The 72,089-nt window shown below is 34.6% G+C and overlaps 1 protein-coding gene across 1 annotated transcript; it reads left to right on the top strand.

The window, feature by feature from the left end:
- Positions 1-30,792: 30,792 nt before the first annotated feature.
- DSG4 (desmoglein 4) lies at positions 30,793-61,802 on the top strand. Its single transcript, XM_039838573.1, is given in 15 exon segments — positions 30,793-30,849; positions 37,654-37,785; positions 39,387-39,542; positions 39,869-40,013; positions 42,534-42,700; positions 42,836-42,970; positions 43,809-43,994; positions 48,731-49,002; positions 50,272-50,411; positions 52,829-53,056; positions 55,128-55,433; positions 58,090-58,232; positions 58,386-58,449; positions 59,680-59,888; positions 61,035-61,802. Coding segments are annotated over 15 exon segments (3,108 nt in total).
- Positions 61,803-72,089: the final 10,287 nt, after the last annotated feature.

Raw genomic sequence — 72,089 nt, 5'->3', positions numbered from 1 at the left:
GATCATTGCCCCCAATTACTCATTTTCTCTGGATCGTTACAAGACCAAAGAATTCAATGTCCAATACTTGTCAAAGGGGACTGGGGAATGAATCATTTTACCTAGAGCTATTTTGTTCTATGTTATAACAGATGATGTCAATATTTTCAAAGCCACAATATACATCTTACTTTAACTCTGTAGACTATGTAAAATTGTCATATTCTGTAGTACGCCAAAATGCAGAGGTGTAAATAAAGTCATTCACCGGGAGTCTTTCATTTTTTTTCTCCCATTTGGGGGATTCTATCATGATAGGTAAATAAAGTCAAAAGGCATTTATTGAAATATACTTGAGTATGCTTGGGTCTAGGAATTTGAATACTAAAAATAATTATTAATTAACTATTAGTTAATTAAAGGGGGTGGTATCTGACCACAAGCAGCTTACTTGTCACTTTGATGTGATATATCATCAAAAGTGTTTTCTTAAGACTCCTTATATCTTCCAAATATGTTTTTTAGGTTGTCCAACAAATGCCAGAGTGACCATATTTAATAACTTTTGTTATTAAGTTTCATTAGTTACATTAAACCATGAGAGATACAAGAAAAAATATTAGTCATCAGTCTTTCTTGGAAGATACTTCGAAATCAAATTGGTTTTGGGTTTTTTTTGAGGGGGGTAGGGTTGTTTGTTTGTTTTGGATTACATTGATATTCTTACTTCTTATTCCTAAATTTTAAAATTACCTTTTTAAGACATCAACCATTCTAACCATCATTTAAATGCAGGTTATTTTTCCATGAACAGCCTTTAGGGAGAATTTAATCTTTCTTTTAGAATCTTTAATTTATAGATCATAGGTTGTTCCATAAACCTAAGAAAATAAATGGAAATTACTTTACAAATGTATAGTTATCATTCTAATCCACATTGCAAGCTAAATTTCAGATCAACTTGCTCTTAACAAAAGAGAAGGAAGAAATAATGATTGAAATGTTATGTATACATAGTTTGAAAACAGTTTTTAATGTTTACAAAGCATCTGACTTTCTAAAGAGGTAGTCCTTGGAGATAAAAATTAATGCATTATAAATACTTTATTTAATATCAACCAAAATACCATCTAGAGCTAACTTTGACATTGAATTCCAGATATATCTGCTGTATTTTATTAAGTTCCATGTTGCCTCCTGTAACTATATCTGCACTCAAAAATTTACAGAAAAATGTATCTATTTGGGGTTACATATAAGCCCTTCATCTGAACGTCTCTTCTATATATTCATGTATAAAGTTTTTAGCCTCATAATCTTCATTCACTGTAATGTTCCGAAAGAATTTTAATTCTATAGCTTCAAAAATTACATATTCGCTCTGACCGAATGTTTTAAATTATATACACAATTCATTTTTGAACTTACACCAACATTTGAATGCCAACCAGGCTATAACACATATGATATCTTTGAATTTAATAAGAGTTTGAAAGTGTTATAGTCATTGGCTAAAATGGCAATGGCTGTTTGGGAAAGATATTTGAAACCCAAAACAAACTTTTAAAAGTACTGCCACATTTTCCCATGTCTATTTAATAAATTCCAATCTTTTGAGAATTTCTAGTATTTTAAAGACCTACTTCACATTGCACTGGAATATACCAGTCCATGTAGATTACTAGTACCCATGAAATAGAATCTCTTCCAGTTCTAGATTATTCAGTTTATGTTGGGACAAACGCATGAATGGATCAACCTGTTATTCATCACATAATTTTAAAGCAATAAATAATCTATTGTTTAATTGCCTATAGTCCCTTCATTTAGTTATATTGGAATTACTAAACACTTTATCATCAAGCTGCACTTAGTCTAACTTATTTTTCTTTTGCTATTTTACAACTATTTTTAAACTATAATATTCATCTTTGATGATGTTTAAAATGGGTGCTTTCCTTCAAGCTCCAATATAAAAGTTCTTGGATAATCTGGGTGCTAGTTCCTTGCTTAGTGGTTGTTTTATGTTGTTTTGTAATTTCCAAAGAGTAATGTTTACAGCAATAAAATGATACACTTTTTTCATTATCTTTTCTGAACCGTAAGGGGTGGCTGAGTTTTAGACTACAAGGAATAATTAGAGGTTATCAAACCTAATTATTTTCAGCCCATATAAGAGAATGAATAATATTTTTTAAATTTTAATACTGTTAAATTTATTTTCACTTTCCATTTCTTAGCTTTTTTTTTTCTTTTAATGTTTACTGAGGAGCCTACCCGCCAGAGCACTACTTAGTAATGTCAGAGCACAGTCTTGAGCATCCCCACACAATAAGTAAATGATAAATAATTTGCATTTTAAACTTTTATTCGATACTTTTAGCATCGAATAAAAGTTTAAAATGCAAATTATTTACCACCAGCATTTTATTTCTTTTAAATGACTTTTATTCTTATTTGTTTTTAAAATCAGACCTTTTCATTTTTATTGGGGCGTTATCCAATGTCATTTTTTATACTCCAATACTACTTTTCAGACCATTATCATCTTCATCTTGCACAAAACTTTACCCTTTTCAGATATATGTCATCTGCTTATATCCCCCTCCCGCTATTCTCTTTGTTCCATTTACTGACCTTTTAATAATGTCCCCGCTTTTACTAAAGACCTTTATATTCTGGCGCAGTCTTCTGTGACTTCTCCAACTCCTAATGGTATTCACAGTAACTTAAATGACCACAGAGATGAGGCACTTGACACCCCAGATTCCTAGTTCTCAAACCCCCATTCCACCTCAGCCATCCTCTTCCTTGTCATAACCCAGCATGGAAGTACCTTGGATGGCTCAATTTTACTTCCTCCTTATTCTTCGGGTTCACTTGCTTAAGTATTACAATTGTTGCAATTCCTCCCTTTCCTGAAATCCGTTTTTTAGACTCCTACCACTTTTTCACTGTCAGCCTCACTTCTTAATTTGTGCTAAAAGACTTTGCTCCTTCCCTAATAATCTTTTTCCTTTCTATCTATCTATCTATCTATCTATCTATCTATCCATCTATCATCGATCTATCTATCATTTATCATCATCTATCATTTATCTGTTCTCTATCTATGTCCTGGAACTTTTCCATCAGCACCTCTTCCTGTACCTACAGCTTCATTTTTTGTTTGTTTGTTTCACCAAATTTCTTTTTTGGGGGCCTATTTTTTTACTTTTTAAAATTTTTCAATTATAGTATTATACATACAATATTATATTAATCTCAGGTATACAACATAATGATTAAACATGTATGTAATTTACAAAGTGATCGCCCAATAAATCTTGTACCCATCTGACACCATACATAGTTATTACAATATCACCGACTATATTCCCTATGCCTTACTTTACATCCCCAGGGCAATCTGTACATCTTAATCCCTTCCCCTTTTTCATCCATTCCCCCTACCCACCTCCCATCTGGCAACCATCAAAATGTTCTCTGTATTTATGAGTTGGTTTCTGTTTTGTTTGTTCATTTATTTTGCTTTTTAGATTCCACATATAACTGAAATCATAATCACTGAACTTCTTAAAACTCATGTACACATGCTTTCATTTCTTTCTCATGTCCCATCAGACTTCAACTTTCACCCATAATTCCATCAAAATGGCCCTTGTCAAGTTTGTCTAAGGCCTATATTGCCCAATACAAAATCCACTTTCTGTCCTCATCTTTTATAATTTCTGGGAAGAATCTGAAAAAAAAAATATTCTTCTTTCTTGAAACACTCTTCTTTCTTGGCTTTGATAACACCATCCTTTCAGGATATCACTTACATTTCATTGGTCACTGTCTTATTTTTTGTTTGTTTGTTTCCCACCTACTGAACTTTTAAATGACACTGTTCCCCTAAAGTTTGGTCCCAAGACCCCTCCTCTTAACACTCTTTACTCCATGAGACATCATCCACGCCCCTTTTTAAATGTTCAAAATTAAAGTTATATTTTACCCAAATATTCCTCATCCCAGTAAATATGACCCCAATGATCTATTGCATAAGCCAGAAATTAGGTATTCCTCCTGGATTTCATCCTTCTCCTCACCCCTTACATTTGATCTATTAGTAAGTTATACTGATTCTATAATGAAAATATATTTCAAGCCACTTAATAGTTTCCATCCCCCTTTGACACCACCCTACCAGACCTACCTCTTAAATAGTCTCTCTACTTCCATACTGACATTCTTCAAACAATTTTATACAGACGAGCTTATGTAGCCTTCTAAAATATAAATCATATTAAATTAATTCTCTATTTTAACCATTTCAATAAATTTGTATTACATGTTCTAGAATAGCCTACAGGGACCTATTTGATCTGACATGAAGATGGTGGTAGTTTGGAGTAGGATAGTTGTCACGGAGGTGAGAAAAAATAGATTGAGGAAATGCTTTGACCTTTGCAATTGGTATTCACTCTGCATGGGACATTTTCCTTCTCATTTTCATACAGTTGCCTCCTTTCATCTTTTAGGTAGCAATTTAAGTATCATTTCCTCAGAAATTTTTTCCTTGACCAACTTGTTCATTCATTCATCATTTATTTATTTATTTCACATACTAATAATAGTTATGCCAAGCAGTGATGATAGGACAATGAACAAAACAGATAAAGTCCATGTCCTTATGGAGTTTATGTTCAGGATAGAGAGGGGCTGAAGGAAGTCTGACAATAAACAAGCAAACAAGTAAATATATAGTATGTTAGACGGCAGTAAATGGTCAAGAGAAAAATAAAGCAAGGCAACTTAGAATAGGAATGCGGGATAGAGGGGATGCTCTTTTATATAAGGTAGCTGAGGCAGAGTTCTGTTATAAAGTGATATTTGAGCAGACTCCTGAAAAACATTAAGAGAACAAGCCATGTAGATATCTGAGTACAGGGCAGTTCAGGCAGAGAGGACTGCAAAATTGCAAAAATTCTGGGCAGGCACATTGTTGGGGTATTCAAGAAAGGAGACCCATGAGGCTGGAAAGAGTACAAGAAAAAAGCAGTAAGAAGTGAAATCTGAGAGGTAACAAGAGATGAAACGGAGTTTGACCTTGCAAGCCACTGTAAGAATCCTGAGTAAATGGAGAACCATAAGAAAGCTTAGGCTGAGAAGTGTTCTGCTCAGATTTGTATTTTTAAAAAACCACTCTACCTACAGTGTTGAACTTACAGAATCACAGAATCAAGGAGATTAGTCAGAAAGCTACTGTAATAATCCAAATGAGTGAGTTGTTGTTGATAACCTATAGTTTTCTCTGTTAATGAAGGACTACTACTACCTGGTTTGACCATAACAGCTTGATAGCAAAACAGATGACAGAAATAAAGCAAAAAACTTTAGGCAATTTAATAAATCTGCATTGAAAAAGAAATTAGAGAAAAGGCTCTGTGCAATAGATTAAATTCAAATCTCACTATAAAATGTCTTTTAAAAACTCAAGTGTAAAAGTACAAATGGAAGATATTAAATTCGTTAAAAAGTTTGAAAATCATACCAGTTTCTGGGCATGTGCTTGGTGATTCAGTTCACATAAGACAAACTCTAGTTGACCCTGGGAGACTTATTTTTCCCTAATTTTACAAACAAAGCTTAATCATGATAAACTTGATATATCCCAGTCTGCACCATGCCTGTGTCTCAGTCATCTCCCCTCTACAAAACCTGGGAGAACCCTGACTCAAGAATTTTTCCACAACTGCTCAAAATGTCAAGCTCCAATTCTTACCAAGGTACATATCTGGTTGGACCCAGTAGGTAATTTGTCACATTTTTCAAATGAAAATACTTTGCTGCATTCAAATTACTAGATATCAGTTTCAAAGTAAATGCCAGTTTCTGCTTGATAAATTGCCGACCTAGGCTTCTCGGTTTGTTTTGATCATATCTTAGATTGACTTCACCCAAAGGTAGATCCTGAGATAGGATGTGAGGGCAATCTAGAGGAGGAAGTAGAAGTGAGGGAACTACCAGTAGGGAATGAGGAGATGAAACAGGAAAGGGACAGCAGCCAATAAAATGTGCTCTCAGCCAGTTACCACCATGGGCAATTGAAGCTCAGCCTCCTGGGAAAAACCCTGGGAGCCAATGCAGTTTAACTCCTGTACTGCAGAGTTAAACCATCCCAGAATTGTGTATTTAGACAACAGCTACCAGCAGTTAATAGTCAAGGGTTGCCGCTGGGACAGAATTCCCTGTGTCTGTTATACATGTAGGCAAAGCGGCTATGGCACCAGTGAAGTAAAGAAACCCAAGATTTGACAGAATTTGGGTGTGTGGGTGCAGAAATGATAAGGGCAAAATATGGAGAGGGCATCAATAGGATCTGATACAACCATTGATATTCTCTGCAGCACTCTGGTGAAATATGTTATAAGAAACCTAAGAATTTTCTGATTTGATAGGCCTGCCTTGAACATTCCACTGTAAATACGAATGGATCATAAGCTAAAATATTGATAGATTGGATAATAAAACCAAATGGTGTAAAAGAGAAATGTCTTCAGGTCCCCCTTGTAATTAATATGTACCTTTATGATACTTTGTCATTTATGTTAATTAGATGCTTGTCCCCATAGAGGGTTTAGACATATAAAAATTCTCCTATAATACATAACTTAGCTATACTTTTACATATTTAGAAGTGACCTTAATAGGTAATTAATTTTGATGTCTAATTACTTCAAGAAAAAAGGGCTGAGTCAATTAAAATCATCATTTTTTGTGGATATAACACCAACATTTTAATAACTTATTTCTAAGAACATCATGCCAATTCACTCAGACTCTAAGATATGTCCTTGCACCTAGCTTATCTATAAAGGTACACCAAAAATTCTCTTGTCATTAGTTGGATATAAAAGTAATTAAATAACAAATTTTGAATTAATATCTGATGCACAGAGGTCAGCACAGTGACAAGCAGAAACTCAGTAATTATTTCTTGAATACATGAATAAAGGCCATCTGTTCACTATTCAGTTTTTCTAAAACTCATCCTTGGATTGACAGTCTATATGAGAACTAAGCCCCCAGATTACATCATATTGTTCGTTAAATTTTTTTGAAATGTTCTTTAGCACATGATGCCTCTTTAAACTGAGGGATAATTTAATTTAATTTTCTTTAGATTGTGAAATATACCTTGACCAGCTGTCTTAAATATGATCTGAGAACAGATGTAATATTTGAAGATTTAGATTTTACTAGTATGTAGTTTGAATTAAAAGATAAACTAAAGAAAAATATTTTATTTTCAAATATAACTAAACAGTTTCTAAATATTTGAAAATAGTTCAAAAAATTGAGACAAGAATGCGACTTTCTTCAAATGACAAAGACCATACTAGTAATAGACGAGTGCTCCCAGAACTCTATGAGATTGACAAATCAAAATATCACCTGATAGATGAAATCAAATATATGTAGTAGTTCAGGCCTTTCCTGAATGCTGTTGTCTGGGAGAACAAATAAAGGTATTCTCTTTCATGCGGCAAGAATATTTTACTAGATATCCTTGTGGCTAAGATAAAGCCATGTCAAAATATTTATCTACTTTTGCTCTCTATTTATGATCAACAAATAATTTTTGGATTGATACCTTGATTTCTAGGGCAAAGAAAGATCATCCTTTGGAGAGAATATATGAACTTTATTAGTACCTCATGGAAAACTTCCCCCACTGGAAATTAATATTCTACTTTATAAATCACCTTTTATAAACACGATTATTGAGTATCTCTCACCAGGAAAACTAATCTGCTTTCAATATAAAGACAAAAATAAATGTGAGCTTAGAAAATTTGGTTGTAAACCTTGCAATGGGGAACTCAAGCAAAGTTAGGTGATTAATAGGTCCCATTTAGGTGACTGTCTGGCTGGACTTCTCTTAACAACACTCTTATCATTAACAAACTAAAAACCTTCCTTCTAAAACATTATTATTTATGACATAAGAATAATAAGCCAGTTTTTAAAGTTAAATAATATATTTTTAAAATCATTAAAAACAAAATAAAGATTACAATCAATGAAATAATATAAAATTTCAAACACAGGAACAAAATTGTTAGACATTAACGTGTTACAAACAAGAGTAGCAAACAATAAAGAAAAAATTATAATGACTGCAACTAAAAACTGAATATTAATATATAGAAATAATAACATATCTATACCTAATGTCACAGGTTTTTAATAAGTAGCAAATCTATTAAAAATATATGCACCCTAGAAATTATTAAGACCACTCAAAGAGTGTGAACTATGTGCTAATTCTTCTATATAAATGTATCATCTCTCAAAATCTGCCTGAGAGGGAAATAGATGAGGAAATTGCAATTTATAGAGATAAATTAACTCACTCACAGAAACAGACCAAGTCAGTAAAATTTCTGAAATTTGAACCAGATCTAAAACTTTGTCCATTTCAGTATGGTACATTTACCTTAACTATAAATACAACTAAAGCATGATGAACTAGAAGCCATAATCAGGAATAAGCTACGTAAAAATAAATAAAATATAAATATATTTTAACTTCGATACAATAAAAACTAACAAATGTGATAAATATGAAGATAATGAGGATTTTTAATTAATGATAGCAAAACCAAGACATTCTTACTTTACTCGACTCTATGAAAGCCTATCACAATAAATAAAATAATAGTTGAAAAATAACAATCTATTCTCAGAAAGAACTAACAATAGGTTACCAATCCCTCTAACTTTGAACACACACACACACACACACACACACACACACACATGCACACACACACAGCACACACACACACACACACACACACACACACAGAATGTCCACTAAGTCCACCGAAATGTGGACCAAAGCTAGGATGTTCTAGAGCTAGTAAATATTCTCCAGATCTCCTGTGGAGTGATTACTCTAAAAGAATATGCCACATTCTTTTAAGATCTAGTGATATAGGAAATCTATAGAATTATTAGAGAACATTTTTATAGGTATTCAGTTCCACATCACTGATCAGTAGAGAAGTCAAAGCTGAAAGGCAGACTCCTTAAAGATGCCACCTTTATTTTCTGTAATGAAACTTCCTCCTCCACAGAAATCTTTGGATGTGAGGCAGGATGTAGGGGTACAAAGAAAAAGCATACAACAGTGCCATAACCTAGGACTGATGTAACTAGACTTTCATGAGTAAAAACCAGCAGAAACAATAGAAAGAAGAAAAATACCTAAAAAGTGTTCAGATATTGAAATCATCAGGCATATACTATCAAACAAATAAAAATATAATAAAGTTGATATATTCAGTGAGACTGATTAAAACGAATAAAGAATACACAAATAAAAAATATCAAGAACTCTTTAAAATAGAATATAACTACAGATTACACAGATATTAAGAAAATAAGAGGATATTATAAACAACTTATTGCCAATCAATTAGGAGATTTAGATGAAGTGGAAAACTTCATAGTAAAAAGTGCAATTTACCTAAAATGTCTCAAGAACCAAATACTCAAGGAAGAAATCATTTCAATCTTATACAACTCTTCTAGATATTACAATCCCCAACTCATTTCATAAGGCTAACATAACTTTGACAAGTTCAACAAGATGAGTATAAGAAAGGAAAATTACATGCCAATTTCATTCATGAACATGAATGGAAAATTCCTAAATAAAATATATACACAAACTGAATCCAGTAATATATCAAAACGATGATGAACAAATCTGGATTTAAAACCAAAAACACAAGATCGAGTTAATATTAGAAAATTCAGTCTCTGTAACAAACCACAAAAACAGATTAAATGAGAAGAACCAAATAATCTTCTCAATACACAGGATATTTTTAGTAAAACATATATTCCTAATAAATATTCTTAATAAATTATAAAAAGAGATTTTCTTAACTTTATAGAAACTGTTTATAAAATCCAAAATGGAAATATCATACTTAATGATACAATATTAAAAGCTTTCTCTATGAAATAGAGAAAATAATGATGCTCACTATCAAATTTCATTTAACATTTTACTAATGGTACAAAAGTGGAGGGGAAAGGCTATACGGATTAAAAAGAAAGAAAGAAAACTACCATCATTATATTAAATAATTGTATGGTTAAAAATCCAAAAGCATCTTTAGAAATATGACTCAAATTAAAAATATGGGTTAGCAAAATTGCTAGATATAAAAATCAAAAGCCAAAATCAATTGTATTTCTATATGTAAGAAAATGAATGTTAGAAACTATAATTAAATAAATATATCATTTATACTAGTACTAAGGAATAAGTCTCAAAAAGATCTCTGGAAGACCTTAACAGTAAAAAAAAAAAATAAAACTTTATTAAATAAAACCTAAAAAATATATTAAAATATATTTTAAAAGTTCCTTGTTTGTGTGTTCCAATATATGACTCAGAATTGAAATTTTGACAATTCTTTCTAGTTTAAAATATTGTGTACTGCTAATCAAAATCCCAGGCTGTTTGTGAAACGGGTGATTTAAAATCTACAGGAAATGCTGTTGGCCAAGTATAGCCAAAACACTCTTGAACAAAATGGAAGAACTTGCTCTCTCAGATATCAAGATTTCTTACAAAGCTATGCAATTAAAACAGTTTAGCACTATATGAATAGACAAATAGGCAAAAAGAGAGAGAGATTAAAAAACAGATACCCACTTTTATGTGTACTTTATTTTTGTTTTTAATATTTTATGTATTTATGTATTTATAATGTATACATCAAATTATTTGTTTGATGTATACATTCAGATTTATTATAATTGGTACTGCAGAAAGCATATTTTTTTCGACGAATGTGCTGGTACAGTAAGGTAAACATAAGAAAAATAAAGATGAAATAGATCCCATAGCATTGACAAAATCATCTCCACATGATTTATAAATGTAACTGTGAAGGTCAATGTTTTATACATATGAAAAGCTTTCTTAAATAAGACAGAAGAGCTCTAACCATAAAAGAAGAAAATTATAAACTTGACTTTTCAAAAACAAGAATTTCTATTCATTATAAGATACTTTAAAAAACTAAAAAAGCAAACCACAGAATGAGTGAAAATATTCACAAGGCATATATAAATTGAACAACACATAGATATGTATAATGTGAAGAGCTACAAATTAATTTTTAAGAGAACAATCCAGTTAAAATGGGGAAAAAACTTCAATATGCATTTAACAAAAGGAAAAGTCCAAATGGTCAATAAATATATGCAAAGATATTCAACTCAAGTAATCAGGAAAACGAATATGAGATACAAGTAGCTATCCTGTAAATTGGCTAAAATTTAAAATGTGACAATACTTTTGGTATCAGTGTTGGTAAGTAAAGCAAACTCTCATAAACTATTGATGGAAACTCAGATTGTTATAGCCACTTGAGAAAACAAGTTTAGAAAAGTTAATTTATGACCCAAAGGTTCTGCTCCCTATATACCCAGGGATTGTACACATATGCTGACATAAAGGAGATGTGACATAAAAGGAGATATGCAAAGATACTGGGATTGCTGAAAGAGGGCTGCCAGCCAAAGAATGAAGGTGTCTAGAAGCTGGAAAAGGCAAGGAAATAGATCCTTCTTTAGAAGGAATGTAGCCTTCCCTCATTCTGGACTTCTGATCTTCAGAAGTATAAGATAGTGAATTTGTGTTGTTTTCAGTCACTAAGTTTGTAATAATTTGTTACCACAGCAATAAGGAAGTAATAGATAGCAGGCTTGTTTATAATACCTTGTTCTATGTAAAAACATAATCATTTTCAATTGCAAAAAAATAATAAATCCAAAACAAACTCAAAATGAAAAAAAATTAAGTAAAAAATAGTTGCAACACATATGATAGAAGTTAATTTTTCTTACATACAAAGAGTAATAAATCAATAATAAAGACATCAGTAACACAATGGAAAAAAAGGAAAAAGGAAGTAAATGTTTCACATAAAAAGAAACACAAATGGCCAATAACCCCCTCTCCTCCCCCAATTAGGAGATGCTAATTTTATTGTACTAGAAAAATGTCCACGTTTGCCTGTTGTCATTTCTCCCCCCGGGCCACCCACTGGCCCAGGTTAATTACCCTGGCTCAGTAGTTTTTAAACTCCAGCCTGCATTCCTAGAATTACCTGGAAAGCATGTCAAAAATGAACAATTCTAGATTCTATTTCCACAGATTCTGATTCAGCAAATCTGGGATCAAGAAATCTGCACTTTCTACACACAGGACCATATGATTGTTGGTGCAAGCCGTACAAGAAATTTATTTCAAAAAGCATTGCCTAGCTTTTGAGTTTCTTGTTCCTGGAATTCATCCCAAACAACTTGAGCCCAGATCTAATTCGAAGTCTGCTAGATGCATAACTAAGAGAATCAAAGGTAAATTATACACATATTAAAACTTTGCCAAAGAGGGGCACTACCAGTGCCATAGAAGTAGCCACAGCGACATCTAAGTAATTGTCATACTGGGGAACTACTGCCACTGTGGTCATGATCAGGAATCAGGGAGAGGACCAAGATGACATTTTTCAGGATAAGTATGCAGGAAGTATGTAATAAGTGTGCAAGTAATACACTTTAATTAATAGAGAGCTAGAAGCTATGCTATTCTTTCTGCACTTATTTGAATGACATTCCACATCAAGGACATGAAGTCACAGAGAGAATCAACAAGGCACTTCTATCAGGGTATATGATTTTAGAGTATAAACTAACATCATCCTTATGGTATTAACATAACTCTTTAGGAAACTGACATTTAATCTCTGTGATTTCTAACACCCACTAAATAACCTGGTTTGCTGGCACTCTTGTTGCCATACATAAATTGGCTTTAATGAGGAGACTTGTTTATCTTCAGTGCCATTATCTCAAGGTGAACAGTCAGGCATGTATTCATAGCAACTGCTCTAGGTCAAAACCAAGACAAGCTTTGTTTACCTTTTGTCCATCCCCTCAGGCTCATGCCAATGAAAATCCTTTTGCTTGAGTCAACTCTAGAACCTACTTGCCTACTGCATTTGACAAACATAGTTTATAGCCATAAATATTTTTTAAATTTTCTTTTTTCTAATACATGTTTTCAAGAAATAGAGCTGAATCTTGAGTACTTAAATAATATCCACCATTCCCCTAAATCATGATAATTCAATGGAAAACTTGCCCTAACATCATTTTCATAACATTTGGCCTGAATAAATTACATTTCTTTTTTTCAAAAAGAATTGCACTGCAACTTATTGAATTAGCTGTCTTCTATGGCACTCTTTTTAAAAATATAAGTGTTAGGGCACTTACTATACTTTTTAGATGGATATGAGGTAGAGAATAAAAATGTCCCACTACTTTGAAAGCAGGATGAGACAATATTACAGAAGCACAAGAACAATAATTAAATATCAAGAGCAAATTCAATGTACACTTTCATGCAAGCAAATGAAATGCTACTGGTTTGATATCAAACATAAAAAGACAAACATTAATAGTAGGACAAAATTCTGCTTGCAGAGCTAACTATTAAACTCAATAATTTGGTAAACTATAAAATATGTAAAAATTTTATTAAAAAGATAACATTCAGCCATCGACTCTTTTCTATGATGGCTGGTATCCCACCAGAGAAACAGAAGTAGCTGTTGTTATTTATCTATCTACACTCAAAACCATGGTCAAGCTTTGCCTTGGAAAGTGTTTCAAACCGAAATACTTCGGAGATTCTACTTTGAGATCATTCTCCCAACTCTCTCAAGGAATAAATACAAATGAGATTCCAGGACATCAAGTGGCCACTTCTCAGCTATTGTACAATCTTTTAAATCTGCTTATGATAGTAATCTCCAGATTCAAATTCTGGAGACCATTGAAATCAGGAGTTACATATAGGGGAATCTGGAGGAATCACCCTAAACAATGTAGTCCCTATTTCTATTACTTGTTGTTTCTTTTCTATGAAACTCATCCTATGAATAGCAACTCAGGTAGATAGAAAATTTTATATTTCAGAAGAAATCAACCAATCATAGCATAAACACAAAGGGTGGAAACTCGTAAAGTATCTCTATCAGACACAGCAAGGGAAGAATGTAATTTGCTTCCTGTGAAAATCAATAATATAGAAATTTAGACATGTTTCATTAATTCTCTTAGGCAAATTAAATTATTCTAATTCAACCTTAACTGACATAAAACAAATTTTCTTTAGCCAGCTAAATAATGGTCAACTTTCCATACAATGCATCTTAGTGTAATACACTATTATAGGTTGCCTCAGAGGCTACTTGGAAGTAGTTATGGAAAACTACTTCCATAAAACCATCATGACAGCCACAGACTTCTCCTGGATCCCTTAGTTCCTTCTTAAGCTCTGAATGAGCCATTGTTTATGACCATAAATCATCTAAAGAATCCCTGTTCAATTCTCTCATTCTCTACTGTTCTGCATTGACTCCCACAAAGGTCTCCCACATTTATTTCTGCTTGATGGCCCAGAGCATGATACTGGCAGCTCTAAAGTTTCTATATATTCTCTACCATCCTCTCATATTCCTCTTTTGATGCAGACACCAAAAAGAATTTTTTGTACATGGGTCATGATAAACTGGGTGGCACACGTAGAAAGAGGATATCAACCATATATTTTTTTAAGCCTGATATTTCATTTATTTGAGACACTTTATATTCTCTCTTGTGTTTCTATAATTCAAATCTTAAGCAATATTGCACATTAAATTTTCACAAGACACAATCCATCTTTGTAGCTGTGTATGCTATATTTCTAGAGATAGAAATATACACAGTTAGCCAAGAAATATTCCTACTCACTGGTACAGAGCAAATTCTCATAATCCTTCTTTATTCTAAAATAAGTCAAATGCATTTTACAAAATAAAAACAAAGGCCACGATGCAGTTATAGCCAATATGAAGGTCTTTGGTGGGCTAGACTAGAGAGAGCCACTTCACAGAACCCTATCTCTTGGAAATAATCTCAAGCAGCAGCATCGTTTGTTCTTCCCACATGTAGAGAAACAAAAACAGGAAAATGTCGCTGCACCCCAAAAGCCCGAGGCTCACTAGCAGTATTGATAAAGGATATATCTTGCGTAAAAATAATTTAAAGCTGTTCTGACCTAGATATAAAAGAAAAATTTTCTATGGTAGATACAATTGTCACATTTCAAACTTCTGGGCAAAAATTCATGAAAACAAAAAATGAAGAATGAAAGCTCAGTTGAATGTAAAAGTTACAAAAATATTTTAATCCTTATTTACTCAAGCAAACTTTCATAATTCTTAATTTAAAGGCCTATCTAGCACTAATAGTGGATTAATAAACCACCCAGTGAATTGTGTCTGTTAGCATTCTAGAGTCACCTAGAAAATACACCTAGAGATATATTTTAAAACATGGTCAGCTTAGATATTTTTGAATTAGGCAGATAACCCCAAATATAAGGTTTGGATTGGTAAATATATCCAAATACCACCTTTTGGTAACAATTCCTTTTTCCCTACTGTTTGTATATAATTTCCTGCTCTCTCATAAATATCTCAACGTATAATTCATTTCTCTTTATTTTAAAATAAATACCAACCCTCTGTCTATATTTTTTTCTATGTTCCCAAAAATGTTAACCTAAGATTCTCAAGAGACCAAGTGCTATTTAGAATACATTCCACTACTAGAAATAGAGCCCTCTTTGCTTCTGAATTGCAGTGATGGGGCAGTGAAGACAAGATGCAGTCTCCCTTTAAAATTCTCCAACCAACCCATATTAGTGATTGGAGACTATCTAACTACATTTTTTTTTCTTCTGTTTGTTGAGGTTGCTGCTAGCCTGCAATTTTTTCATGAGGATACTATACCTTACTCTAAACCCCTAAACGCAGAAGTGAGAAATGAAAAAGGGAAATAATTTTCAGAAATATCCATATGTCGCTGTTTTTTTCCCCCCACCTTAAATCCTCCAGTCTCTAATTTCAGTTTTTTCTTAATAAATATTTATGAGGGTTTAAAAGGTCTTCCCATGTTATGGTCATTTTTATCAGTGGAAATGTCAAGAGGAGTGAGCAATATGTGTGCGGTTAGCTTAAAACAATTTAGGTGATGTTATATCATACAGGTTCAACTATATATTCAGGAGAGAAGGTGCTAAAATGTAGAAACAAACACACTAGTGAAATTACAGGGTTTTTTTTGTCTCTACCTTATTCTTTCAGAATATTTTAAAAATGGAAGAATGAAGTTCAACTATAAGACTTCTTAAGGAGGGAAAAAGAAATTGCCTGAATTAAGAGATGAGAGTTTCATTATTCTATCTTTCTTCTAACACCATACTTCAAGCCTTTTCATAATGCCCTCTCCTCAAAGAGTTATTCCTTAAAGTTGGTTCAGTGGTGAATGTGTGTGTATGTGTGTGTGTGTATGTGTGTGTGTGTGTTGTCCATATATGTAATTTTACTTTTACAATGTTGGCAGTAAGAAGAAGCCTACTAATTTTATTCAGCATGATGATAGGCCCTAACATTTTAATTATTTTTCATGTTGTGAGTAATTTATTATTCATTGGGTATCTCCCCTGTAAATCTTGTCTTCACTCTGTAAGATTTTTCTTTGGTGTCCAACAAAGGGTTTCATTGCAATAAGAATCAAGGTGTGTCTATGTTCTTACCCAGAGCCCAAACAATGCCAGCCTTCCAGACCAGCCCAGGAGTTTGGGGTGGGGAAACAGAGTCATTATAGAACATCTTCATTCCTCTGCCCAGAGAGCACCAGAGTGATCTCCCATGCCTTCCTAAAAGGTCATCTCGAAGCACACCTTGCTGCAGAGCTGAATTCAGAACCCAGAGGACTAAGCTTAATATTGAATCTCGCTGGGGTTTGTGAGCAAGAGAAACTTGAAGGAATGGATTGGCTTCTTTTCAGGAACATTTGCCTTTTGATCATATTAATGGTAAGTAGAATTTAAAGGCCTGGGAAGGAAATGCATCCTTGAAGCTTTGTCTCTTCTGTCAGTTGTGAGACTTTCTACATGGGATTTAATCCATTTTTAAATACTTTCCTGCAAAGACAGTTTCCTGAGTTCAGCCTCTGCTGGTTTCAAAGGACTTTCCATGCTTGAAAGACTAAATGCTATAGAGAAGCATGGTGAGAATCTGGCTGAATTAGATTTAAATAGCATCAGAAACATAATCTAATTCAGATTAAATGCTAAAACAATTTTAAAATTTATAATCAGAAATAAAATCATTTTTCTATTTTCTTAGATTGTAGTCAAAATTCCTGGTGCAAATGGGTTCTAAATTTGTAGGGAAGTAAAGTTGATCAAGCCAATTTCTTTTAAACAGTTATTTGCCTGTGAGTTTATTTCAAGGCGAAGGAAGGTTAACTGTCAAATTACATTGCAACTAATTATGAAACATTTGTCATATGAAAATTTTGTCCAGTCAAAAATGGCAAAAGAAAAATGAAGAAAACTAAGCCATCAAGACAAATTCCTTCTAGAATTAGTAAAGCGTTCCTACAGTCCAGGAAAGAAATATTTAGATAATCTATTTCTTTGAAGTAAACATGGCATTTTGTATATTACTTTCTTCCAACCTCTGGGTGCCCAAGGCATGAAGGATTAATTAAACTAGATTAGACTAGATTAGATTTAAGTCTATTCATGGTGAAATGACAGAACAATTCGGTCAAAACATTTAAGAAAAAAAATAAGTGGAAAGATAAGAGCAGTGGATTATTAGGAAATTGTGCATATTTTTTTCAAAGCAAATAAAGGCAAATAACCTCTAGCTGGCTGCACTTTAGTTCCTGGGAATGTCTGCAGTGGTGCTACGACATAAGCTTGGAAAATGATTTCCACCTTGTTATAAGGGTGGCCTTACGCAGGATCTGAGTGTCAGTTCTCAAATGCAGAGGGCAGCTGAAGCTAGGGAGATATGGGAACACATTGTGTCCAGTTGGTCCAGCAGATGCCATTCTTCTGAAGTGCATGTCAGTGAACTTCAAAAGCAGTGCAGGAGTCTAACACTGCCAAAGGGCACACAGCCCAAGCTCGGAAGGAACAGCGGTAGAACATTCCATTCTCTGAGCTTGGGAGACAGATTACTAAATAAAACCATTATTAAGAAATATTTGAAAACTGAAAACTCCAAACAGAAGTACAATGCCTTGTTATAATTACAATCATTTATTTACATTACTAAAGGAAGAAGGAAGAATTTGACCTAATCTCTAACAGAAATCAAGAACTGTCAATATAGACCTCTTGTTACATGTCTATGGGGTATCACCATGCTTCGATTAAAATCTCTTATTTTCTGTAAGGAAAACTGAATGCCTCAATATTTTTGAAGCAATTTCTGAGCACTAAATTTTGCTTCCTATTCCTCTTTGCACAGGCACATTTTATGACAATATTATTTAATTAAAGAGTAAATTTTTCTTCTTTTGATCCTGAAAGAGTATTATATTTCAGACTCTCAAGATATTTTTTGATAGTATTGATTTATTATCTTTCATAATTTTAATGCTTTGATACTTAATTTCTACTCACTGATATTAAAATATTCGAGTTTGACATCTCATGGTAATTGTGAAAGACAAGTTCTTTTCATTTCTAATAGATCTCTAAAGATATCAATTAATTTTTGCAATTGGGAAGTAGAGCATGTTTCAAGATTGGAACAAATATAAGAAATGTTGAAGGGGAATCAATATACTATAATAGATGTTGGCGAAAATAGGCATGCCTTCTTGTCTTTCATTTCATGAATTTGAACTCTGCCCTTTTTTCATTAACTAAATCAAAGGCTCTCTGAGGCATCATTGCAGCTTACCCTAATGAGGGTGTGGCAGCCTCTCAGAGACTTAGAGGTATATTATGTCTTCTATATCTCAACCACAAAGAGTACTTTAAATAAGGTTCTGACTGACTTAACCTATAAAAGCTACCCAAACTCTAAGCTACAATAAGCGTTTCATTCTCTCCTGTGAATCCTTCAGCATCTTCTCCCTGAGAATGTTCTTCACGTTCCTGTGCTGTGAAACACATTGGGATGTTGAGGTATAGTCCACGCTAAACCGAGACTTAAAATCCCCAGGTTTAAGTCACGACTTACTTTCAAGGGGCTGTGTAGCTTTAGCCAACACAACCAATCCCTCAGGGCCTCGTTGTGCTCCATGGAAGAACATGTGGTCACACATGATGTCACTAAGTTTCTTCCAATGCTGAAATTCTGAGATTCTATAATTGTCTCTACTGAATAGTTATGTAGTAGAAGCTCATGTCTGGCTCCCAAATATTATTTTCATAACTTTGGTTTGGAGAATCTAAAGATTTAGGTGATGCTATGGAATGTATAAGTTTTACTAGGAAAGATCACTTAAGGCAGAAGTTATTAGCTGTGAGAGGACTATATTTCACTGAGTTGATAAGATCATAAAAAACAGCCATGTAGTATTTATCAGATAAAATTTTTTTGTGCACGTGATTATTCATGCTACATATGAAATGTAAACATACCAATTAAATATTCTGATTCTTGGAAAGAAGGTAGGTGGCTAAACATATAGATATTATCTCACTATAAGTTGAAAACAGGAATCAAAATTTAAAAACCTATTTAGAAACAACCTAGCCACTTATCAGTTTAGTTCTCACATAAAACAATGTGATTCTGACATGTGAAACAGAAATTTGTATTTATTTATTTTATTGTCAAGCAAATTTCTAGAAGTACAGACTGATGGGCGGGGATCTTATCATTTGTACTAAACAAAATACCCTAGATAGCATTAAATGATTGGTTTCAATACTGCTTGTTACAGAAATTATCGATGTCCACATTGCACCAAAGGTTACATGGAAACAAATCTCACCTGTTATTGTTTTTGTTGGTATAACTGGCTAAGGAATTACAAAATATATTTTAAACCAAGTGGACAAAATTATACTGTTGCCTTCAAATTCATGTGGAGTCCAAGAAGGACTAAAAAAAAAGAGTTTTATATCCCAACAGGTATCCAGTATTATTATCATAACATGACCTATAACTTTAATACAGTCTTCTCAATAATATCTGCCTGTGGAATTGTAGAATGAAAATCCTCCTCAAAACTATTTCATGGCTCTTGAAACTCTCGATGCTTTCCTTTAAAAAAAAAATATATATATATATATATTTTAGAGAACTTCTTTATTGTTAGTAGATAATCTTATGACTCCTTTCCAGCTCTTAAATATCCAGGGAGGAGTTCCTTATAAAGCAATGGATATGTTGTTTGAGCTGCAGTGATGTTTCCTCCCCTTTCCCAGGTGGGATTACAGTTGGAATTCTGATGACAGGGTGTGTGAAAGGAATGACTGGTGAAACTTTCAGATATTACCTGCATGAGAAATGTTTGCCCTTCCTTTCTACACAGAAAATTACACAGCTTACAAACTAAAATGCTACTACCTGATATACCTTCAATTATAAACAAAAGTGGTATAATTAGGCTTGAACTTGGCATCCCTACTATAGCTCTATGAGGATGGCAATTGCTTTACTCAATTATTTTTATAAGTATTATTCAGGAGAGAACTACTTATTAATAAGGTACTAGGTGTGCAAATGAATGTGAAAACTGACTTCAAAAAGGTGAGTAGAGATGAAAAATAGCCTTGTTCAATAGCTACTACTTTAAATATACTCTATATGTAAGAGAATAATATATATTTAATATTGCAATAAGCACATGTAATGACTTATATTCCACATATCTCCTATAAAATCATCATATTCTCTCTAGGAGAGCATATTGAAATAGAAAACTAGGCCCAGAAAAATTTGAGCAATTTGCCAAAAATTGGATAACTATAAAATATCGGCTATCCTATTGTTCCCCCTAGAATTTATACATCATAACATGTCAGAACTTATCTTGTACACAGCAAAGTGCCTGTCACATATCTTATCAATGAAATTTTTTGAATGAATGGATGGATTTAGTTTCTAACTTATCTTTCTTACCAACTCACTTCACCATATTTCCCACCTATATGCTAATAGGCTACTTTAATGTGGTTAATGAACTTCACAGTGAGCTTGAAGGTTTAAAATTGAGACAAGAAAGGAATTGGTTCTCCTTCTTCTTTCCTGCAGAATGTAGAAATATATCTGGGATTTGGTTTGTTATTGCATTCCCATTTCACCATACCACACTAGCAAAACATTTTATAGTTAACAAAGTTATTTCACACACATAAAACTCCTAAAAGGTAAATAGAAGTATCCCTATTTTACAAATAAAGAAACTTTCAAAGCCTAAATGATTCAGACAGCCCAAAAGTGATACGATCAGAATTTGAACCCAATACTACATGTTTAAAACTCTATCCATTGTTCCAGAATTGACTCCTTTCCCATTTGGGCCAGTGTTGCATCCTGTACATGCTTCTTTTACAATGTCTATATTTCAACGTCTTTTCTTTTTATCTGCTTTCCTTCTTCTTTTGACATGTGATCCCTTTCTAAGCCATTACTCCATCTTAAGATGCATGCATTTTAGCTTCTTGGGCACTTTTATATTGCCAGAAAAGTCCTATTCAGGTTACTTTAGTTAATGTAATCTATTGTAAGGGTATCCAAAGAAAAAAAGAAAATAAGAAATGCTCTCATCAAGTAGGCAACAGACACTGTAACACATTCAGGATACCAAACATCTCTCTGGGTTATTTCTGCCCTCTCAACTGCCTCTAACCCTCCCTTCTAGTACTCCACCATTATGGCAATTGGTTCAGCCATCTCCATTCTGTATGCTGTCTTTTAGCCAGGTTCTCAAGCCAAACCTCATTCTAGGGTGATACATGTCCTATATAAGCTCTAAAAGGTGACTTTTATTGGCAAGAAATTTCTGCAGTTTTCTAGGAACCCATAACTATTCTTCACAATTTAATTGAGGTTCATGTAGTTATGCTGTGTGCCATTTAGGAAGATGATGTCATTTTATGTTTCTTCCAAAACACTCATTCACAAGTATTTCCTGGAAAGTGAGGAGGCTCCTAACAGGGCTCATGATTCCACAGGGCCTGAGAATAAAATCTGTCAAGTTCCTTTAGTGAAACCCACACAGAAAGAGAGATTTGAAGGGCTTGGCTACTATTACCCTAGTCAGCAGAGTCAGCTAAGCTGAAATCAGAAATACCAAAAGTGTACCACAGAGTCATCCATTCAGGCACAATATAAGTTCTGCTAGATAAGAACTCTGGGATCTGTCATTGCAACTGTCCCAGCCTAAAATATATATATATATATATATCAGGGATAGCAAAAGGATGAAAAATAATTTATACTCAAGGATTCTCAGGGCTGTCTGGGATTGTGGCTATCCTACAGTTGACTTGGGTTCCGTGGAGAGGACAAGAGTAAGTAAGGTGAAACGAACTCAAAACACTTCCTTTATCCTTTTAAACTGAGGACTAATCTCTTTGATGTGGTTAATTTCTCTTTATTTATTTATTTTTTTTATTTTTGCCTTCCAGGTGAAAGCATTTTTTTAATTATTTCTTTATTAAAGTATAGTTGACATACAATATTATATTAATTTCAGGTGTACAACATAGTGATTCAACATTTATGTCCTACGATGTACTCACCACACTAAGTCGAGCAATCACCTGTCACTGTGCAGTTATCGCACTATTATTGACTACATTCCCCTTTGTTTTTCCACCCATCCTTCCACCCCCTCCCCTCTGTCAGTGATGTGGTTAATTCAAAGTCTTCCAAAATGACTAACTAGTATTCTACATGTTAGGAAATGCCGTGAGCACACCCTCTGAAGCACAGAAGAAAACTCTTCTTTCACTGTCCCTCTTTATAAATGAACTGAGCCTATCACTTCCACATTTTTACTCTATTTAGATCAGAACCTGAAACAGAGGGAGGGGAGGTTAGGGGATTTATCCAAGGCCATACAACTGGTAAACAAAGTCAGGGCTCTTACTCAGTTCTTCTACTTCCATGTCTAAAGTATTTATGTCTGCACCACATTGCTTTTTATGAAGCTAATATATAATTTAGGGCTACATATCCACTTGAAGATTTAAATTATTTGAGTTAGAAATATATACTGATTAAAGAAACTTGATACCAGCCTAATTGCTACTGTAACAATAGTATTCATATTGGAGAACAGATATCTCTGAGATACAAAAACACTTCAAAGGGTGCAAGTGCACAGATAGTTTTAAAGAGATCACTTACTATATCCTCAGCTTCCATATGCGTATTCTTTCCCTAAGTCATTCTGCTGAACATGAACCTGAACCTAAGGTATTAAGCTGGTTTTTCTACTCCCAAATTTCCCTTTAAAATGTCATGCCTCTCACACATTGCAAATATTACTATGTTGCACTTCAATGAATTATAAAAGTATCTTGGGCACTAAACTAAGGGATAATTCAAAATATTGATGTCAGTGTTGAGAAAGAGAATTGACTTTAAAGCTCATAACGAATCTTTTTGTGTGTCATGTGGTTTTACAATTATGTATTTTCAACAAAATTAAAAGAGGACTTAATAGAATTGTCAGTTAATAGGTCATTTAAAAATCACTTTTAATAATAGATTACTCTGTGGTTTTAAGTGGTAAATTCAAAATAAGTTTAAAGAATTAATGACTGCTACTAAAAAAAAAATCCCCAATATCATCTCTTTATATGAACAAGTTTTCCCAGTACTTATAACTAAAAAACAAAAACAAAATAAAACTGATACTAAAATTTGTTTAATTCTAGTAGTAATATTTATTCATGAACTAATTTTTTAAAAACTTTGTCTATCTCTTTGCAATGAACTTCTGATAAAATTTCACTTTCTATATTTAATGATATTGTATCAAAATTTTCATATTTGCACATTGTTTAATCAATTATGCTGCTAATAATTGGAGAGTTAATCCAATCTAGAAATTAATTTTTTAATGCTTAGAACCTTATCACTATAGAAATAACAATAAAATAAAATTTATATTTATATACATATTTTGTTATAAAGTATGATATTTATAATATATTTAAAGCCTAAACATATATTCTAGTAGGTTAAATCTATGGAGGACATGGTTCACTGAGCAGAAATAGAAGATAGAAATTCAAAGAGAAATAAAAGTAAAATAAAATTTCCAACTATTAAAAAACAATAGTCACTTTTTTAATGGATAGAACAGAGCATCAAATGACTACAACATTTAGATTCTGTTAGCTACATGTAAAGAAATAAAATAACAATTTTATTTTAAAATATCAACATGTACAGTATTTTTAAATTCCATCCTTTGCAGCTATTTAAACTTATGAAATTTTTTAGATGTCACCCTAGAAAATTTTGAAGAAGCACATCATTTTTCAAAAAATATTTAAGGCTACATCAGCAAAATCTTTTGAAGACTTTTGTAAAACAATGTTAATAGCAGTAACACAAACATTAATATTTTTCCCAGAGCCAAGAGCCACAATTATATGATAGCAATATTTAAGCAAAAGCAAAGCAATTTAGTAAAATATCAAGTGATCCAAGAGAAGTTTAGGTGTCAAGTAAATGAATTGTTAAAAAATAAACTGAGGCATATTCAAATTTAAAGACTTCGTATGAGCAAACATTGATTAGAATCAGGCATCACCAAGCCAGAGGTGGTTAGAAGCACTCCAGCAGTGGAGGCTGAGAAGTATTTTTGTACAGAAAAGCAAAATAAGAACATTATTGAGCAATGATAGCTTAAAACCTAGTTGGCTGTTTGTGATTGGCTGTATTTAGGTTTCAATTTCATAACCTTGCGGTACTTACAAGCTTTGATTTTGGTTTGCTTACCTAGGTGCCATGGCATCAGAGTTTAATTAACGATATTAAAAAAAAACAGTAGGGTGATGTGGGTCCATTTTCAAACTGGTATTTTAACACTGCATAGATATAATATTAATCTTGCAGGCCTGTTGTAAACTGACAGAAACCAGGATGAGAATAAGATAAAAATTACTTGTCTCATCTCTGATTGCATTATGAGCAGAACCTTCTTACTACTTCCAGTTAAAATTGGATAATGGGTTGATTATAGCTCTGAGGGTAAGTAGTATAATGAGGCTATTGTGATTCTCTGTCAGGCCTAAGACACCGTCAGGAGGAGCCAGAGGAACAGATAGAAGAGAATATCAAAGAGGAGAAAAGAGAGAAAAAGAGAAGTGGAGGAGAGGGAGAAAAGAGAGACAAGTAGGAAGCTGGCAAGGAGAGAGAGCTTAGTAACCATGGACTCACATGCTGAGCTCACAAACCTTCTGGCATCCACCAAGGCAGCACTTCCAGTTAACCTCTCACTGGAAGACAGTGCCTGAGAATCACACATCAGAGTTGAGTCTGCAGTACTAAACTGCAAAACCTATTGGTTCTGTTATCCTAGTCCCAGTCACCTGAACATAAGTGATACATGAAGGCAATCATCAAAATGTATGAGGTCTGCAAGTATTCATGGACATGAAACTTTACCATGATAATCACTGAGTGAAAAAAAATTACTAAATGACGAGTATAATATAATTTCTTTTTGGTTAAAAAAAACTTACAATATGTGTAAGTATATGTTTTAAAAAAAATTCTGAAGGAATGTGACCAAATATTAACAAGTCGGATTCTGTGTAATTTTTACTTTTTCTTATACCTTCCAGGATCATCTACTTTTTTCTAACAAAAAGAATATCTAACCCCCAAAGGCAATATTTATTATGAAATAAAATATTCTGTATAACCAATAAGACCATCTTCTATTAAATAATTGAACTTCTTTTCTAAGTCTAGATATTTTACTAATGTCTAATAAAATTACACATGAAGAAGAAAGTGAGTTAAGAGGAAACACTATGGCCTACTGCCAAATTTCTCATCTCTGTTTTTCCCCCTTCTGGACTCAGTTGTCATTCCAAATCCCCACCCAGACCCTTCACTCCCTCTTACACCCCACTCACACCTGCAAACTCTGTTTCACACCCCCTCTACCTGGTCCAGTCTCTCACTAGTCTCAGTTCATTGGAGTTCCTGGTTTTATTCTCCTTGACTCTCTGGAATTCACAGCAGTGTCTTCTCACCTCCCCAAGTCTCCATTCTGCCTCGATAACAATTCCCAAGTCTGGGACAGCCCTCACGCTCCTTCTCCTCATGCTCCCAGACTGACAGTTTCTACTAGAGAAAGCACAAAACAGATGGGCTGCACATCATATTCTTGCTTGTTAATGTCAACTCATCCTCAAACCTTCGTTGACATAGAATAATAGTTTGTTTTCTCTTTTCTAACTTTATGTATTCAAATGTTCCCTAACTCAAGAATGCTAGGTGGTCCAACTGCTCTTTTCTGATCCGTGGCATTTTATTGATTTCCTGTCACCTTCCCTCATGACAGTCTCCTCTAGTCCCTTCCCATTCCTATTAACTCCAACTTCGAAAAGCTATGGGATAGGTATGTGCAAAATTCTCTTCCTCTTTTACTCAAAATTATTTTCTCTCTGCACTGTACTCTCTGGCCTTCCATTTTAGAGGAAAAATTGTCTTCCTCATTATAAGTCTCTTTTCCATGAACTTTTAATTCAGCCATTCCTAGTCTCTCTTAATCATAATTGTAACTACTCCTTGATTTTTTCCCTTCCTTCTCTTCCTCCCTTTCTCCCTTCTTCTCTATTACTCTTTCTCAACAAACCCCTTTTTCTCACCTTGTAGACTATGTATTTGGTCATGGTTTCCTAACCTTAAAAATATGTCTTGTTCTAATTAACTCTTTGAATTGTATCATAGCTCTCATGTGTCTTTTATCTCTTAACCTGAAAATGCAGTCTATGGTAACTCGTTCCTTGACTCCTGCAATTTGACTTATACAATGACTGCCTGTTTAAGATCCCACGACCTTCTCAGTTCCCAATCTCCTTGATCTTGCTATAAGACATAAACCATTAAACAGTTCCTCTTAGCCTACCTTCTTATCACTGCACTCCAGTCATTCTGCCTCTTTTCTGGCTACTTCTTTTCCATCTTCTTATTCAATCTCATCTTCAGCTTCTGTACTAACCCTCCACCACAACCAGCACAGCCACCACTACTTCTTACCATTTTCATGTTGACAGACTGTGCTCTGCACCTGCAAGCCTGGTCTCTCAGTCTCTTTATTCTCTGAGTCTCTCAGAGCCCTCTGCTTTTAGCCTCCCTTTGTCCTCTGCACAAATAGAAGGATTTCCTTTACAATTCTTTCCTTTGCCTACTTCATTTATCTGTTTCATTTAAACTGTTTCATGTAACACACTCATTTTCTGCAACTTTAAATAATGCTCCTGTTTAGACAAATTCCACTTATTCAGCTTTTATATCGATCCCAAATTTTAGAGGCACAATTGAAAATAAAATAAACTGCAGTCATCATCTTCCTGCAGTAATATTTTCCTGTTGAATTTTCTATTCCTATTAAAAGTACCTCCATTGTGCCAGAAAGCCAAGCTTAAATCTCCCAAATTATCTGACACTTCCTCCCCTTGAACCCACAGTCTATAAGCCCTATTAGTTCTTTGGAAATATCTCTACTCTCTCTCCTTTCCAATACCAGTTCAGTACCCATGTTCGTGTTCTAACTATTGTCTTACCTAAGCAATTACTAATTGGTAAGTGTCTTGACTTCAAGTGTGTTTCCCTTGTAATCTTCCCTTTATATCAATGATATGTTTTAAAAATGTTTTTGTCAAAAAACATCAAATGGGGAGAAAAAAATGGTGTAGATGATAGAGGCTCTGTTCATCCCTCTGGAGACCAAATCGAAGTTGTGACAGAAACAAAGAGCAGCAGCAAGGAAAAACCACCTGAGATCTAGAGGAACAAGCCATACAACTAAGGAGAAGTCCAGGAAATCACCCTGCAATGGCAGAAGGTAGAACAGGGCGAAGACGCGGGGCTGCCCGATCTCCAGTGGCTGAGTGAGACGGAGGCTGCGGCAGCAGCAGACGCCTCTTAAAGGGGCCACATCCACGAGCGGATTTTCACTGCGACGGACCTGCTCGCTCTGAGCACCAGTGTCAATAGGCTACGTGCAGGGAGCACCAGGGACTTATAGGGAGACATTGTTAGAGTGAGGGCCGAAGCAAGACTCGCCCTGTACAGAAGTGTCGGCAGTATCCACTGTTCCCTGTTGAACCCTACCCCATATCAGTGAGTGGACATAGCGCCACCATAGCCAAGATGTCATCAAACTGGATAACAGAGGTCACTCCACCCAGAGGATTCCCTGAAACCCTGCCTCCCACAACTCGCGGCCCCAACCAAGCCACATCCAGGTGTATCCTCAGCAAGTCAGATGCCCATTGCTGAGCAGCGCCTAGACTCACACTGGAGGCAGCTGACCTCAGTTTCTGGTGTGGCCTTTTGAGGCAACTGTAAGCACAGCATCTGTGGATTGCTTGCTGAATCTTAACAGGTGGCCCTGGAGGTGCAGAGGCTTGGGCTAAGTTTGACCTGTAGCTGAACTCCTCTCAGGACTGTGCCACTGGACACCTACTTCACAAATCCACAGTAATAAGACCAGGAGACTTAGGAGCTTTACTTAGTACATAGAAACAGACACAGAAAGGCAGCCAGAATGGAAAGACAAAGAAGCAGAAACCATATGAGAGAACAGAACAGAGATCCAGAAATAATGGAGTCAAGTAATCTAACAGATGCAGAGTTCAAAACATTGGTTATAGAGATACTTAAGGAACTCTTGGGAAGTTTAGATAAATTCAGTGAGAACTTCAACAAAGATAAAAAACATAAAAATGGAAATGAAAGTTATAAAAGGGAATCAGTCTGAAATGAAGAACACATTATCTGAGATGAGAAGTATATTAAATGGAATAAACAAAGTGAATAAAGAAGAGAATCAAATGCCCTATCTAGAGGACAGGAAAGCCAATCAGGACACTCAATCAGAATGGCAAGAGATAACAGGCCAAGACTATAAAAATAATATAAGGAGCATATGGGACACCATTAAGCCTCCAAATATTCATCTAATCGGCATAAATGAAGAAAGTCAAGATGTTGAACAGCTGTTTGAAGAAATAATTATGGGAAACTTCCTAACCTGATGAAGGAAATGGACATAAAACTCCAGGAAACTCAGAGAATTCCAAAAATCAGAAATCCAAAGAGATCCACACCAAGACACATCATAATTAAAACACCAAAGATTAAATACAAAGAAAGACTATTAAAAGCAGCAAGGGAAAAACAAATAATTACTTACAAGAGAATACCCATAAGACTGGCAGCCAATTTCTCAAAAGAAACTATGCAGGACAGAAAGGCTTGGCAAAAAATATTCGACAGGATAAAGACCCAGGATCTACAACCAAGAATAATTTATCCAGCAAAGCTATCATTTAGAATTGAAGGACAGATAAAGAGCTTCCCAGACAAAAATAAGCTAAAAGAATTTATCACCACCAAACCAGTATTACAAGAAATGTTGGAGGGACTTCTTTAAGAAGAAAAAACATGTATCAAAAACAGGAATAAAGAATGGAAACAACTACATTCCTATCAATAAGTACCTTAAATAGAAAAGAATTAAGTGTTCCAACCAAAAGATAGAGTGGCTGAAAGGATAAGAAAACAAGATCCCTACATATAAAAAGGAAGGGGATAGGAAAAGATATAGTTTTGATGGACCTAGAAGGTATTTAAGTCCAACAGAGAACAATAAACACTATATGATTTCACTTATATGTGGAATCTAAAGAATAAAAAAAAACAAACTAATCAAAAACGGACTCAAAAATATAGTGGACAATTTGATGTCGGACAGAGGGGAGGGGAGTTTGGGGGACTGGGAAAATGGGGTGAAGGAATAAAGAAATACAAATTAGTAGCTGATGGATGGTCACAGGGATGGGGAGCATGGCTTAGGGAATGAAGCTAGCATTTATACGTTGGCTAAATGGAGGGTCAGGGGAGGGAGGGTGCAATTGGGGGGATCGTTTTATGAACTATATAAATGTCTAGCCAATGTGCTGTATACTTGAAATTAAATTTAAAAAGTAATAATAATAAAATAACCAAGAAAATAAATAAATAAATAAATAGATAGATAAATAAATAAATAAATGATAAATGAATGAATAAATGTTTTTGTCAATCCCAGTCTCTTATCCAATAAAGCCTAAACTCCTTAGTTCTATGTATAAAGCACTTCACGATCTGCCTCCAAACTGACATTCCAAACCTTGTCTCCCATTCTCTTCATTATTTCCTCTATCTTCCAACTAATAATATTATTTACCATTCCTGGAACATCCTCTGAAACTTAATGCCTTTACATCTGTGCTCATGTTTTACTTTGGCTGAATTGTTTTCCCCATCGATTCCTCTTATCAAAGTAGCTTCATCCTGCAGAGCCTTTTTAAATTCTTACTTTCTCATGAGATCTTCCCAAAACTCACTGGATAACTTGAATTGTGTGTTTTTCCTTTCCAGTGAACCTGTGGGTGCCCTGTTTAAGCACATATCTTAACCTGTCTTACTGTAGTCATATGTCTTCCTTAAAAGTATAAAAGCCTTTGGAGGGCAAAAAGCCTGTATTATTAAATTTGTATTAACCATGTTTATTCCACATTATTATCAAAATATATGTTTAAGAAATTAATTAATCAGAAGACACTGTCAATAGTCTTATGACACTGCTTCCTTTAAATTATGCAAATTTATGCTAATGTTATGCTTTCTGTAACAGGTGGTGCTCGAAGTGAACAGTGAATTTATTGTTGAGGTAATGTATAATTATTAAAACTATTTCCTCCACTTAAAAATGAAAGAAAAACTGAATTGTATAATGCATCATGTATCGAAAATCAGAATATTTGAAACCATAATCATCCAGATAAAGAAGAAACAACTTCTGCCAAAATAAAATAGCAACAGTAAAACATAATCCTAAATTTTCATGCTCTTAGGCATGGTTTGTATCATAGTAACTCCTACTTTTCAAACTATACTAGTAGCTTACATTTCCCAACCTAAAGCAAAGCAAAAGAAGCAAAGTAACACATTAGAATGGGAAGAGGATTTTTAGACAGTTACTTCAGGAAAAAAGACAATTGGATAGTCAATCAACGATGGAAAAAAATACCAAAAGAAATGTAATTGCAACTAAGTAGAACAACAGAGATCTGGTGCCATTTATTTATTTATTTATTTTTAAATTAAGTTTATTGGGGTAACATTGGTTAATACAATTATAGAGTTTTCAGGTGTACATTATCATTTGACATCTGTATATTCTACTGTGTGTTTACCACCTAAAGTCCAGTTTCCTTCAGCTACTATGTATTTGATCCCCTTTACCCACTTCACCCTCCCTCAGCCCCCTATATTTGACCACCTGTACCCCATCTACCTCCCCTCCTTCTCCCTGACCCCACTAGTAACCATTAGTCTATAGTCCTCTGGAAACCACTAGTCTATAGTCCATGTCCATGAGTCTCTGTTTGTTTGCCCTGTTCCTTTGTGACTTTTAGGTTTATATCCCACATATCAGTGATATCATGTGATTACCTTGTTGACGATTTCTTTTGCTGAGCAGAAGCTTTTTAGTTTGATGTAGTCCCATTCATTTATTTTAGCTTTTACTTGCCTTGCTTTTGAGGTCAAATTCATAAAATCCTCTTTAAGTCCAAGGTCCTTGAGTTTAGTTCTGAAGTTTTCTTCTACGCATTTTATTGATTCTGGTCTTACATTAAGGTCCTTAATCCATTTTGAATTAATTTTGATGTGTGGTGATAGACAACAGTCTAGTTTCATTCTTTTGCAGGTGGCTTTCCAGTTTTCCCAGCATATTTATTGAAGAGGCTTTCCTTTCTCCATTGTATGTTTTGGCTTTTTTTGTAGAAAATTATTTGCCCAAATAAATATGGGTTTACTCCTGGACTCTCAATTCTGTTCCACTGGTCCATGTGTCTGTTTTTCTGCCAATATCATGCCATTTTGATTACTGTCTCTTTGTAGTATAATTAGAAGTCAGGCAGAGTGATGCCTCCAGCCTCCTTCTTTTTTCTCAGGATGACTTTTGGCATTTTGGGATCGTTTGTGCTTCCATACAAATCTGATGATTTTTTGTTCTATTTATTTAAAAAATGCCAATGAGATTTCGATGGAGATTACATTAAATCTGTATAATGCTTTAGGTAATATGGTCATTTTAACTATGTTGATTATTTCAATCCAAGAACACGAAATATCTTTCCATTTCTTTATATCTTCTTTGGTTTCTTTTAATAAGGTCTTATAGTTTTCATTATATAAGCTCATTATATTTAATCTATTTCATTAAATTAATTCCTAGGTAATTTTTCTTTTAGTTGCAATTGCAAAAGGAATTATTGTTTGCATTTCTTTTTCTGACACTTCATTATTAGAGTATAGGGAAGCTATGGATTTTTGAACATTGATTTTATATCCAGAGACTTTACTATATTTGCTTATTGTTTCTAGTAGTGTTCTTGTGGAGTCTTTAGCGTTTTCTATATAGAGAATCATGTCATCCATGAATAGTGACAGTTTGACTTCTTCATTTCCTATTTGGATGCCTTTTACATCTTTCTCTTGTCTGATTGCGCTCACTAGGACCTCCAATGTTATACTGAATAACAGTGGTGATAGTGGACAGCCTTGTCGTGTTCCTGAACTTAGAGAAAAAATTTTTAGTTTTTCACCATTGAGTATAATGTTGGCTCAGGGTTTGTCATAGATGGCCTTTATTATTTTAAGGTACTTTCCTTCTATACCAATTTTGTTAAATGTTTTGATTTTAAATAGATGCTATATCTTGTTGAAGGCGTTTTCTGCATCTACCGATATGATCATTTGATTCTTATTTTTTAATTTGTTTATGTAGTGTATCACATTAATCGATTTGCATATGTTGAACTATCCCTGTGCCCCTGAGATGAAGCCCACTTGATCGTGGCATATAATCTTTTCAATATGTTACTGTATTCAGTTCGCTAGTATCTTACTTAGGATTTTTGCATCTGTGATCATGAGAGATATTGGTCTGTAGTTTTATTTTTTGTGTGTTATCTATACCAGGTTTTGGTATCAGAGTGATACTGGCCTTATAAAATCAATTGGGAAGTATTGACTTCTCTTTGATTTTTTGGAAGAGTTTGAGGAGAATAGATATTAAATCTTCTATGAATGTTTGGCAGTATTCACTGATGAAGCCATCTGGCCTGGACGCTTACTTTTTGGCAGGTTTTTGACGATTGTTTCAATTTCCATACTGCTGATCGGTCTATTTAGATTTTCCAGATCTTCTTGATTCAGTCTGGGAAGGTTGTATTTTTATAAGTTCTTCTAGGTTATTAAATTTAGTGTTATATACTTTTTCATAGTATTCCTGTATTAACCTTTGTATTTCTGCAATATCAGTTGTAATTTCCCCTCTTTCATCCTGATTTGATTTATTTGTGTCTTTTCTCTTTTTTCTTTAGTGAGTCTAGCCAGGGATTTGTCAATTTTATTAACCTTCTCAAAGAACCAGCTCTTTGTTGCATTTATTTCTTCTATTGTTCTTTTTTTGTTTTCAATTTCATTTATTTCTGCTCTAATTTTGATGATTTCTTTCCTTCTGCTGACTTTAGGCTTCATTTGTTGTTCTTTTTCTAGTTTTTTAGGATGAAGCATTAGGTTGTTTATTTGGGCTCATTCTTGTTTTTGGAGATTGGCCTGTAGTGATATAACTGTCCTCTTCTGACCGCTTTTGCCGTGTCCCAAAAGTTTTGATATGTTGTGCTATCATTATCATTCGTTTCTATGTATCTCTTGATCTCTCTTTTATTTCTTCTCTGACCCAGTTATTCTTCAGTAGCATGTTGCTTAATCTCCATGTATTTGTGGTTCTTCCTGATTTCTTTCTGCAGGTGAATTCTAGTTTCAAAGCATTATGATCAGAGAATATGGTTGGTATGATTTCAACCCTCTTATATTTGTTGAGGTTATCTCTGCGTCCCAGTATGTGGTCGATTCTTGAGAGTGTTTCATATGCACTAGAGAAAAATGTATAAGCAGCTGTTTTGGGATGGAAGGCTCTGTAAATGTCAATTATGTCCAGTTGGTCTAACGTGTCATTTAAGTGTGTTATTTCCTTATCGATTTTCTGTTTAGATGATCTGTCCATATCTGACAGTGGGGTATTTAGGTCCCCCACTACAATAATGTTTCGGTCTGTTTCTCCCTTTAGTTCTGTTAGTAATTGCTTTACATATTTTGGGGCTCCCTGATTGGGAGCATAGATATTAATAAGTGTTATGTCTTCTTGGTGCATGCTTCCCTTTATGATTATGAAGTGTCCCTCAGAATCTTTCTTTACCTTTTTTATTTTGAAGTCGATTTTGTCTGATATTAGTACCACTGCTCCCACTTTTCTCTGAATGCCATTTGCTTGAAATATCATTATCCACCTTTTCACTTTGAGTCTATATTTGTCTTTAAAACCGAGATGTGTTTTCTGGAGGCAGCATATGGTTGGGTTCTGTTTTTTTGATCCATTCTGCGACTCTGCACCTTTTTATTGGTGAGTTCAGTCCATTTACATTTAGGGTGATTATTGAAATATAAGGTCTTCTTATAGCCATTTGATCTTTTACTTTCTGGTAGCTCAGTGTTTCCAATGCTTCTTTGTCCCTGTGCTTCTGTTTTCTTTATTTTGGTTGACTTTTGTGGGTTTTGCCTCTGATCCTTCTTGTTTTATGTTATCTACTTCAGTTCTAAATCTTTGGAATGTGGTTACCATTATGAATATGTAAAGGATAGTTATATATATACAGTCGTCCATTTTCTTCTGTGCGTACCTTATCTTCATTCCCCTTTTCAAATTTGGTTCTTTGATTCCCCCCTTTTCAGTCACTGTTATCTCAATTTGTTCCTATGTATGCTGAATGTTCATTATTATCTTGTTATAACAATTCTCTTATTATTTAAACTTATAATGCCCTGGTCCTAGTAAGGGTTACACTCCTCCGCTTCTATTTGCCGGATAGTCACTTTACTCCTAATTATGTATCATTTTTGTCATTTTATTTTTGGTAAACTGACTCCTTTCGGTATTTCCTATAGTGCAGGCTTCATAGTGAAGAATTCCCTCAATTTTTGTATGTCTGGAAAAGTCTTAATTTCTCCTTCTTATCTAAAGAAGAGCTCAGCTGCATACATTATTCCAGGCTGGCAGTTCCTTTCACTTAACAGTTTGACTATTTGATCCCATTCTTTTCTGGCTTGTAAGGATTGCGCTGAGAAGTCCAATGTTAATCTAATGGATTTTCCTTTATGTGTTACCGTCTTCCCTGGCTGCCCCGAAAATTCCGTCTTTGTCATTGATTTTTGATAATTTTAATACAATGTGTCTTGGTGAAGGCCTTTTTAGGTTGAGATAATTGGGTGTTCTGTTGACTTCTTGAATTCCAAACGCCAGCTCATTCCTTAGATTTGGGAAATTCTCCTCAACTATTTGTCTGAAAATGCTTTCTAATCCCTGTTCCTTTTTCTCACCTTCGATAATGCCCATTATTCTTATGTTTCCTCTCCTGATGTTATCAGCTAGTTCTTGAATTTCTGTTTCATTATTTTTTCATTCTTCAGTTTCTCTCTTCTTTCTTCTGATTTATTTCTAGATTTCTGTCTTCGATATCACTGATCCTTTCCTCTATTTGGTCGACCTGTTTCCCAAGCTTGCTATTTCATTTTTCATCTCTTGCAGTGTATTCTTCATCTTCAGAAGTTCTATTTGGTTCTTTTTGAGAGTTTCAATCTCCTTGCTAAAAAACTCATTCTGCTCATCTAGTTTTTTTCAGTTCCTTAAATTGTTGACGTGAATTGTTTTGGATCTCACTGAGTTTTTTCAGAAGTATCATCCTTAATTCTCTGTCATTTAAGTTGCATATTTCTATGTCTGTAAGCTTATGTTCTGGAGATTTTTCTCTTTCTTTCTGAGATGCCTTGTTATCTTGGCTGTTCATGATGTTTAATGGACTATTTCTCCACCTGGACACTAATGGAAATGTATTCTGCTTTTTTCCCAGAAAGAAGATTTATTATATCAAGGTCTCTCTTTAGCCTGTTGCAAAGAAGGCACTTTTCTTTTGGTTTCCAGTAGGTGGCGTCTAAGCCTCTTGGATCCCTGCTTTATATAAAGCTTTAAAAATGGGTTTTTATTCTCTGATAGATATTTAATCACACTCGCTACCCTGTTTCAGTCCCTGTCAGTGTTAGCACCAGTTTCAGTAGCATCTGCTCAGGATCCCCTGGGGCTCCGCGGTGTTCCGTCTCAGAGGATATGGGGGGAAGGCCCCCTGGGTTGGGGGTTGGGACCTGCAGCTCAGCTTTGGTTTTGCGATCACAGTCGGTAAAAATCAACTGTTGTTTCTCTGCCAGCTGCTACTCTGCTTTCTGCTCTGATGACTGGGCCCTGTTGCTGGCTGCTAGAAGTTCCAGCAGGGCTGTTCAGGGAAGTCACCATGGCTTCACCCCTCCCCCTCCTCCTACAGGGAGCTCCCGCGGCTGCTAGAGGCAGCTTCGTTATTGCTCCCAGTCCACCGCCCCATACCTGGGGTTCTGACCTGTAGTAGCTCTTATGCGCAGATTCCACGTCAGACGAGCTGGTGTGCAGTTTGGGTGGGTTTTTTTTTTTTTTTTTTTGAGTTTTAGATGTTCGGCTTATTGTCGTTTCAAGAGAAGAAATCTGGGGACAGCTCTCACTCCACCATGTTTTTTCTGCCACAAAGGATCTGGTGTCATTTAGAGTGGTACTTAGGAAATAAAGTTACTGTCCTCTCTGGCCAGGCTTTATTTTATTATAGTAGTTAAATTTTAATTATGACGATATCAAATAATTGAAGAAAATATAATTACTTTACTAATCTCTATTGAAAAAAATTGGGAATAAGTGGTACATTTTAGGAAGTTATATCAAAAGGAGAAAAAATGTAAATGCTTTGTTTCTTAAAAGGATAAGCTTCATTCACATGGAATATCTCCTTCCGTCAAAGTGGCAATGAAATGAAGCCTTAGCTTAAACAAACAAACAACTTTCTATGTCTCAACAAGTACATTAGCAGTTACAAATAACTGGGAATGGCACATGGGGTTAGGTAGGTGGGTTGGCTTTCCATCCCCATGGACATTTTGAACAGGACAAAATATCAAGGAATTTTTTGCGTGAACTTCAAATGTTTCCATGGACATTTTGTACAAGACCAAATGTCTGCTAACCAGTGAGGGTAAACTGAAAGAAGAAAAACTACATACATGATATTATCCAATATAACATATTATGAGCTTTGCACATAGCTAATGAAATTTGTTTCACTAGAGTGAAATTAGAATTGAGATGATTCCAGAAGAAGTAGCCAGTAAGGATGACAAAACTATCTAACTAAAGTTGTAATTCAGTAAAAAGGTTTTTTTAGTCCTCAAATTCAATACCATTGCTTCTTCTGAGCACACCTTACAGTGCTGAAAAATTTACTAAGTAAAATTGTTCTAACACTATACAAAATGTTAACTATTTTTGTTTAAGGTGAAAGAATTAGACATGGAAAATGGCACTACAAAATGGCAAACTGTCAGAAGACAAAAGCGGGAGTGGATCAAGTTTGCTGCTGCCTGTCGAGAAGGAGAGGACAACTCCAAGAGGAATCCAATTGCCAGAGTAAGTGATGAAAGAACAGGAGTACCTTGTGCTGATAACAAATGTTTTGCAGGACAGGAAAGCCCTCAAACATTTTGAGGATTTGCAGTCTTCATTACTCCATAGTGTCTTAGGAAGATGGGTGACGTTTAGTCATTTGTTCGTTCTGCTGAGGCACCATTTTGACTATCACATTCTGGGAGCTGATACAGAGCAGAGGTCCTCGAGTGATCTTAGAAGAGAAATTTAGACATCCAGCATTACTGGGCTTTGTCTGTCCATTTGTCTTCTGCCTATCATCATCTGCATAGTATGGGAAATTTATGATGTTTTAATAGTCTTTTGACTAGCCCTCAAAAATCAAAAGTTTAAAGAATTGATTAACTCTTTCCAAGAAAGTAAGGACAGTGTCAAAAGTTCTCACTAGATTCCTTCATCCAGAAATTAGGAAAGCCTTAAAAGTTATTTCAAATAATGACTATTAATAAGGAAGAAGAATTAAGGAAAGAATGTGTCATAAATTTATCCATGAAGGATAGAATCCACATTAACTGTTTCATTAGCTTCTTCTAGGATTCTTGGCCTTGGGCCACTATTGAGGTCAAGGGTAGTGATCTACCAGAATTCCTTCCTTAAAGCTTTACATTAAAAATATAGTAAGCACTCCAATGGTATTATAGATATAATCTCAGCTCAAGAAAAGAAAATTTATTCTCTCTCAGAAGTTTTCAAATTTTTGGAAAGCTTTTAAATTATTATTGTTTCCATTCAGCTCACAATTACAGTTTTATGTTACCCCACTTATACTGTATATTCTCTTCTTTTTATTTGCATTGGGGGATTTCTTAGATTTTCATCTGTATAAATAAGATCTTTCGATTAGAGTGGAGTTCTCTCAAGTTGTATTTTTAACTGCCTTTACTTAATTGTGGGTATCTGAGCAAAAATCTTAGTATTTTACTGTGTCCTCATCTCCAGTATATCTATTAGATTTTAAAATTTAAACTACTTTTGTTTAAATTTATGAGCCATAGATATAAAACTATTAAAACAAAATTTATATGACAGAATATTTGTTATAAAATCTATTTGGCAGATAAGTGATACAGTAGGACTTGATTTATGAAATTATTGCCAGTCTCTCTAAACACTGTATTTCTCTTCTGATTTCCTTAATGTAAGTTATCTGCCATTTTGATTAAATCTCAAACTCAAGTCTAGGCAGGATACATATTAGTATGATAAAATATTTTTTAAAAATAATAAATTTGTGATTTCTTCTGTCAAACTCTTTCTCTGTATGCAAAGAAAATCAGAGACATGAACAATGTAGTGTTAATAACAAAGCTAGCATCAAGCGTGTATGTGCCGTATGTCAGGCATCGGGGTAGAGTGTATATAGTTACTTCATACAATCCCCACAACAAACCTGAGATGTAAGTGGTATTATCTCATTATAAGCTGGTGTTTGTCAAAGTTAAGTGAATTTTCCAAGGTCACACAGGCCTGTGTCACGGTGCCAGTTTTCAATACAAAGCCTATCTGGCTACAAAGCCATTTCCTTCTCACTCCAGTGCACTGAAGTTTATGATCTACTCTAAACCCAGCCATTTTCCTTGTAGATTCGATCAGACTGTGAGGTGAACCAGAAGATTACATACCGCATCTCTGGGGTGGGAATTGATCGCCCACCTTATGGAGTGTTCGCTATTAATCCTCAGACTGGAGAAATTAACATTACCTCAGTGGTAGACAGAGAGATAACTCCACTTTTCTTGGTAAGTCACAGCAGAGTGTTTCAATTTAGGCATATTATTTTTCTTCTTTTTTAAAAAAAAATATCTCAGGATTAATGCTTACTTTTGCTAAAAACAAATAAAGGGCTTGAACAAATAAAAAGAATATGAAAAGTTTATAGTTCAGGACTCTCTCATGTGTTGCCTATGCATGTTATCAAATGTCTTGAGAACATTTAAATTACTAGACTGTAAAATAGTCTGAATTCATTGGGAAAATTGTTTATTTGTTCATTTCCTTATATATTTTCAAGAATGTTATGTAATTTCTTTTGGTGGAGAAAGACTTTTATTCCAACTTTCCACAGATCTATTGCCGGGCTCTGAACTCACGGGGTGAAGATTTAGAAAGGCCTCTTGAGCTTAGAGTCAAAGTTATGGACATAAATGATAACCCCCCAGTCTTTACACAAAATGTGTACACAGCCAGCATTGAAGAAAACAGCGATGCAAGTAAGTAGAATGATACTCTTTCTCTGCATTATACCACATTTATTTCTCTCAGTCAAAAGCTTTAGGAGATTGAAATACAAATAATTTAAAAATCAGAAATTGTCAAACTTGTATTTTGAAGAAACCCCACAAATTCTAACTTAAAACTGAGCTAGAAAAAATCATGTCTAAAATGCTAAACATCCTCTCGTTGTGGAAGATTCTTATACGTGTGATTTAGTGGGGGCTTAGCACCTTCCTCAGAGATGATTACTGGGCTTGTGGTTAACTTTTTATTGAGTAAACTGAGGTGAAACCATGAATGTGAAAAAGGGCCCTGTTCTGTGCCATTCTTCAAATTCTGGGCTGAACCACACCAGATAGGGAGTGATGAAAGATGCATCTGCAATTGTACTGTCGGGACATAGAGTAGGCTGCCCCAAAATATCCCACATATGGCACACTGATTATTTTGAATTAAAGTTACTTAAAAAACTGCCAGTGCATGAAGAACTCCTCTCTGTCTCTCTCTCTCTCTCTCTTCTGTGTGTGTGTGTGTGTGTGTGTGTGTGTGTGTGTGTGTGTGTGTGTCTCTTGAAAACAGGAGATAAATTTCCCATGTTAAAGGTGCCCTTCCCGCACCTGGAAACACCCATATAGCTATAGTTAAGGAATACAAAGCCAAAGAGCCTGTATAAACAAACCTCACTGCATCTTTATTAATTTATTGCCTACGCCCAAATTTTGTTTAGACTTCTCCTTAATGAATACTCAAACCTTGCTCAGATTTCTTTCTAATGACCACTAACTTTTTTCTGTCCTATCAATTCTTCAAAACTTCATTTTTATTTTGTCTAAAAAGTATATAAAATGCTGGCTAGTCTATCATTTCTCAGAACATCACTATGATTCTCCCATGTGCACATATTAAACTGGATTTTTCCTCCTGTTAATCTGGTCTTGTGTCAACTTTATTATTAGCCCAACCATAAGAACTTAAGAAAGGTGTAGGGGGAAATTCCCCTTCCTGACAGCACCCATCAGGTCAATCATGAAAGATAATCACTGGTCTTCACATCTACGAAGCAAGTTACATTACGTCCTCTCACATTTGTTTTTAATTTTTCCTACCCTGCATAATTCCATCTCCACCTCAAATACTCTTCTCTTTTTCCCTCTTTCTATAACTCCTCCTGAACATCTTTCCCGTCTACACTTACACTTCTCCTACATTGCTACTTTCCTGTCTTCTCTCCCTCATTGCCTTCTGCCTCTTTCTTCTCCCACTCCTCTACTTTTCTTGTTCCTTTCACCTCTATATGTGCAATTGTGCCTATAAATAAAATTTGGGGAAAGAGAACAGAAAAAAGAAATTACAAGAAAGGCAAATAAGAACGTAAGCTAGAGATAACAACGGAGAGTCAAAGAAAGGAGGATGGAGAAGTCTGGAGGAAAAGAGGAAAGAGACAAATGCTGAAGGAGAGAAAGAAAGACATAACAAAAAGCGGGGGCCAAGAGAGGGTGTCAGGGGAACTCCTTCAAATCCACTAAAATAAGTGATGTTGAAAATAAAAAACACAAAATTTTTAATAACATAGGAAGGGAGGACACAAAGAGGAAAAATGAAGCTTTTGCCTAAGAAAGGTCTCCGAAGTTCGTGTTTCCTCACTAACGTATTTCCGGACAAGCTTGGCGAAGGGAGAGAAGGTGAAATCCACATCCACATCCACTCGGTTGCTGATCAGCAGCCTTGTTAAGCTTCCCCATGTGAGGAGAGTTAACCAGAGGGCCAGAGCATACTTTCATAAACTATGACTTCCATGAAGCGTAGCTCTATCTACTCAAGAGGTCCCTGATTCTCTGTGCTAGGATTTGTCACTTTGAAGCCTGGCTAGGAAACACAAAAACATTAGGGACCTACCTGTGGGTTGGTATCCTTGGGGATTAGATTAGAATGCCTGTACTTTGTCACTATGAGTAACTAAGAACGTCTTATATTTCTGCAGATAAATCTTCTCAATAATTATATATGTTTGACTGTTCAGTAAATTACTATTATCCTCCAAGGCAACCAATAATAATTCTCTGCTTTCTGAATGAGTAATAATAAAGAATACAGGTGCTCAATAAATAACTGCCATGTTGAATTTAATTAAGCTATCATCTTCCTTAATAAAGTATTTTAAGATAATTTCACAAGACTGTAGCACAAACAAATTGATAAAGTCAGTTTCTTCAGCTTTATGATAAAGTCTTTTGAACTTTTTTATACATTAAAGATTATTACGTTTGCTGTTAATTCACCATTTAATCATTTAAGGAGTGCAAGTACTTTATAAATGGTAAAGGATTTTATAGAAGCATACCTTTGTTATTTTTGTAATCAGTGGCGCAGCTTGAGTTATGGTAATATATTCTCATGGATAACTAGAAGAGAGAGAATGCAGGAGAAGGCCAATCACTCTTTCTTCTTTTGCCTGATGATTGCTGAATTTGAGATTCTAAGTCTCAAACATTTTCCACCTCTATCTTCATTTATAGACACACTGGTAGTAAAGTTAAGTGCCACAGATGCAGATGAAGACAACCATCTGAATTCTAAAATCGCCTACAAGATTATATCTCAGGAGCCGGCAGGTGCACCAATGTTCATCCTGAACAGGTACACTGGAGAAGTCCGCACGATGTCCAGTTTCCTTGACAGAGAGGTAAAGCCTTCTGTGAATGAATGATAAGAATTCAAGAACACAATTTTGAAAAGACAAAGATGAAATGATCAATGTATGCCTTTCTTCCAATGTAAAGGAGGGAAGAGTCTTACAAATTTTTTCATTTTAATTAAGCAACACAGTATGTATAACCTCCTCGTGAGGGGCTCGGATCGGGATGGAGCTACAGATGGACTCTCTTCCGAGTGTGCCTGTAGAATCAAGGTTTTAGATGTCAACGATAATTTCCCCACCTTGGAGAAAACTTCTGTAAGTTGTTACTCTTCTAATTCTTTTCCATAAGTGTTAATATCCTGTTACATGTATGGATATGCTCACTTTTGCTGTATAAACCTTTGAATTTCTTAACATATAATAATATACCTTAATATTTCGTATTTGCCTTTGAGTCACTAGTGCATGCAAACCTCCCCTGCGAAAGCAACAGACCCTCTCCTCCATACTCTCACATCACAGTAATGTGAAAATTTATTAATCTAACTCCGAGAATCATGTAACAACATTGAAGTATCTTTATATGCCTGATGCTTTTCTAAATTAATTCTAACAGAATCCCAAACATTCTCAACTTCCACTTTCATTTTTAGGCAAAAAGAAGCATAAAATCAAAATCAAATCTCTCGTTTTGGTAAACACACACACACACACACACACACACACACGCACACATATTTTACTGGGCCACATGCTCATTTCTTTCTATGTTGTCTGTGGCTGCTTTGATGCTACAGCAGCAGAGAATAGTAGTTGAAACATGAATTCTCTGGCCCACAAAGCCTAATACATTAGCTATCTGGCCCTTTACGGAAAAAGGAAGGAGTAAATTAAGGAAAATTTAAAATAAGCAAGAAAAAATGAAACAAAGTGTCACTTTGACCTTGATTTCATATATAGCACATGAAAATCAGTTCTACTATCTTATAATCATTTTATTCTTAGATTTCTAATCAGACATATGGCATTTAATAATGGTGCAAAAATCATTGGCATAGTTCGTTGCTAGTATTTTAAATGACAATTAAGTATTATTAAATATATTTCCTCTTTTGAAAATTATTTGATTATAAAATTGATCTATGTCATCCAGTACTCAGCAAGCATTGAAGAGAATTGTTTAAATTCAGAACTGATACGATTAAAAGCAATTGATCTTGATGAAGAAGGCACCGATAATTGGTTGGCAAAATATTTAATTCTCTCTGGAAATGATGGAAATTGGTTTGATATTCAAACAGACCCACGAACCAATGAAGGCATTTTGAAAGTCGTCAAGGTACAGTATGGGATCTGCAATATTTTATTTTAAAGAAGTTTTAAAATACTCATAGAAATAGAATCTGCCTACAAAAAGTACCCCATAACAATGAATACTGTTTATATGAACAAGCAAGCATGCACTCTAAGTTAACTTACTGTGTCTGGTTGAGACTTACAGCCCAGCAACACAATATTTATTACCAAGAAAAATAAGAAGGCCATTTTGTTCTCACAGTGCCCAATATCTAGTTGAGAAGTCAAGGATCTCCAAATTAGATAATAACACAAGAATTAAAAACAATAAATAGGAGTATAGGTGTTATATTAAACATAACCAATTGCCAAAATGGGTGAGATAATTATTGAGATAAGAGGAGATCCTTTTATGCTAGATTTGTTTGAGAAGACTTCATGCAGGGAATAAGGTTTAAGCAGGACCTTATAAGCAGCATTGCTAATGTGGGCAATGAAATGAGCACACACATAGGGGGCATGATGAGCAACACTGTGGGGTTGTAGCAGAGTATTCACTAAAGGAAGCAATGAGATGCAAGAACAAAGATGTTGAGTCTGACTTGGTCTTCTGAGAAACTAGACTACAGGGTTTGGCTTTTCCTATAGATTAATTTTTCTTAAGTTACTTTATGCTTTTACCTTATGGGCTGCAATATAATCTAAAATTACAAATTAGAAACAAAACTACAAACTAATAAGATTCAAATTAACATTGGTATAATAAGGGAAATTATTTTTTTTCAAACAAAATTACTACTACCAATGTAAACAGAACTTACAGCAATGAAAATATATACTACTAGACACACACACGCATTTAGTTTGGCACAGAGTGTGAACTGTGATTATTCAATTCTGTCACTACTTTTCTCTATTCCAGTTACTGTGAAACTTTTTTCAGACAGTATACTAGAAAGCCATTTAGCCTTTATCTAATTCAAACATATTGTTCACATATTGAGGTCTTTCTCTGTTTTTTTCAAAACTGTCTAAACCAATTAGAGTATTACTACTTTACCATGAAACACAACCACTAGCACTGAAATCATGTGGTATATTAATTTATGAGGTAGTAATCAAATTTATGGAAAAAATCTATTTATGCTTTTTAATATTGTCATTCAAATGAAAACACAAAATTTCAGAGTTCCTTAAGAAAACTGGGGAACTCCAAGGATATACCATGACTTTCCTGTTTGAGAAACATTGCTTTGGACCAGGGGTCAGCAAATGATGGTGCACAGGCCAGATCTGACCTGCCATCTTTTCGCAAATAAAAGTTTATTGGAACAAAGCCACACTCATTCATTTATGTATTTCCTGTGGCTGTTTCCATACTCCTTGGTTGAGTTGAATGCTTGAGATAAAAACTATATATAACTCCAAAACCTATCTGCCCTTAACCAAAAAGTTTGCCAACCTCTACTTATAGACCAAGAAAAGTTTTTGCAATTTTTTTTTAAATAGTAGCATTATGAGCTCAGCTCTAGAAAGATTAAAGTTAAAAAAATAATTATTATTATATTAATCAAGTCCTTAGGTGCTAAGAATCTGATCTAAGGCAATAACAGTAAAAATGGAAATGAGGGATCAGATATAAGAGCTATTGCCAAATGTGATATGGATAGGAAGAGAGAAACAAAAGGTAACTGAACATCTATTCAAATTCTAAATATTTAGTCAAGTCTTTGTTTGTTTGTTTGTTTTTATAGAGATCAGAATTTGTTTAACTTTTCATCTTGGTTAAAAATCAAGATCTAGACATGTCATGTAATTCTGACCTGTCTTCTTACCATCTTAATTTTTGACTTCGCATATTATCTTTGTAATATGTAACTGTTTTTCAGTTTGGGTTTGCTTCCCAGAATACTAAAATAATAGTAAGAACTTTGTCCACAAATAACTTGACCTAAATATCTTTCTATCCCTACCACCTAGCCCACTGTCCAGAAGATAGTGGAGACTCAAGATTTTGAGGATGACGTTGTAATGACATTTACCTGAAATTAACAGTGCAAATCTCACCCGAATGGGAGTCACTGAGCTTGACTGCATAATTTTACATAAAATCATAAAAATGAACATGAAAACATTAATAATTCAGGAAATGGTCATCTATGACTTCCATGTCTTCTACGAGAGGGCAAAAGTTTTTAAAAGATATATTTATTTTATCGCCAATAAAAACCTATTAGAAATTCAATTTCATGAAAAATAGTCAAGATAGTGTTAGATGTTATGAAGACAAAGTATCTTTTGATAACTTCCCAAGTCTCTTAAAGAGAGCAGAAAAAATATACTTAAACATCAAAATAATATAGAAAGGCTAATTAAAATGAAATTAAAAACCTTAATATGTATGTTAGCACACAGCCAGAAGAACTATGTATTTAGAGAATGTGTGTAATTTTCCCAGGATTCAGCATTTGGAATGAGGTCACTAATGGCCCTTTGTACCCTCTCCATTTTCACTCAAGCCACCCTCAGTCATGAGCCTTTGACTAAGCTTTCTATAACCCTTTTCTTAGTCTAAGGACATTATAAATGATTCGATTCAACTCAAATTTATTGAGAATTACTATGTGCTAGGGATATGAAAATAAATGAGACATGGTCCCTGTTCTCAAGAAACTTGTAGTTTAATGAGACAAAATCTTTAAGAAAATTAAAAATCTTTCTGTAAACAATTTCTTTTGGCATTTATTGATAATCGTGTATGAAAATATTAACAAAAAATTTAATTATTTATGTGCGTATATATACACATTCATTTCAACATTCAGAAGAAAAGCAAAATGCAACCCAATTAGAATTCTAACAAAGAAATATCGGTTCTCTATTTTTATAATAGTTCTAATTAATGTTTATTAAGCAATCACTAAACACTAATTATTGGGTTATATTGTGTGTATGTATAGCGGCTTTGTGCATAATATCTCATTTAATTATCACAACTCTAGGAAGAAACTATTGTGATTCCTTTTTTATAGAAAGTGAGACAAAATCAAGTGGAAAACTAATTTATCTATGTTCACCCAAGTGGCAAATGACAAAGACAAGATCCAATCACATCCCCCAATTCCAAAGTTATATATAATTGCCACTTTCGTACGTCATCTCTGGCCAGTAAAACAAGTTTTAGAAAAGCAGTGCCTTGAGATATTTTTCCCCACTCTGTTCACCTCTGTAAGTTCCTTCCCAACTGTGTGTGCACTGCTGTGTGTGCCTCAGACACATTTGTACCAGAAAACTTTTTAATTATTGAAAAGCAAAACATACATACCCCAGCAGATATTTGACCATTTCCTTGGTCCCTTACCATAGAAAAACTGCTCCTTTTGAATGGAGACTTCCAACCCCCTCCCTTAACTCTCTTCATACTTAATTCTAAAACAAATCTGTGTCCCCTCAGAATTAACAGTGTCATATTAAATTAGACCCCTCAAAAAAACTGGATATGAGAATCTTACAGCTTAGCTTCTGTATTAAAATTTACTCCAGCAAAAACTTTCCAGAACCCAAATCTATTTCTGAAGGCATTCTCTTCATCCCAAGCCCTTCCAGAGGTTCTCTTTAGACCCTGAAGGCTGGTCTCCCACCTTTTCTAACATATACCTGCATATTCTTCGTAAGTGATTATTCTTCAGTTGTCCTTTAAACTGTAGAAACTGAGTCTTTGCAGCCTCTCCATTCTAACTCCAAGCAGAGACTCGGTTGTAAACAGTTTTATTACTCTTTGCACAACCCTGACCTCTGGATACAATCCGAAAACCCTTGACAAAGGCCCCAGTTGCAAAGAATGGATGAGGACTTTCTGCCTTTCCTTTATCTGCCTTTTATCCTCCCTGTTAGAGGGAAGATGAACCCTCAGCCAGTTTCCTGTCCTTGAATTCTGTGAATGTCTATACAACTTTAGAAAATATATTAATATATTATCACCACTCTATTCAACAGGAAGAGAACTATTCTGACGAAAAGCACATATATGTGTCTGCACAAGAAAACCCCAAGAGATTTCTCTACCAGAATAGAGGATCTCAGATTTTTCATTTATTTAAAGACAGCATGCAATTTTAGAAAATAAAAATTGGATTGTAAAAGAGGAATCTCTTCCAGTTGAAAATCCATTTTTTAGTACACAATTCATGTTCGGCTCTGTGCTAGGCATTATGTAGACCAAGGAGGGGAACAGATGTACAAAAGCAATCGAAATCCTAAACCTCAAAGGTTTTAATTGAAATTTAAGTGAGGCATGTTAAGCCAGTTCTTGTGTAGAATATAACTTAAACTTAATAAAATACTTGTGATGTCATAGAATTTCCCTGAAAAGCAGAGATTTATCTCAGAGTCTTTTGCTGGTAGCACTGATATCTTGACCTCTGTTGGTATATGTGTTTATTTCATTCTAAGTTTATTTTTTTAATTTTTCATCAACACCTCATTTGACAAGAAAGATCCTTTTCATTTTAGGATTTTTATATAAGAATTCAAAATTCCAAATGAGAATTTAAAGTCACAGGCCTAAATAACCTAGGCACCTGATTATGCTAAAAGATAAAGGGAATAACATGTCTGAAATACTTCATGCGGTAATAAATAAAATTCTATCAATTCAAAATCTGATATTCATAGCTCCTGGACTTTATTCTAGTGTGTTGATTTCTTATCATGGCTTTTTACTCTAACAAAAGAGAGTCCTTTGGCTGTTTCAGAGTTTTTCACTATCTATCATTTCAGATGCTGGATTATGAACAAGTACCTAATATTCATCTCAGTATTGGAGTTAAAAACCAAGCTGAATTTCACCACTCAGTCGCCTCTCGATTCCGAATGCACTCAACACCTGTGAGAATTCAGGTTATTAATGTGAGAGAAGGACCCATATTTGATCCAAATTCTATGACTTTCAGTATGCGAGAAGGAGTAAGAGGAGATTCCTTATTGAATTATGTGCTTGGCACGTATACAGCTGTAGATTTGGACACAGGAAATCCTGCAACAAATGTCAGGTACTGCAGATATTTTGCTCATGTTAGAACGCTGAAGCAAGGTTCCATCCAGTGTTCACTTATGTAGCATGTGCTAGTGTATGTGGGTTGAAATATTTTTGGAGTTTCTCTTTTCCTGTTCATCTGTCTGTTACAGAAGGCTATTGTGGCACTGATATTTTCTTAGAATTTTAATACTGTTTTAGAGGCTGAAAGAGCTCCAACTAGTTGTAAGGATAATTGTGTCCAGGGAGTATCTGTAACACCAGAGCCACCTACAGTTACTCTGTGAGTCTCTTTGATCTTTTGTGGCAGGTTGTACCACCCTGGACCTGGGCTGATTAAGCCTTATTGTAAACAATAAGATATCATAAAAGATGAGTCACAGCTGTGTCCTTAAAACTTGTGCTATCCATAACTTTAGAGCTAATTTCAACCTTCCCCTGAATCTAAGAGAAAATAAAAAGATAATAGAAGCTAAAACAGGTATTTCTGAAATTTGATGAACATGAAGAGCGTTGGAATTAGAAAAACAGAAAGGTAGGAATCAGGGTATCTTACAGGTACACAGACTGTAAAATATTCTAGAAAAAACTATAGTCAAATATGTAAATATTCTTTATATCCTTTCTTTATCTCTCTTTTTTCTTATGCCCAATATTTTTAAGTGAATCGTTTATCAACTTATGAATTATTTTATATTAACAATTTTGATTACTTAATCAGCTAACAAATTAACAGACAACAAAAATTATGAAGTCTGTCAGATAAATTCCTTGGATACTTAAAACTATGCCTGATACAGACATAGTATCAGACCAGATCTTCTTCCAATAAGGTCAAGCACTTTGAATCCATTATATGTCACAAAACTTATATACACAAGCAGAACAGATAATACCACAACTCCTAAAGAATCAACAATAAGGTGCTCTGAAACCAGTATGCCTTAAAACCTAGGAAAACAAAGTGCAAAACATGTGAAAATGAATAATGGATATTCCTTTGATGTTGCTATAATTTAATAAACAGACCTGAAGGAGATTTATACATTTTATTAACAATTATAGTAAGAGCTAGAAGAATAAAAATTCTGAATTTTAAAACTCTGTGTGAACCCGTGCATTAATATGTTCAATCCTGAAATTTTATTAATATATATATTTATAAACCAAGGCAATTATCATCGTAAAGCATGAAAACACCAAATATAAATTTAGCACATTGTATGTGACTTAAAATTCTTCACTTTCATATAAGCAAATGATGAACTTATTTGTTCAAAAACAGATATATCATAGGACATGATGCAGGCAACTGGTTAAAAGTTGATTCGAGGACTGGTGAGATACAATTTTCTAGGGAATTTGATAAGAAGTCAAAATATATTACCAACGGGATGTACACAGCAGAGATCCTGGCTGTAGATGGTAAGAAAATTTATTTTTAATATTTTAATAAAATTATTATTGTTGTGTTAAATATAAATATTATTCTAATATTGATATTAGGTTGACTCAAATAAATATATTATTCAGTGGTGTCAGTAAGACTTTTATAGAGTTCTAAATACCTTAGACCAAGAACTGAATTCAGTACACTTACAACTATAATTTACATTTGTCATAATTTATTTCACCTACTTTCAAAAAAGAATTATATGTGACTTACAGTGTCACATATAATTCTTTTAATGAATTATATGTGACACAGCATAAAAGTTAAAATACATAAATAAAATTCAGTTTCTGTTTATGGCCTCATTTCTTGAGATAATTAATCCAACCTGTAGAGTAGGTTAGGAATGTTTACTTAAAGTTAAGTGCTAGGAGATGTGCACAAAGTTCATCTGTAGATGACTTGCTGGAAAGGCAGTGTCCCAAAGAGTGCAGTTATTTTAGAGTCACTAAAATTGAGCTACAGTGACAGGCCTGTGTGAGTGTTGCTTGATTAGACATGGTGTCCAAAGTAAGATGTTAAGAACCAAGAAGCACAAGGTCATTCCCAATATAAGATCCAAATTAAAAGTTGTAAGGGCAAATGCACTGAAATAACTTGTAATTTAGTTGCTTTTCACGTGGGAAAATCTGTTAAGCCTTCCTCTTGGTGAGTAACAACAGGAATTTGTTTATTTATCAATAGTTAATGATTCTCTGGAGCACTACCTAGGAAACCAGCTACTACAAAACAAAGCAACAGAAAAGGTCAGTAACCAGGAAAGAAGGAAAATAGATGTCCCAGATACATACCTAATAGAAGATAGATATGGCAGGTTTGCATTAAGTTTACATCTGAGCTTTACAGTAGCAAACAAAAAGAGAGATAAATGAGCACAGTAAGATTAAAAAATAAACCTTGGTAATATCCAAGCAGATACAATCTATATACTCTGGTCTTCATCCCGTGAGTGTCAATTTTAATCTGGGTCAGCTATATAAATGATATAATCTTATTCATTATCAGTATTCTAGAAAGCCTGTTCTAAAATGGACTCTAAGCATGTTGATCAGAGCATATGTTTGTATATTGGTTCTATGAGAAAATCTTCAAAAACTGGAATAAAAATTAGTCATTTCAAGTGAATAGAGATACAACAATTATCAAAATATATTGACAGAAAACTAAAAACAAGGGCCATAGTTTATTCACCTAAGCAGAGTATCTTTGCTGGCACAGAGCCATCCAGATGGTTCAGATAAGTTTGCTCAAAGATGCTGGGCCACCTGCTCTTAATATAGCAAACCAAACTGGGGAGTAAATGCTGTCAGCAATAACTTGAGCTGTGAGTTGCCAGGTCGTAAGAAAGCTCCAAAGTATTAGACACAGAAAACAGTCTATGGGGTAATCCAATGTCTCTCTAATGAAAGTCCAGTGCCGAATCAGTTATAAAAAACATACTGCACAAAACCATGTAAGATGTGGAAAGGCTTCTAGTTTATTACCATTTGATTAACTAAAAGGCTCTAGCATTTAGGTATATAAAAACCCGAGGTTTATTAACTTCTCCAAAAATGACCTGGTAAAATAGCCAAGAGATGAAAGTGATAAAACTAAGACTCTTTGTAAATTAAAAACAAAATAATTCATTATTCATTATAACAGAAAATAAAGTAGAAAAGTGGACTAAAAGCCCAGGCTCCTATCTCTTGGTCCTTCACCCTTTCTTATAAACTATACTAAGCTAAAATTTGTTTCAAAGAAGTTAGGGGAAAAAAAATCAAATATTTTTATATTTGTGTTCGGAAATGCTTTTTCAGAGAGAAATGTCATCTAATGAATGGAATTTAGATAAATGGTGAAAATAAAAAGAACAGATACACAAACAACTATTTAATTTCAATTGTGGTCATTTCAACACCTCAAGAATCAGTAAGCATCCTGAATGGAAGGCTCTAAGCTCACGTGGGGATCTCATTAGGAATGTTTCAATTATTATTGTTGTGTTAAATATAAATATTATATTTATATAATATAATAGGCAGGGTGGGAATAGAAAGCAGTAAACCTTCTCTGAGGAAAGATATTAATTTTGCATCTTAGGATGTGTAAGATTTAGCAAAATGAAATGAGGGTGAAAAACATTTTAGGAAGAGTAAATAGAATAAACGGGAGTCTTGAGTTAGGAAGAAATTTGTTCAAAGAACTAAAAAGAAGCCAGTGTGGCTGGAAGGTAGCAAGCAAAGGCAAGGGTGACTTCAAGTTGTTGAAGTAGGCAGGAACCTATCATGCGCCATCTCACGAGTCATTCATACCGTTCCTGCATATTGTGGCATCATCATGGGATATGAGGTTGAATTTTCTCCCTGATACAATTTACCCCAACATCCATGATGCCTTGTTGTTTCAGATGGCTCTGGGAAAACGGCTACAGGAACCATATGTATCGAAGTCCCTGATGTCAATGATTATTGCCCTGTCATTTTTGCTGAAAGTGAAACCATCTGCATTGCCTCTCCATCGATCCTTATCTCTGCGAGAGACGTTAATCATCATTCTTATGGGTCTCCCTTTACCTTCTGTGTTGTTGATCAACCACCAGGGACAGCTGACTTATGGGATATCAAATCAATAAATGGTAAGTGGAATGCAAACTTGCTCATCCTTTAAAGACCAAAAGCAAAAACAATTACAAAATAATTGGTCGAGTCATGTAATAATATTTTCCATCTGTTTCCATGATTTTGTCCATATTCATATTAAATGAAAAAGACAATCTTTCATATACACACTTAGGATATTTAGGAAATTTTTGAACTGAAATAAAAGTAAAAATCTTTTATCAATACCACATTTACAAATAGTAGTATATAAATATCAGTTTGTCCATCATTATATAGAGGTGGGGTGCTACATCAATATTTGATCAGTTTGAAATAAACAGAACCCTAACAAACTCATCAGATGTCATAATTTCCTATCTCAAATTATTTCAGGCAAGCCACTTAAATGTTTCTGAAACTCAGGTATCCCATAGATACACTTAGACATTTTCTACTCACTTAAGACCATATAAGATCTACCCACTAAGTTTTTATAAAGAGCTATGAGTTCAGACTTATTTGTAAAGGTAAAAAGTTCAATTCGATTTGCCCAGTATTGGAAGAACAATCAGGCAAACTGTGATACATATTGTTAAGACGTAGTACTATGCAGCATTAAAATTAGAATTGTGTGAAGCATTTAGATACAAAGGAATTCATAAACTAAAGCATATAAAGTATAAATATCCCAGAATAGTATGTGTATTTGTGCTAACTCTTGCTATAAGTATAAAAATGAAGGCCTGACACTGATAAAAACTGAAAGTACATTTCAGGCAACATAACATTTAACATACTCTGGGTTCTTTTTCCTGACATGTTAAATGTGTAATAGAAAACGAAATGCTGTGAGAGGATCTCATTTGGGCTAAGATAGCTCCTTAATCTTACATTCATTTGGGGAAATAGGAAAGACTTTGGGGGGCAGAGGGGTGGAATGGGGGTCGTGCTGCAGAGCCCAAGGTGAGAGGACATACTTCCCACTTTTCAGAGGCCACCAAGCTTTTCCATTGTCAGGAAGGAGAAATCACGAGATAATGCTAGAAAAAAATGCCACCACTAAGGACTTAGTCAAATTTAAGCAAACTGTTCTCACCATAAAATCTTTTAGCTCTTTCCCACAAAACCATTTTAATATTTTAAAAAGCCAAGCATATTAAAGCAATTCTATTAAAATCCAAACAACTCTGAATTCTCCTTCCTCTGTAAAATCCAATATCCCATTCTTAAATAATAATTGCTAGCTACTTTTTCTTCATTCAAGTCCTAGATATTATGAGTAAAAATGTAAGAAAAAATGTTCAACACAGAGGATGGTAAAGGTGTTCAAATGACCTTATAACTTTGCCAGTAAAATATACAATGATACTAGAATAATATTCCTAGAGCCTTGTTTCAATGTTAGTATTGAAAAACAAAATAAACTTTCACCTAACATGCTGTGGCATTGCTTAATTCAGTTCTTACTTTGTGCCCAGGTTACGTTTTGGTAGACATAGTTGGTTAATCATATTCCTAACTGAAAGTAATGAACCATAATAATAATTGAGTTATGGATTAATCAATTACTATATATGATTTAAGTATAAATTTTATCATCTCTAAATCTTTCTTGGTTTGATAAATTTCCACCAATGTTTTAAGCAATAGTTTCTATAAAAATTGACAGGCAATGATAGTACGAAGAATTTTTAAATAATAGTTATTGGAATAATTGTAAATGAAAGGGCAGTAATTTTGAATGAGATGAACAATAGTCCTACAGAGGATTTCATAAAGCATACTCCTAAATAGAAGACTTCCAGTGTTTCCTTTCAACTCAATACTATTCATTCATCGTACAAAGATTTATTGAGTGCATATTATAGGCCAAGTATTGTTACTCTGGAAATAAGCAACAGGGTCCCAGCCTTCTTTGTAGAAATAACAATCCAGCAGGAAGAAGTCTCAAACAATTCATTATAAATGTTTTAAAAAAATACAGGGAGCTCTACAACTAAGGGAACATAAAAAAACATATATCAGGCCTTAAGTTAGTCTTGAGTATTAGGAAAGACTACCCCCAAGCCATTTTAATTTATTTTTTCTTTCTTTCTTCCTTTGCAGCTACCTCCGCGATCCTGACGGCTGAGCAGCCTCTATTAGCCAGGACTTACCAAGTCCCAGTCCTAGTGAAGGACAGCTACAACAGAGCATGTGAATTGCCACAGATGGTGCAGTTAGAGGCCTGTGATTGTGACACCAACCACATGTGCTTGTATTCTAGTACCACAGGCATCTACACTGGGGCCAGCAGCTCAGTTACCAACGACATATATGGGCCTGTCCCTAATGACCGGATAGAGCGTTCAAATGTGGGTCTCGGACCTGCAGGGATTGGCATGATCATTCTAGGCCTCTTACTACTGCTTTGTGAGTACTGGATTAAATCCTTCTTTTCAACAGTTCATCAAAATAAGATTGTTAACAAGCTCACTGGATGGCTATGTTCATTTGGCCATTTCATTTTGGTATCTACAGCAACTTCTGTGGAAATTAGGAAATAAACAGTGGGACTGATAAGGGCAAGTACTTGTTCAATAATGATAACTAAAAAGGTCTAGGGTTAGTGAAGTTCATTAAGACAGGAAACACATTCAAATCTCTAAGTATAATACAGCAAAGTATAAGGTAAATCTTAATGAAAATTTTAAGAGTAGAGAAGCAGAAGCAGTTAAGTCCAGGTGGGAAGGCTGGGGAAGTCTTTAAGGTGGATGTGGCTTTGAGCTTGGCCCTAAAAAGCTAAGGATTTTCTTAGAAGGGGTATCTGCGTAGGAGTGTCTGAAAAGCAATCTAGGATAAGGGAACAATACAAACAGTGGGAGAGGGATGGAAGGGCATAGCACACGCAGGAGGTGGAGGCTGGAAGCCATCCCGCAGGAACGTTCCCTACAGGTCAAACATTCATAGACAGCGAGAAGTCAGTGAGGACTTGTAAGATCAGGTAACCTGATCACTTTGGTGTGGTGGGAAGCAGGGACAAGAGCCTAAAGAAGAGAATCAGCCTTTGGGCTCTGGATGCACGTCTAAACTAGGACCATGGTCATAGAAATAGCAAAGCCCCTAGCAAAAAATTTCAAAAAGTGTCCTCCTCTCCCTATACTGTTTTTTAAAACATATTCCACAGAGGAGAAATTCGTCATACATTTTGGATTACTTAGATTTTGTGGAGATCAAAAATTGGATTCTAAAATTAAAGATGACTAAATTCTTCAAACTATATTATTAATATGTTTTAATGCATTATCGCTTTGAGGTATTAAAAATAACAACTGACTTTAGAGCAGGCTTTCTTTTTAAAACAATCCTGTTTTTCAAGGCTATCCATAGATCATAAGTGAATCTCATAACAATATTAGAGACATTTTCCCAGAACATGACTCTACAGTAACTGAGTAGAAGCATCCGCTTATATTTAAGCTTTATTTAGAGGTCTTTAAAAATCACTCATGCTCAAACAGGCGTACTCAAGACAAGACCCAAGTTTCAGCATGTTTAAGTTCCCTGATGAAGCTAATATGCAGTTTAGAGATTAAAACCCAGAATCAGGTACCATATCTAGCAGGCTAGCACTTTTCGTGAACCAGGCAAAGAAAGCATGAGAGTTGTTGAATTGATTGTGAGATCGGAGGGGAATACCTCTGTAGACAAAGTCACTTGTTTTCAATGGAGAAGCCCAGAGTCTGTTACAGGGGGAGGGGCAAGGTGATGGTAGGGAGAGGCATCTAGCCCAAACTTTATTCCCAAAGGGCCTCAAATTAAGACTTTCGATGTTAGCTCAAATTATGCATACAGTAATTATATTTGGTATAATTATATTTGGTGTGGTGGGACAGAGCTCATAACTATGATGGTGCATGACCTAGCACATGTCTAAATTCACAGAAACATAGTGTCAGTGAAGCAGCTGCCTACAGGCTATCAATTCTAGTCCTTTCCAGAAGGCCCTCTGGAAACATGTAACTTGACCTTTCACTGTTCATGGTACAGATGGTAAAATTGCCAAGTTATCTATTTTAATTTAGTAGCTTTGATATATTCTTTTGTACTTCTAATTAACCCATTTGCTAAAATGCACATTATGCTAGGAAATTAGAGAAGTATAAAAAGCAAGTAGAATGGACCTAAAGAACTAAACAGTGTTTTCTAAAATCTTTGAAAACGTAAGAAGTGTCTGTATTTATGGACTAAAATGTAGAATTGTTCCATTATATTTTGTAGACAAAATCTTAATAAATGTAGATAGCTCAATTAAATTTAGTGGGTGATATTTGATTGATTTATTATAAATGTAAATATAGTAAGGGTTGAAGCAGGGTCCTATCTCTAGGTTCTATAATGAATCCTGTATCCAATTCTCTTGTTAACATGTACTGATTATGTGTTTAACTTATATGTGTGTATATGGTGTTTGGTCACATGGGTTTGTATATATTGGATTCTATGTGTGTATGAAAATACATATACACATACACACGCACAGATGGTGTAAGTGCACATATATACATACCCAGGTACCTGCATATATACACATGTCTATGGAGGTAAATACATATTTATTCATGAGTGTACACACATCTACATAGGCTTACAAATATATATATATATATATATACAGATGATTATATGTGAATATAATATACATATGTAAATCTGCATGCGTGTAGATGGGGGACCAGGAATCAGAAAATTTGATTTCAATCCTGGATCTGCCATCAACCAGTCCAGGAATCTTAGACTAGAGGAAACAAAGGACTTTACTATCCTAATCTATCAGTAAAGAACCCAGATTACATGATCTCAGACTCCCTTCATTCTAGCTGTAAAAGTCTATGTGATTTGGTGGTTTTGTATTTATATACATGGATGTGCATACTCAGTCCTTTAGGGAAAAACTGATACTTTTTTACATTTGCATTTATCCCTTTGGTTCTAAATATAATGCCACATTTTCCCCAGAATGATACATTCAATGACTTCCTAAACTGAGCAGTATGTGTTAACTCTTCCTCTTCACTTTCTTGGCCAGTGGCACCACTCTTGTTGCTCATGTGTTGCTGCTGCAAACGAAGACAGCCAGAAGGCTTGGGGACAAGGTTTGCTCCTGTGCCGGAAGGGGGAGAAGGAGTGATGCAGTCTTGGGGAATAGAAGGGGCTCATCCCGAGGACCGGGTGAGTGGATTGTCACTTTCCAGAGAATCATGGGGTTTTGATGGAAATCGAGCATGTCTTGACAATTACGCAGCACACAAAAATAAAAGATGTCAATTTCGAAATGTTTAACATAAAGCATTTATTTTAAACATTTTTTTTTTTTCTTTTCAGGATGTGTCAAATATATGTGTACCAATGACAGCCTCTAATACCCAGGATCGCATGGATTCCTCTGGTCAGTGGACACCAGAATCTGTCTTTCTATTTAAAATCTGCAAAATTATTCAACCAGATAAACCTCATGTATAAGTACCTTATAGAAAAACAGCACATCTGTCAATCTCCTTGCATGATAGTATAATGAGAGAGAAAGATACATGTTTAAACTGGCCGCTTTATTTTTCTGTCTTAAACTACAGACAAGGAATTACCACGTAGCAATTAAAATGGCAAACTGTCTCAACTCTGCCTCCTACTAATAATAAGTCCCTAGGGAAGGCACTTAACCTCTCTGGGCCTCAATTTTCTCATTATAACTGAGCTTCAAGAAATGAATGCGTGTGTGCGTATAATATATATTATGTAGAGTATACATTATATATGCATGATACATTACATGTGACATATATATGTATATATGTATGTTTGTATAACAAAATGTACATTAGAATAGTGGCTGGCAAAGAGTAAGTGCTACTGTAGCCATTATTTGTAATAGAAGCTGTTAAAACACAAAAACAAAAACAAAACAAAACAAAAATCAGCAAATATGTTCTTTTAATAATACGATAATAAACTTTTCTTAAATTCCCACATGAATTTACCTCACCAATCTTACACTCTCCTAATTTATGAGGCCCACACACACCTGAGTCTACTGAAAAATACCCAGCTATTGGGCAATGATTGACAAAGTAGAGAAGTTGCCCAGTTCTAGAGCAGACAGGAGATTTCTTAGAGATGGTTCCTTAATATCCCAAGCCACACTCTGGATACAAAGAGCCTAAGGAGACTGAACACTCCTCTGAAAGCCAGCGCTCCACCCAGCACCAGGGTCAATGAGGACTGTGAGTTTCAGTTTCCGCAAACACATCACTGGCCTTGCTTTAGAAGATTCTGGAGTGGGTGCAAGCCATCACTGGAAGGAACTGGTGCAGGCACGGAGGTCCTACTCCTCTTGGCTAGTTCTACGCGTTTACGTCCATAGGCAAAGTTTGTGTGAATTTGAGAAAGCCAAGTCTGAAAGCCATAGCTGGCTCCCTCTGTACCACTTACTTACTTAGATTTTATCAGTAAGCCTAGAAATTATGGGTGTAATTCACATCTCTCCTTGCCTGGTGTTCCAGCCCCTACTTACTGTTTTGTGGTGGTGGTGGTGCATGGCAGAGAGAAGCTAACAGTGGTTTACATGGATAAACAACGCAGACAACTCAAGCACTGTTATGTGAACACCCTCTTCTTACAGAAATCTACACTAACACCTACGCAGGCGGAGGAACAGTTGAAGGGGGTGTATCGGGAGTGGAACTCAACACAGGTCTTGGGACTGCTGCTGGCCTGGCAGCTGGAGGAGCAGTGGGAACACTGAGGAGGAGAAGTTCAACGCTAGGAACTCAGAGGGAATACGCAGACACCAGAACGAACATGGCTTTCTTGGACAGCTATTTCTCTGAGGTAATTCCCCTGCACAGTTACAAATAAAATAGTCCTGAGGCTGAATAATAATAATAACAATGGCAGTAGGTTCTTCTGAAATACATTTGATTATTCTTAACCCTATCCTAATACATAATAAAAAATATTTCACTTCTCCCTGAAATACAGAAAGCCAATTTGTCGAAGCATTTCATATTCGATTGACATAACACACCTTTATAAAAAGGCTAGCATCTCTCATCATTCTCCACTGCCCTTTTTCCATTTTTCTGTCTTCTGTTTCCTTATGGTTTTCCCACTGTTTCTCATAGCAACCGCAAAGCAGGAGATGAGCAAAAAATATATATATACGCTTTTATGTCCTTTCTTTATGATGTCCTTCTTGCTCTGCAAGGGCCTTCGATAAAAAGGAGAAAAAATAAATCAAAAGCCAAAATTGAGGAAGGAAGACAGTGGTAACTCAGAAACAAATTGCATGCCTTAGTGATAAATCAGGGCCTAGACCACCCATCTCCTAATCCCTCTCCAGTGCCCTATCTACTAAATGGATGAGTAGAGATCCGGGGCTACTGCATTCCAAACAGGAAAGCCCCATAGGCGTTGGGTTGGCCTAACAGGGTAGCATAAACAGTAAATAAATCCTCTTGAGAATCCTATTTAGTATGTTTATTTCGCTTAATTAGCAGCCCATTTTATCTTGTATTTCAATGAGCCTGTTTTACTCCCCATATGATAATACATGAATTTCACAACTACTCTTAACAAAAAATGCTAAGGATGTTGTTGCAATTGTAATTTACATCTTAAAATGGGTAGTTACAAATACCATTGAAGACTGTGCATGAATATAATTGATTATTTAAATGAGTGATCAGTACTAAGTGTACATTCCACAAATGGAAACAAATTATACCTGTGTCATAAAAATGTCATAGAAATGGTATTTAACAATTCATAAAAATCACACTAATATTAAAGAAGCTTTGCCATTAATGTCAAAATTACACTGGGCATTTTTTTCTATGGTTACATTTAGAAAGATAGCAAAGAATCAGTGCTTTTCTCGGTTCATTCCATAAAATCTTCTTAGGTCAGATGCCTCTAAAACATTGATTATTTTAAGAGAAAAAAACTTCTAATTTCCTACTTTTCTTCTAATTTTAGAAAGCGTATGTTTATGCAGATGAAGATGAAGGTCGACCAGCAAATGACTGCTTGCTCATTTATGACCATGAGGGAGTGGGGTCTCCTGTGGGTTCAATTGGTTGTTGCAGTTGGATTGTTGAGGATTTAGATGAAAGCTGCATGGAAACTTTAGATCCAAAATTTAGAACTCTTGCTGAAATCTGCTTAGACACAGAAATTGAACCATTTCCTTCACACCAGGCCTGTATCCCTATCAGTACTGACCTCCCTTTGCTTGGGCCTAACTACTTTGTTAATGAATCTTCAGGAATGACTCTCTCAGAGGCTGAATTCCAGGCAGAAATGGCAATACCTGAACCCATGATACATGGAGATATTGTAGTGACTGAGACTTACACGACTGCTGATCAATGTATGCAACCCACTACAATTGTTTTTGATCCTCAGCTTGCACCCAATGTTGTAGTAACAGAAACGGTAATGACACCTGTCTATGATATTCAGGGGAATATTTGTGTACCTGCTGAGTTAGCCAATGCACAAAATGTAATCTATACTGAGAGAGTACTGTCTAGTCCTGGTGTGCCTGACTTGAGGAATAGCAGCATGACTGATGGTGGTGTGGGACCTGTGATGAGTGGCAGTATTTTGGTAGGGCCAGAAATTCAAGTGACACAAATGATGAGTCCGGACATTCACATAAGCCAAACCATTGGTTCCACATCCCCAATGACATCTCGACACAGAGTAACACGGTATAGTAACATACATTACTCCCAACAGTAAGTGCTTTATGGTCAGTATTCCATATAGAGACCTTACACCTTGTAATCTCCAACAGATCCATCAAAAGTATATAATGTACTATATTCAACATTTTAATAGTCAACAAATATTCAAATTTTCTGAGTTTAGTGCCATTCCTTGATTATCATTTTTAGGATAAATATAGCTAAGCACTTTAAATATGCCTTTCCAAATTCTTTCTGATTTTCAATTATGTGCCAAAAAACTTAAAGAAAATGTGTTACATTATTTGATGCTGTCTAATAAATAGCACGTAACTCATAAGGAGATTTTTAGAGGTCTCAGAGGTCAGGCCTGTGGAACTGGTCCTGTCAACCAAGATATCCTTGTTCTTGGAGGTTGCAAAAGAAGTCACATCTGCATATATCAGTCATATGTATCTTTAGAGAACTATTTCTATTAAATATTTTTAATTGAAAAGTGAATAAAATGTACATTCCTGAAAGGAAATTTAAAAGGAAGATGGAGCATCTATTAATAGAGATATGAAGTCATTTGTCTTTTCTAACAGTTTCTCAAGATATGCAATGTAATACAGGGAGTTTGCCAGCTGAATGAATCATTGAAAATGGTTCATCAAAAGGCATCATATATATGTATAGATATACCTCTATACACATATACATAAATAAATATTGATTTATTTTGTTGCACTTTATTGATTTATATGAACTGTAAGTTAATTTAGAATAACAAAAAAATATAACAACACTACAGTAGGAACAGTTCTTAAGGAAAGTAGTAGAGTTTTTCTGCTTTACAGAGAATTTTTTTCCCACTCTTGCTACTTATGTCAGAAAACCATATGGAATATGGTTTAATGTTCCATTGACCTGAGTCATAGAGTTTTTATTTGGTAACCAGATAGTCTCCAAAAGCACCTCTAGAAGTATGTATATATTCAACAATATTTACTTAGAAGCTATTATGTGTCGAGTACTGGTCTTGGCTCTGTGAATAGATAGATGAAAAAGACAGACATGATTCCTGTCTTCATAGAACTTCTAATTCATATCTAGACTTAAAAAAACTCTGGGATACAGCTTTGAACTCTTACCAAGAATAATTAACAAAATATTTCAGTCTATTACCAAGTTGTGTTTTTTCTTTTAACAATACTACTTATATTGAATGAATAAAGTGGAAACATATGCACAGATTGCTTATTTTTAGTAGGCATAAAGTTGGCTTAAGAAAAAAATTCTGAGTTAGTTTTATCTAATTATATAAATTATGTAAACTATATAGTAATAACTATAATGTGACTAATAAGGTAATGCAAATGAAATAAACTTATTTTCAGGGATTATTCCTTTTGAAAGGATATAATTACAGTGCTTCTTGCTTAATTTTGTTCGTTTATATATAAAACTATTGTAGAATTTAGGACATCTCACATATTCTCTTACCCAATTCTCTCATTTTACAGAAAAGGAATCTAGAACTAGAGATGTTAAATGACCACAACCAGCCAATTATAGTACAAAACTTGACCTCATTCCTCAGGTATTCTGGCCAGTGTGCTTTTCAACATTATAACTTCATCAGACATGAAGAGGATCCAGTTTAGCCTGTTACATGGTCTTTTCTATTTCCTAATTGGAAGAAAAAGTAACTCTCAAAAAAAGAAAACAGGTTTTATAAAGTTTAAGTGCAAAATGGCTAAAACAGCATAATGCCAAAAGGTTATTTACACGTGTCCTAATCTTTTCCAAACTATATGTATTGGCAGTTGTTATAGTCATCTCTTACTTTAATTCTTCGCAACCAAGGTTCTGCTATATTTCATTACTCTGTAATTTGATGAAACCCATTGGATAGCCACAGAGCACTGGTGCCATGGTCATTTTAACGCTCGATCAACAATTAGCCATGTAATATCGTAAGTGCATTCAATCCTGTGGCATATCCTGACATAAATATTTCTTGACTTTTTCATTCTATTAAGCCAAGAATTTCCAAGAATTATGAAACAATTAGTGAATAATTAAATATAAGGTGCTAAGGGGATTAAAACTGAAAATACTATGAGATTTGAGATATGCAGAATAAAATAGTACTAAGTATTTAACTTATAGATTCAAATTTTAAAAGGAGGTGAAACCATTTGTGAGAAGGATAAGAAACCTTTTCCGTGAACTTTTCTTTCTTTCTATCAATACACAAAGATTTAAGGTGCTTCAAAAGAGGAACTCTACCTCTGATGGATGACTTCCTCCATATTATCCATGGAAATACGATCAGAACCACTTCATTTTCTCTCTCAATTTATCAATGAGGAGGAACTCCTCCATCATTCCAAGGTCAGTAATATGTGACTCGAGCCTCTGACATTGGCATATTTTAAAAATATTATCTCAAACAAAATACAAAGCATACAGCAAGATTTCCCCCTCACTGCTTAAGTTAGGGTATTGACTTATCTAAGAGATAAAGATGATATAGCACTTATGTTAGGATTGAAAATGAACTCAGAAGCCCAGGAAATGAGGTTTAATAAACAAATAGAAGAGAATATAGTTTGAGTCACATCTCCTGCCCTACATAAATACTTGAGGGGATGGCATTATTAAATGAATAAATGGGTTCTCTTAGAAATGTCTTATCAGGTGAAGGGAAAGGAAGACATTAAAAAGACAGAGTATTTATAAACTTGTTTCATAAAAAAATTATTTTTAAAAAAACCCTTTTTGGAGGAGATATTTCTGATTGCCATGTATTACTAAATGTGATAATGTTTTATATATTTCATCAATAAAAAATATGTGATAAGGAAAAAATGTTTTATCTTCTCTTTGGTTTATGTAGTATTCTAGAAATGACTAACACATTCAGAAAAAAATTTTCCCATTGTATTACTAAGTGAATATCACCTTTATTGTTTCATATATAAAACAAGAGCATAAATTCATTTGTAATATGAAATTCAGAATACTTCATTTATTTGGTAGAATTTCTCAATATAATCATTATTTTATTAGTAAATGCTCACTATAAACTAACAAATCAATTGGATAATTTCCAGAAATTGTTCTAGATGTCATGTAAATTATAGAATTAAATACCATCTCTTCCCACTGAATTTAATTTCAACAAAATTATTACTACTATTCCTGTACTGTAGGCACCAATTTCTGTTGAAATAAGGAAAGAATAATTAATTTCAATTAAGGGAACTGAGGAAAGCTTTTGAAGATAATGAGACCTGAGCTAGGCCAAGGAGAATTTTGTCTGACAGGGATTCCAAAGGTATACAAACCGAAAACACAGGATATATTCAGATAATATGGAGTAGTCAAATTAAATATTTAAAAAATGCCTGAAGCAAAATAGTCAGCCATGTTATATGATACTTACTGTACTAATTACTCAAGATTTATCCTATTGAATTCTCAGAACACTATGTAGTATGACATACCAATGTCATAGATGAAGACACTAAAGATGAGAGCTTAAGTGAATAACAGAGTTAAAATTCAAACCCAGAACAGCCTAGCTCCAAAGATCCTATTCTTACCAACTTTTTGAAAATTTAATTCTGGAAGGATATGTGAGAGGCAGATGGTAGAGGATCTCAAATCCCATTAGGATTTGAATTTACCTTGTTAGGGGTTTGAATTTAATGAGGCTCCAGTGAAATTTTTTGTGCTGCTGAAAGCCCAGGTCTTATTTCATGAGACAACACTGGGGCAGCCCTCAGGAATCCTCGTGATAGTTGATGTGTCGTTGATCACCACGACACAGAGACACCACCATGGCTGGATCACTGAGACAGAGAACCTAGCACAGTGGTCAGGATCTTCTGAGAAGCCAACATTCCAAGGTGAGATCACTAGTCCCAAAACCTGGGAGGTCCTCTAGATTACCACTGAGGTGAGCAGATCATGTCGTGTTGTCTAAAGTGACTCCAATCAATCATTCTGTATATTAATGAAAGTATTTGTACATCAAATGCCTTTGACCTTTTTTATTACTTTAGGTGAGGTGTATTAACTATTTGCAGTTTCTAGAATAGGGCATGCTTTCTCATAATCTGTCACTCTGCCCTGCCTTGGTTCCTTAATCTGGAACCCTCTTCACTCCTCTCATCTACTTAGCTTTTTTCTACTCATCTCTCAACACTTACCTCAAGCATTGCCACTTCTTGAGAGCCTTTCTGGATATCTCTTCCATTGTCCCGAACTGTTTTCTTAGCTAAATTTTCTTACTCCCAGTATTAATGCTCTATTGTTCCTATGCCTGCCCGCCTGTGAGTATCTGAGAACAAGGATAATACTTTTCTCATGTCTGTATCTCCAGTATTGTAGAATGTCTAGTACATGGCATGTACTCTTTAATTTTGGAACTGAAGAATACAGTGTTGCCTCTAGATATAGCAGCCCTATGAATAATCTCTAAAAAGCTTGTATAAATACCACCGTTAGCAAGAAAATACAAGTATGTCACTCACGAAGGCAATTACATTTCAGGAGAAATTTATCTTTTACTGAAAGAATAATCAAATAAAATTATTGAAAACAATCCCACATGCCTTTTGAAAGAAATTACAGTATAACTGAATAAAATAAATTTTAAAATGTTACAGAGAAAGTGATTTTATGCAGAATAAATACTTAAGAAAGTTAAAATTTCTGGAAATCTAACAGAGACTGCTGATAAAAAGATTACATTATAGACATTGGTTGATTAGTTTTTCTTTTTCAAAACCATTTCTTCTGTAACTTATGTATAAGTTCAGTAGCAAATATATATAATTTTATATTATAAACTATAACAGCAGGGAGCAAAATAGAGCTCCCAATATTAAAATAAAAGTTCTTTACTTTTATCAAAAATATTTTTCAAAAACAACCATGAAAATCAAATAAATAAACCTTAAACATTACACTTACATGTTACATAAAAAAAAAAAATTCCCCAAAACCAACACTTATTGCCACTGAATATGGTATAATTTTTTACTTTTTTCTAGACTGTTACAATGTGTAAATAGTTGTTGTAATATTTTAAATGTGGACTAAATTTTAAATACAGATAATGAAAATTAATTTGCTAAGACCACTTCTTTAAATTCTATTTCTGCTCATTTGAAAGAATAGTAAGAAACAGAATTCGTACTGGGAGGAATTACTGGTGGGGATTTGCTAGTGCTTTTGTGGGTTGTTAGGAAAATGAAATAACAACAGATTAGGAGATGCCTTATCATTTTTAAAACTTCCAAGGAAAAAGGCAATAAAACCATTTCAATAATTACACAAACAAGTTCTGTTTTATAGATAAAGATGGCAGTTATCTGGTATCGAACTATTGGCAGGCATGTGCTTACCCATTAGCTCATATGCAGGCTGAACTGCGCATAAGAAAGATAATGCAAGTGTGTCAATATATAATGTGGATAAAGTGAGTTGAATAAAAGTGGAAAAATGAAAATTGAGGGCTATCTGTGTTTATTGTTTTTGACATAAAAGATTGCCTCTAAGAATTGAAATTTTTTTTCTTGAAAAAAAGACTACTCTTTGGTTAGAAATTCATAGAGTATCTCTGTGATTAGTAAGATGACTAAGTTAAAGGTAAGAAAGATGCTGAAGGCATGCTGGCTTAATAAGGAGGTGAATATGTGTGGTGAGTGATGGTGAGGTGTTAGTACAAAAGTCACAGTATGCTCATGTGATCAACATAAATAGTGGCTGACTGAAAAGCCTTCATTATATATTTAACAGGGAGGCACTGATTGGGTGGGGACTTTGGTATCAGTGAGAAGACATGAGCCACCAGGTGTGGGAAATATAAAACTAGATAGAAATTGTAAAGAGAGAATATATATAATACATATATATATTGCCAAGCATTATGCTAATTGCTTTTCAAACATTTTCTCACCTAATCCATTTTGATTTTCCTTTTATAAATGAAATTAGAAAAAAAAATGATATGGAAACCACTGTGATCAGGTTCCAATGCTTATTCATTCATTCATGAAATATATTGTGAACATTTCACTATTTACTTATAAGCTAATTGCTAGGAGTAGAGAGGTGAACTAGGGTCCTTGACATCAAGGACTTCACATCAGATGCAGGAAAAAGTAGAGTTAAAATACAGTACGGCAATAATACACAAGGGGAATGAGTGAGAGGACCATGGGAAAAGAGAGGGGACTCCAGCGTGTGTAGTTGGAAAAGCTTTCTCAGAAGAAATGACCTTCGGACTGAGTTTGGAAGGGCCCACAGGAAATACACAGATAAAGAAATGGGAAGGGCATTCTAAGAGGCCAATACAAAAGAATGGGAGAGAAACAGGGTACATGGAGAAAGAGATCAGATCCTTCTGAAAACTGGAAGTACTATAGTTAGCAAGGCTGGAGAATAAAAGAAGACAGTTGTATAGGCAGGAAGTCAGAGATCCATATATGGATGACACGCTAAGGAATATTTATTTTAATCTGAAAGTTAAAGAAAACCACTGAAACACTTAAAGGAGAACAGTAAATTTGAAATCATTTGTGAAGTTTGCTCTGGTATAAATTTACTCTTGCAGGGTACGAGGCTGTTGGTAAAGAGATCAATGAAGAAGTTATTTCAATGAACCAAGGCAGTGACAGAATGATTTGCGTTTCACCTACATGTCATTACCCTAGAGATAACTGACTAATTAACTGTCTACATCACAAAATCATTTTATAATTGTGTATTTCACAGTTGGTGGTAGCAAGGGCACCAATGGCAAATGACAGCAACCAGTTATGCCACCTATGTCCCAAAGATGTCACTGTAGCCTACAAACACAGACCCAGTGAATGCCCTTGAAACAGTGGGACTCTCCCTTGAGGACTATCTGCTGACAGGGCAGAATAAGACCCAGCCTTTCACCTCAAGAATAATAGGCTTCTACATTTATAAGGAATAAAAATAAAATCTTTAAATAAGTCAATGTTGTTTTAAGGTATATTTTGGTTATGAGTGCAGCATTATTTCCTAGTATAAAATTAGTGTGTACTTATCATAGAAAACTTAGAAAATATAACAATATAAAAAGAAAACGGAAATCTTGTGTCATTATCCAGAGACGATTACTACTAACATCGTATTAGTTTTCCTCTCAGTTAACGCTGTCGCAGCTCTACCCTTCAGCTGACAGGTAACACTTAAGAAACCAAAATTCGTGTCTGTCACTACACTCTCTCTACACTTTGTTCATTGAGTATCACTTTAAAGTTGAGATTATTGTATATAAAAGTTTGTGCTTACTTTTTACAATTTAAATTCTTTATAAAAGTATTTTAAGGGATATTTCATCCTATGAATGGACATTGAAGTTTCTTTTATGTTGTAAAAGAAACTTTTTACAACATTCCTTTTATGTTGTAAATAAAGATGTGGAGATTTACATGTGCTTTACATTCCACCGAAATTGAAATTTCTGTGTCAAAGACTATGCCTCTATTTAAGAATCTGTATATTATAACACATTATTAACAAGATAATCCTGGATGTTAGTGAAAACAACTTACACACCAAAGTGCAATGATCATAACAATAACATATATTTTCTAATTTCTGAAGTTTCAGTTTCCCTTCCAGTTCTAAGATTGAATCTGTAAATCCAACAGATGTGACATATTATTATGAAGCTTATATTCATTTGTAAGGATGCCACTATTATAGAGGAATATTCAGATAGATATTTCAGGCTGTCAAAACTTAAATTGCCCCATGTTAATTTCGATGGCCATAAATCTTACTCATTTTTTTGACTGAAGCTATACAGACTCTGCTATCTGTAATGCTTTCAGCCCTGATCTAGGTACAGTACAATCCTAGAACCAAAGTTGTGGGCTATAATTTTCTAAGAAAGTACCAAATTATCATCTAACAATTTGAATCCTCCCCAAAATTACTCCCCCTAAAAAAGGAAAAAGAAAATCTAAACTACAATGCCACACTGGCATCTCCTAAGTATCACCTGTAGACTGGTTGATAGAACTAGGTTAACCATCCAGCAAGAAAGATCCTTAGATTTAAATATGTGCTTTAGAGGGAGAAAAAAATATTCCCAAGATGTGATCTGACATGATGATAGTAGATTTTATTTTCAGAAGGCAGTTATCTCTGTTCTTAATTTCAAAAAAAAAAAATTTGAGATTTTTACACTGTCCAGAGTACATGAAACTATATGACTAATCTTTCACAATTTGTGAATGTCAAGACTGTTTCTTGTTATTTTCCATATCCATAGCTTCAAACCAATGTTTCCGCCCTCACCCTGCCTTCCTTAACTTAGGGAATTTACATTTCTCATTTCACCTGCACTGAGATATTGGCAGGAAAGACGTTATTACGACAAAGTTAAAAAAGAAAAAAAAAAGAAAAAGACTGATGAGATGTTTTGTTTTAACCCTTGAACAGAGAAGATAGGAGACATGGACACCTGAGGGAACATTTGGCTTATATGGTAATCACTTTAATAACAGTTACCAGCTGGGGTGTAAACTCCCCCAAACAAATATTATAAGTTAATAAGTCATTAATTCTTTCTGATGAGTGTTATCTATTCTGACAGCAGCATAAGCGTCATAGCATGCTAACAGTCAAGATGCTTCTACCAATTACTGAAATCTAGCAGTACTTTGAGACCAAATCACACAGCAAGTGCTATAAAAATTAACTGGAACCTTAACACTTTTTCACCACTCCAATTTCATAAAACATATAGGTAAAAACAATTATCTAAAGAAATGAAAAGAAAAACTTCTTTTATCATATTTTGGTAATCAACTAAGTTAAGTAGTTAGTGTCTTCCTGACTCTCTTGATCTTCACATTTTCTGATGGGAGGCTCAGGGAAGCCTTGTCCTGCTGAGAGGAAGTAGAATCTGAAAGAGGGAGCAGTTCTCTCAAAACAGGAAGAAACATGACACCTACCCTCCATTACCTGCAACCTCTCCCAGTCTGTCTCCAAGTCCACAGTTCCTCTCTGCCCTGCACCACGGGCACCTCAGAAAGGAGAACGCAGCAGGGCAAAGGGGCAGCAGATTCCTCCTGGATTGCTCCTTCTACACTGCTTTCTCCTCTAGAGAGTGAGAGGAGGGGAAAGTAGAAAAGACCACAGAAAATCTCACTGGTTTAGGAATATGGTTTCTGTGGCATCGAAAGAGGTGTTCATTCTCTAAAGATAGGGTGTGTTCAGTTCATTGCATGTTTGGGCAAAGTACTTGTCAAGCACCCTCAGCTAAGGCAGAAAAGCATGTAGCTTAACAGGAAAAAGTCTGAAGTTGGAACCACTAAGCTCCATGATAGTCTGATTAACAGTGAATATATAGAAAACATTCATCACTTTGTCAACTGGAAAATCTGGCCCAAATAAAAAATGCTTTATAATGAGTTTCTCAATTTGGAACAATGGGTGATTCGTAGGGTACATAATTAATAGTAACCATGTCTCCTGAATTTCCAGGACAGATTTGTAACTATTGATTAATTATTATTGCCATCCTTTTCAGTCTTAAAATCATCTACCTGTTGCCCCTTACATACTCATTCTTATTAGACCAAGTTGAGTTTTAGAAAAATATAGTCACCATTGCAGGCATTCATTAAATATTTGTCAATTTCACATGACCAGTTAGTCATATAAAATCCTTCAGAGCATGAATTAAATTAGTTCCTTTCTTTCCATGCTTATGGACACACCCTGATCCAAGATTCCACCACTATCTCATTCATCTTTGTATCCCTAGGCCCAAAGTGTGCTTGGAACACATTAAACACTTAATAAATGCCTGTGGAATAAAAAAATATTGACTGAATTATCCTTCTTCAATCATTTCTTAACACTTATCAAAACGATCTCTTCTACTATCTATAGATTATAGGAGACTCTTTCTAAAAGAAAAATCATAAAGAGATAATAATAATCTATCAGGAGGAAAAAACAATAGGATGCTTCAACTTCTACCTACCAAGGTTTGGAGCTCTGCATAAACGGACTAAGAATTCTATTCATATTTGGGTCTAATTCTTGGTAAGTTACTTAAATCTGTTCACCTTACTTTGCTTATTTGTAAAATTAAAGAATTAAATTAAGTCAATGTTCTTCATATTGTGGGCCACACCCTCAATAATGGGTCATAAAGTCAATTTAGTACGCCTATCTAAATGAATATTTTTAATAGATTTAAATAGAATATAAAAGAAAATGAAATAGCAGAGTACATCACACATCGTGTGTGTGTGTGCGTGTTGGCTGTCCACATAAACTATATATTTTA

This window comes from Pteropus medius, unplaced genomic scaffold (assembly GCF_902729225.1).
Source record: "Pteropus medius unplaced genomic scaffold, Ma_sr-lr_union100, whole genome shotgun sequence".
NCBI lineage: Eukaryota > Metazoa > Chordata > Mammalia > Chiroptera > Pteropodidae > Pteropus > Pteropus medius.
The sequence above is the reverse complement of the archived record's forward strand: the minus strand, read 5'-3'. Positions and strand labels throughout refer to the sequence as shown.